At 38.5% G+C, this 72,089-nt stretch overlaps 2 protein-coding genes and 1 long non-coding RNA gene across 4 annotated transcripts; 2 read left to right on the forward strand and 1 right to left on the reverse strand.

Annotated features, from left to right (window-relative positions):
• The first annotated feature begins 6,068 nt into the window (after positions 1-6,068).
• Positions 6,069-7,181, forward strand: LOC117279622 (uncharacterized). The gene is made up of 2 exons (XR_011415825.1): positions 6,069-6,215; positions 6,863-7,181. It is a non-coding gene; the product is annotated as an uncharacterized lncRNA (long non-coding RNA).
• Positions 7,182-25,318: 18,137 nt separating this feature from the next.
• LOC104108259 (pentatricopeptide repeat-containing protein At4g14850-like) lies at positions 25,319-27,871 on the forward strand. The gene is made up of 2 exons (XM_009617247.4): positions 25,319-25,544; positions 25,682-27,871. Exons 1-2 carry the CDS (start codon positions 25,452-25,454, stop codon positions 27,857-27,859), a joined length of 2,271 nt encoding a protein of 756 aa, XP_009615542.1. The 5' UTR covers positions 25,319-25,451; the 3' UTR covers positions 27,860-27,871.
• A 616-nt stretch (positions 27,872-28,487) lies between these two features.
• Positions 28,488-37,169, reverse strand: LOC104108260 (CBL-interacting serine/threonine-protein kinase 8). 2 transcript variants are annotated; one of them, XM_009617249.4, is made up of 14 exons: positions 36,602-37,169; positions 35,664-35,726; positions 35,463-35,534; positions 35,260-35,367; positions 35,102-35,176; positions 34,935-34,988; positions 34,669-34,794; positions 34,311-34,400; positions 30,240-30,362; positions 29,637-29,756; positions 29,315-29,434; positions 29,112-29,168; positions 28,971-29,045; positions 28,488-28,847 (listed from the first exon to the last, which is right to left on the reverse strand). In XM_009617249.4, exons 1-14 carry the CDS (start codon positions 36,758-36,760, stop codon positions 28,746-28,748), a joined length of 1,344 nt encoding a protein of 447 aa, XP_009615544.1. In that variant the 5' UTR covers positions 36,761-37,169; the 3' UTR covers positions 28,488-28,745. The 2 variants fall into 2 exon arrangements, 1 of the variants encoding a protein (XP_009615544.1); XR_011415585.1 differs by lacking the exons at positions 28,488-28,847; positions 28,971-29,045; positions 29,112-29,168 and having other exon boundaries at positions 29,384-29,434; positions 30,138-30,362; positions 36,602-36,934.
• Between the last annotated feature and the right edge of the window lie 34,920 nt (positions 37,170-72,089).

The following is a 72,089-nucleotide window of genomic DNA, read 5'->3' on the forward strand; positions in this document are numbered from 1 at the left end:
ATGATTCCTTCTGCGTCCTCGTCGTTGAAAGATAAAGTTCCTTCAGGTATGTAATCTCGAGTCCGTTTTTCCCTTGTGATTGATACTTTGGTGCGCTTTATCATCGGACCTTGAGGAACATCGACCCCTCCGATGATCATATGAATGACGTGTTGGAGCTTATCTTATTCATTCTATTTATTGGAATCCCTGTTTCTGAAATGATTCTTAGCTATGTTGCTCAAATATTCTCGAAGATGCCCGTCGTTGAACAATCGGGCTACTTCTTCTCTCAATTGTCGACAATCCTCCATTTTGTGATCATGTGTGCCATAATATTTTCATATTTGGTTGGGATCCCTTTGTGTTGGATCGGTTTGTAGAGGTCGAGGCCATCTGGTATCCTTGATACACCCGATAGCTGATACGTTGGCGGTTGCATCAACATTATCGTTGTACTCTGATAACCGAGGTGCCTCTTTGGGTTCGATAGGCTTGTCTAAGCCGTTCTTACTCATGAGCCCTCGAGTGCTCTGACCTCGATCACTTCTCCTTTCATTTCGTACATGATTCCGCCAAGGCCCGCCACTCCTGTGATCTCCATTATATGGCTGATATTGTTCTCTGTTCGACCTTGGTTCTCGGTCGATATCCCTTTTAATTCTGTCGACAGGTCTGATAGGATAAACATACCCGAAAGGAGCCCCGAGCTGGTCGTCTTAGACCCTGATCTTCGATTGATACCGATTATTTACATCGGCCCAAGTGACATCCGGGTATTCTATCAAATTCTGCTTCAACTACTGCAAAGCCACCGAGTTTCGAACATTGAGTCCTTGGGTGAAAGCTTGAACTGCCCAATCGTCGGCGAACGGTGGTAGGTCCATCCGTTCCATTTGGAATCGAGACACGAATTCTCTGAGCATTTCGTTGTCCTTCTGCCTTACCTTGAAAAGGTTCGATTTCCTAGTTTCGGCCTTGATGGCTCCGGCGTTTGCCTTTACGAAACAATTTGCAAGCATAGCATAAGAATCAATAGAGTTAGGTGGTAAATTGTGGTACCATATCATATTTCACGACCCAAAATCCATTAAAGATCGTGATGGCACCGGACATCGCTGTCAGGCAAGCCAAAAATAAATATTTAATTTGGTTCTCATTTTAGTATTTTGAACTCATGATTTTTCTTCAATTTAAATTGTAAGAGATGGACATAACAGAATAAATAATAATGTTTCTAACGATTTCAATACTAAATAACCCGTAATCATCCCAAAACCCGGTGTCACCAGTGCATGAGCGTCAACTGGAAAGATAAAATAAAATACAACACATGTCCAGAATACAAATTAGATAGGAAAATACATAAGTAACTCTGAAGGGGACTTTGCTGGCTGTGAATCGTAGATGGAAATGCAGATCACCTAAGTCTCCGCATTAACCACACCTCTATGCTCGCAAGGCTGCTAGACATATATGCACCTTCACAAAAATATGCAGCAAGTGTAGTATGAGTATGTAAATCAACGTGTACCTAATAAGTATCCAGTCTAACCTCGAAGGAGTAGTGATGAGGGGTCGACTTCGACACTTACTATTGATCCAATAATATCAGGTACAGTAAAGAAGTGAATAGAAATGAAATCGAGTAAATATATGAAATAAACATGTATAAAATAGGTGGCATAATTCCCCTCTTTACAATTTTACTCGAGCTCTCAACTAACAAGTTCCCTCTGTAACCGGAGCATATATAGAGATGGTGGATTTAGTCAAAGAGGTGGTCATAATTTAAATCAGGGAAAAACCTCAGATACATCGGCTTCTTGCCAATATTACGCATGATGCCATGAGGATATATATATATATATATATATATATATATATATATATATATATATATATATATATATATATATAGGAAATGCCGAGGCGTACGGCTCGATCCAACATAAAAGTAAATTGTGCACTGCCGAGGGTCGAACGGCGCGAACCATAGATGTATCTATTAACCTACCGAGGCGAAGGGCCTACTCCCATGAGAGTGTGGTACATAAATCTTGTCGAGGCGAATGGCCCGATCCCATAAGAGTGGTAGAAGGAAATACCCTTCTCGCGAATCATACGTGTGACGCGGTCAAATATAAATTTAAGAAAATATTCCTACTCGCGGATCATACTTGCGACGCGGTCAAATATAATTTTAACACTTAAAATCCTATATCTTTCTTGATTCTTTTCAAAATAAGGGAAATTCATCTTGTAGCCTTTTAAGGAAATTACCCCGCTCACGAAACACATATGCGACGCGGTCACACATAGATTTCTTAAGTTATTATAGCATTCCTCAATCCTTTTAGAAATTATGAAGTTCAAATGAAACCTTTTAAATCTCAAGTTCTTCAATTTCAACTCCTTTAAAAATATTTAATAAGCAAACTCAATCTCGCTCCCTCTCGAGGCAAACAATAAATATAAATCAATAACAATATCAACAAGGCATGATGTGAGCCTAAAACTACCCGGACATAGGCATAGCTAGTAGCTACGTATGGGATCTCGTCACCTCGTGCGTACGTAGCCCCCACAAGTTGAAGCACACAATAATTTAGTTCACCTATGGGGTTAATTCCCTCTTACAAGGTTATAAAGGAGACTTACCTCGCTCCGAAATTCCATAACCGAAATGAGGAAAGGGTTTTTGTATGAACTTCCTAGAATCCAGGCCCTTCAATATCAGAGGTGCTCCTGGGATTTGGTCTACCCTAGAATTGTAAGTTTCCACCTTTTTTTCGTTAGCCTCGATCTTCTTCTCCCCTAATTCTATTCGTTTCGTCAGCTCCTTAAGCATCTTTATAACTTCGAAGCTAGCCCCCGATTCATGTTTGTTTGACCTTTCTACGACCGATTCATTCCTGCGGGTGATTTTCCGGGGAGGATCGGGCTCAGCCCTGCTTGGTGCGCGACTTTGGTTCTATAACTGAGCTATCACCATCTGTTAAGCTTGCAACATTTCGAAGATCATTCATAGGTTGATCCCGTTTCCTTCAACATTTTGTGTGTTCCGAGTTACCGATCGGGCTCCACCACGAACGTTATTTTCAGGGTCGGTAGGCAAATTTGCATCGATAGCCACATGCGAATTAGCGTCGATCGGATCTGCGATCGGAATTCCAGCGGGATCAGCAGGCGATATCTCGTTACTGGGTGCTATGTTGTTATTTTCACCTTGGTGACCGGACTCATTGTCAACATGTAGAGGTGTTGATTGAGAGTTTGACATTTTTATATTTTAGCCTGGAATCAAAGATACTCACAAGAACAAGTGTAAAATAGTGTGTGTTACGAAAGTTAGTACCAGGCAATCACTATTATACTTAGCCCCACGGTGGGCGCCAAACGGTTTACCCAGAAAACGGATAACAATTGAATTTATACGCAGTTTTAAGGATACATGATATAACTTGGCACAAATTGAGAAAATATATATTAATATTGAAATTGACTGTAAAAGAAATAAATGCAAACCAAATGAATCGAATAGCCTTGGCCCTCGAGTTCGATCACCCTCGAACCAAGTGAAGATTCAGCTGATACAAGAACAGAGTAACAAGATACTGAAGGCTAGAAGAAGGTAGTATATTGCTTTGTATTGCATAAATGTGATGTATCTTACAAATGATCAGACCCCCTTTATATAGTAGGGAAGTCCTACTCTGGATATAATTCTAAATATAGTAAGGAATCTCAAGATAGGCTAATTAATCGGCCTCTTCTTGATACGTGCCGGGACTTTCACCCGATCCTTGCCTGATTGCGGATATTTCGGCTTTCTGTTACTTGGCTTGGTAAACTTTCCTCGGTCTCGCTCGATCTCTATCTTGGCCGATCTCGATCTCGATCGGTCTGTGGGTCACGAGCTCAGCAATCTAACTTCGCACCATGGTTCGATATAACACGAGGTTGAACCTTGGCCTATCATGTTCCAGTTTCGATTGGTCATACGAAGGGCAAACTCTGTTTTGACCGTATATAATAGTACTAGTTTCAGTGCACGTGTGTTTTGCGTCTATTATTAAAAAGTCCTACATCATATCGAATAAGAATAAATTATGTGAAATAACAATTGATGTTGAGTTATATGCAATAATTGTTTGAATAAAAAATAAATACTTTACATTAAGACAAGATGAATTCAAAGTAATTGAATGTTTTCTAAATCTTCACGTACGGAATGAGTTAGTTCTTTAGTAGGTATTATAATTATACATATTTTATTATATAAAATAATGATATGTTATGTTGTTGCTTCTGACCTAATTTATTATATTTAAGTTTTAATTTTCCTTTGAAGCATGGGCAAATATTTGCCACAATTATCTTGTTACTTTTTTAAAAGAAAAATATAAATCTATTCTTTATTTGGCTATTCCTTTTTGGAGGAAAAGGTTTGTGTACTATGTTTTTAGTGAATTCCTCATATATACCCGAGGCCCCCGGGACCTCAACCAATTATACCAACACGTCCCAAAACACATTACGAACTTAGTCGAGCCTCCAAATCACATCAAACAACGTCGAATTCATGAATCGCACCTCATTCCAAGCTTAATGAACTTTAGAATTTCAAACTTCTACATTCGATGTCGAAACCTATCAAATCACGTCCGATTGACCTCAAATTTTGCACACAAGTCATATTTGACATTACGGGCCTATTTCAACCTCCGGAAATTGAATCCGACCCCGATATCAAAAGTCCACTTCCGGTGAAACTTCTCAAAAACCTTCAAATTTCTAACTTTCGCCAAATGACTCCAGAATGACCTACGGACCTCCAAATCCACTTTCGGACGCGCTCCCAATACCAGAATCACCATACGGAGCTACTCCCATACTCGGAATCCCAAACGGACATCGATAACGTTGTAATGCACTGCAACCCAAATTTATGAAATTTTTCCCAAGTGTTAACTTCCACAATAGGCGCTAAAATGCTCCCGGTTCATCCAAAATCCGATCCGGACATACGCTCAAGTCCGAAATTATCATACGAACCTTTTGGAACCTTCAAATCCCGATTCCGAGGTCGTTTGCTCAAAAATCCAACATTAGTCAATTCTTCCAACTTAAAGCTTCCGAAATGAGAATTTTCTTTCCAAATCCACTCTGAACATCCCGAAGTTCAATTCTGACCACGCGTACAAGTCATAATACCTGAAATAAAGCTGCTCATGGCCTCAAATCGTCGAACGACGCGCTAGAGCTCAAAACGACCGGTCGGGTCGTTACAAAATAAGAGATTGACCACTTTAATCTTCAAAAATTGTTAGAATTTATAGTTAATTAAAGAAACTCTATTCACTTTTGTCGTTATTTATGTTGCAATAAATTAGAATTGTTCAAGTTTCCATGTTTACCTAATGAACGTTAGGTAAGTTTTTTAAGTTTTCTATTTTTCTTTTTGTTAGAATAAGAAAATCTTTTAATTGATTTTAAAGGCCTAATTTAAATAAGGAAAAATTTAATAAACTAAATTTTATTTGATTTTAATGTCCTAAATATTTGGAGAAGCGCTAAATGATAAGATTATTCGATGTAAAATCATGTTTTAAAGGGTAAAAAAAAGGCAAACAGCATTTCGCTAAGGGCTTTCGTACTTTTAATATAGTATATATATATATATATATATATATATAACCTATATAAATCACCTCCTCTCTGTCATGGTGTATTCGAATTGGCCTGATGATTTGATAACAGAGATTCTAGTGAGACTGCCCGTGAAATCTCTTTTACGATTCAAATGTGTGCATAAGAATTGGTACTCTCTTATTACAAGCTCTTTTTTTGTTAGAAAACACCTTCATCACAAGGAAAACCCTACCCATCTCTTAATACCTATTTATGGCGAAGATGTGATCTCACAAACCGGCACCACTATTTATGTGTTGCCCGATAAAATATTACCCGGTTTGATTCCTGAAAAGCCTAGTCATTCACAGATTCCTGTACAATTGAATCAGTTTATTGGTCGTGTTGATGGCTTATTTTTCTTGCTCAATATTTCATATCAGAGCCATGTCAATGATTCACATCGTATGGCTCTGTGGAACCCAGCTACAAGAGAGTTTAGACCTCTTCAACTAAATCTTCCCAAGTTTACCCAATCTTATTTTAGGTATTATGATAGTGTATTTGGCTTTGGCTTTGATCCAATAAGTCAAGATTACAAGGTGGTTTGCATTTGGTTTCTTTCTGATCAAGATGCGTCTATTCCTTATGTGTGGTTTGCTGCCGTTTACTCATTAGACAATGACTGTTGGAAAAAGATAACTTGCAATTTTGATGCTGATCTATTAATGCATAGGTCAATAATGAGCTCGACCTGTTTCAATGGATTTTATTATTGGTGTGCAAACATTACTGTTACAGTCAGCCACAATACCTATAAGCAAATCCTCCTAATCCGATTTTTCGATATGCACAATGAAGTGTTAGGTGAATTTTCATGGCCTAACCATATACCAGCATTTGATCTTTGTGATCTCACTATTTATAAGGAGTCCCTTTGCCTACTCGTGCGTCATCTTGATCTCGACGATGATCATAACAACAACTACTCTGATCCTCCAATTGATATATGGGTTATGAAAGACGAAAGATTGTGGATTAAAGTTCTTAACGTGGTTCCTACGAGGACTGAACTTCTTAATGTGGTGCCTACGATATCTGAGTGTCAGCCTATAGGGTTTTGGGGTCATGATAAGTTTATATTTTCACGTCATGAAAATATAATGTTATATGACTCTAAAACTCATGAATTTACACATCTACTTGATAAAAACGAAGAGCGGTGTTATACTTCTGTTTTTAATTACAGGGAGAGTCTAGTTTTCATCGAATGGGAAAACGTGTGTCATAGGCAAGGCGATGTCTTGGATCTCATTCAAGATTTTTTTTTAAGATAGCGAAGATGAAGAACTTTGAATGGAGGTGATTTTGTGTCATTCTTTGCTTGGTACAAATTAGATGGGAAGAAGTCTGCTATTAGAAAAACAAAATATGGTGGTGAACTGAGTTTAATAGAATTTTGTCATTTAATTTATCTTTGATTGAAAATATGAGATAATGTATGCTAACTCTGTTTTATATTTTCTGTTGAAGTGCAGATTGTGAATATGGTTTGGTTACTTGGTAGACATCTTTGTTTATATACATTGTGTGTCTTTACATTTCCCGTGAAAACCTTTTATTCTACATCTTTTTACCACACAATTAGTTCACGTATTTCAAAGGGCAGTGTAAGTGATCAATTAACTCATATTTTGCATAAAGCACGGTCAATTGATTTTTTGACCTTTACAAACTTGTTTTGAATTTTATAATTCTGCTTTTTTTTTCTTTTTTTTTTTACACATAAGAGATTTAATTTTACACATAAAAAATTTTTTATTTACACATAAAAAATCTAAAAAAGATATTTTTTTAAATTCAACATTGTAAAAGGCTAAAAAGGCCTAAAACCTGCTTTTAGCGGTGGCTCCGCAATTTCTTATGGGCACATGGTATCCCATAATTTAGTCTTATTGGCTACACCCCAATTCCGAGCTTTATTACTCTTTCCAATTGGCATGTCAGGTTCTGGTCCCCGTTAGATAAAATGACCTCCCCAAATCCGTAAAATCAGAATTTCGATCAAATCACATATCGAATACTGGGCCTTCTGATTCTGAAAGTTGATACGACAAACCCACTGTTAAAACAAGTTGTACAGAAATTCTACATTAAAATATTCACACCAAATAAAATAGTTATAGTTGGAGTTTTTATATATATTTGGTCTTGAAAATAGGCTATTCCTCAACCCTCAGATCCTCCTTCGAACTTGTAAAGTTGCCCCCTGGACAACCATAAAATCATGTACCTAAATTAGCCCACTACTGCCTCGTTACCTACACGGCCTAAAGACCTCTTGAATCACAATGGAATATTATTTGGGGATTTGCAATTGTATTCTATATTTGTGTCACATTTTAATATGTATTTAATTTTTTAAAATTATTGATTTGGTAGTTATCTCACAAAAAATTCACAATAATATGACAATTACACCCCTGACAAAAGATATAAAACGATCTCCTCCTCTCCTCTCAGTAACTTTATAAAAAAATCAGAAACTTGTCCAGATTCATCTTCAGAATCACACTTGCATGAAGTTGTTTCACCTTAAAGCTAAAACTGCATGCTAATGTAGCATGAAGTTGTTTCATGTTGAAGCTAAAACTTCATGTTAATATAGCATGAAGTTGTTTCACATTGAAGCTAAAATTTCATGCTAATGCATGCTGAAGTTATTTATCCTGCAGTATACAGTTTTGCATGAATTTTTTCTGAAACTGCACTCTAAATATGTTGAAGTTATTTAGTTCATTTGCTAAAATTTCAAACTAAATATGCTTAATTTATTTAGTTCATTTGCTAAAATTTCAGTCTAAACATGCTGAAGTTATTTAGTTCATTTGCTAAAATTTCAGACTAAACATGCTTAAGTTATTTAGTTCATTTGCTACAATTTCAGACTAAACATGCTTAAATTATTTAGTTCACTTGCTAAAACTTCAGACTAAACATGCTTAAATTATTTAGTTCATTTGCTAAAATTTCAGACTAAACATACTTAAGTTTTTTAGTTCATTTGCTAAAACTTGAGACTAAACATGCTTAAGTTTTTGTCTTGTAGTATGTAATTTTCTAATGAGTTTTTGCTAATGCATGTTGAAGTTATTTAGTTTACTTGCTAAAATTTCAGACAAAACATGCTGAAATCATTTAGTTCATTTGCTAAAACTTTAGACTAAACATGCTGAAGTTTTTTAGTTCATTTGCTAAAACTTCAGACTAAACATGCTTAAGTTTTTGTCTTGCAGTATGTAATTTTCTAAAGAGTTTTTTCTAATGCATGTTGAAGTTATTTAGTTCATTTGCTAAAATTTCATACCAAAACATGCTGAAGTTTTGTAACGCAGTCTACAGTTTTGTCCTGAGTTTTATTCGAAACTTCAGTCTAAACAAGCTAGAGTGTTTTAGTTTATTTGCTAAAACTTCAGTCTAAACACGCTTAAGTTTTTGTCCTGCAGTTTGTCAATAGTCTTTTATTAAAGAAGGGCAAAATCATCTTTTTAAAACGCTTTTAACAAAAAAAATAGGTACGGATGCAAACAGAAAAATAAAACGGGTATAAGTTAAAAAGAGGCGATCAAATAGGGCACCCCATGCAATTTTTACAATATTATTTGCAAGGAAACCATCCTATAGCTTAGAGGCTTAGAGAGTGTGTGTGTGTGTGTGTGTGTGTGTGTGTGTATTATTTGCAAGGAAACCATCCTATAGCTTAGAGGCTTAGTGTGTGTGTGTGTGTGTGTGTGTATATATATATATATATATATATATATATATATATATATATATATATGCTTCTGCGATAATTAACAACTTCTGACATTGCTCCAATAGATTACTATAAAACACAAAAAAGTAGGAATATATATATATATATATATATATATATATATATATATATATATATATATATATATATATATATATATATATATATATAGCTTCTGCGATAATTAACAACTTCTGACATTGCTCCAATAGATTACTATAAAACACAAAAAAGTAGGACAATATTCATTCCTTAAAAGTTAATACTCGAAACAAACTATTCAAATATTTTCATGGTGCTCTTGACATATCCAAACACCAATAAATTATGTTCATCAAGCACATTTGATATATATATATATATAAATAAACTTCTGCGAAAATTAATAACTTCTGACATTGCTCCAATAGATTACTATAAAAATAAAAGAGGAGGACAATATTCATTCCTTAAAAGTTAATACTAGAAACAAACTACTCCAACATTCTCATGGTGCTCTTGACATATCCAAACACCAATAAATTATGTTCATCAAGCATATTTGAATCCTCTTGTGAAATAAAGATGTTTTAACATCTTCATTTTGATCTAAATCTATAATTATATGCAGTGTTAATTAGTTAAACATTAAGAACAACTAAACTTTTAAGAGTAAAAAATATTTAAATTCACATAACAAATATTATTAATTTTGAGTTTGAACTACTCTTCCTGTTATTTTTAGTTTCCTATATTCTTTTTAATTATAAATACGTTTATTGAGCCCACGAGCCGGCACAACCTAGCCTCAAGCAAGTCTCATGGGCCACACATTTACTTGGGCTGGGCTTAAAAGCTACATTTTTAAATGGGCCCTAAATATTTAGCCCAACCCTACTAAATAACGACCTGAGTTGGGTCGGCCCATTGGACCAAACCCATATTGACGACTCTAATTTAGTAGTATTTCTTATTTAATAACGCAGACAATTGCTCCACATTTTTTCACACGATAGTATATATCAAAGACAAATCGTGGACCCAATTTTTTTGGGCGGACACCTAACTGCTATTTCGACTCGGAAATTTTAATTAAGCTTTGATCGACTCCTAGTCCTTGTAGGAGTTTAAAATAAAAAATAAGCCGCCTTAGTGAATTGAACTCTATAAATATTAGTGTATATATTCCCCACGTAATTACTACTATTCATTACAACTCTCCCAAACTTTTGAAGCAGTGAAGAATTTATTAAATTGCAGAATGGAGCATTCTAATTGCCCTGATAATTTAATAACAGATATTCTAGTGAGGCTACCTGTTAAATCTCTTTTGCGATTTAAATGTGTGCATAAGAATTGGTACTCTCTTATTACAAGCTCCTTTTTTGTTAGAAAACACCTTCATCACAAGGAAAACCCTATAACTCGTCTCTTCATTCTGAGTTACAACCCACCTCCCCCACAATCCATGACCTCTATTCTGCTATCGCCCGGTGTGATTCCTGTACTTGAAAAACCTGTTTATTTACAGATTCCTATCGAATTGGATGAGTTTATTGGTCCTGTAAATGGCATATTTTTCATGTACAAAGATTTGGGTTCAGCTGGTAATAATCGGATGGCTCTTTGGAACCCAGCTACAAGAGAGTTCCGACCTCTTTTTTCTCCTCCATATTTCCTCCAACTCAGCCAATTATATGAACCTTTTGAAGTTCACATATTTGGCTTTGGGTTTGATCCATTAAGTGACGATTACAAGGTGGTTTGCGTTTCGCATTTTTGGGAAGACGACCATAAGCAGTTTGCTGCTGTTTATTCATTAAACAAGGACTGTTGGACAAATCTAACGTACAACTTTGAAATCAGTGCTACAAATCTGAAACAATCATCGTGCTCGACGTGTGTTAACGGAGTTTATTATTGGAGTAAAACAAGAGACATTGAATTTGAAGAGGTTCTTCTACTCGAATATTTTGACCTACATAATGAAGTGTTTGGTGAAATTCCAGTGCCTGATATATGTATATCAGGCATTGTTGATGTTCATCTTACTCTTTATAAGGAGTCCGTTTGTCTACTAGTGAGTCACTTCAGTCCAGATAAAAGAAGTATTGATATATGGCTGATGAACGACGAAAAGTTGTGGATTAAAGTTCACAATTTAGTGCCTAGTACACCTGATTATTACCCTCTTGGGTTTTGGGATCATGATAAGCTAATTCTTGAAAATAAGGAAAATGTACTATTTTATGACGGTAAAACTCGTGGATTTACACATCTGTTTGATACAAAAGATAAGTATTCTGACATTTGGTGTTCAAGTAATTACAGGGAGAGTCTAGTTTCCATCAAAAGCAAAAATGTGTGTCATCGGCAAGGTGATATCTTGGATCTCGTTCAAGAGTTTTTTGAAGATTGCGATACGTCTGAATATGAAGATGAATAACTATAAAAATGTATTGCTATTATGAACTGAGTTTATTAGCTAGGACTTTCTTATTCAGTCTTTGATTGAGAGTGGATGCATAAGGTTGGGACTCAGCTAAATACTATCTCCATGATTTTATAGTTCCGTTGTGTACCTTTTGAAGAAATTGGTAAGAAAGTGTATAAACGGAACATGCAGCAAAGTATAAAATAGGGTAAATTCAAGATTAAGAGAAGTTTAGATTTCAGAATACTTCTTCATGCTTCATACGTTCTGATACATAGTGCTTATATACACTTTGTGATGATTACTTCCAAGCTAATATTTAGTGTATTGGATAAAATTTAGAATTTGCAGGTGGACACCTCTCAAGCAGACACGTACCAATAGTGACATGATGGAGATGAGTCAACAATCAGCTAAACTGGATAAAGCCATGTGAACGGTATTTTGTAAATTCCTGAGATGCAAAGGCCGGAGGAGTGAATTTGAAAACAAGACAACAGTAGAAGGAAATTTAATTAAAGGAGATATGCCAATAAATAATTAATTGTACTAATCCATATATGTCTCTCTCCCATCAATCGGTACTAGTTGAAGTAATGAAAAAATTCCCTATTTGTTTGATGAGAAATGCGAAATAAAAAAGAAAAAAAAAGATCCCCCGTTGGGAATGAAATTATGCTCCCTGTCCTCCTTTTCACAGAAAATGGAGAGATGAATTGATATATTTATTGAATCCGTCGGGACTGACGGGGCTCGAACCCGCAGCTTTCGCCTTAACAGGACGGTGCTCTGACCGATTGAACTACAATCCCAGAAAAATTAGGTGTACAGCCTAAAATCAATTTAGATTCGAACCATTTAGTTTCGCTGTGTTGTAACAGAGATACAAATGATATACTTAATTATTATTATTATCTAATTATATATAATTATTATTTACAGAAAGTCTCGACATTTATTCTTAATGTTATGCGCTATTAAGAGGGGTTTTATTTATCTTTAAGAGGATAAGATTCTTTTACTATAAATAGTGGCAATAGTACTCATTGTAATTAAGGGGACGATCTACAAGAATCATTAAAAACAAATTCTCTTTCTGTAATTTTCATAGTCCTATACAAAAAGTATTTGCTTGAGCTTCCGGTGGGTTACGTCTGAAAATCTAGGCTTGTTGTTATTTTCACACTTCTAATTTTGTTATTGAGATTATGTATCTATAAATCACGCATACAAATTTAATTGTACTTTTTACGGATAAATATTTAACTATCTAATCTCTATCTGCTAGTAGTGTTTGTATACACCACAAACACACTGCAGAAGCTATCCCATATCGATACAGTGGCGGCTGGGATATATAGTCATAATCATGTGGCTTTACATTTCGTTAATCGATAGATGTATGGATGATTTTCGGTTTGATGCATTTCTAGGTATAGTGATTCTTATTTGATGCATTTTGTGTAAGGATATTTTGAAGCACTACTAAAAAACTGGCAAAACCCGTCCACAGAATATCGACCGAAATCGATCGGAAGAAAAACTGATCGAAATCGGTCGGAAAAAGGTAAATTGGTCGCAAAAGTCAAAGAAAATATTTCTCACAAAGATACTGACCACCATCGGTCGAAAATTGTGGTCCCACAACAAAGAAACATAGCTACGTTAAAAATTTCGTCTGATGTCGGTCGGAAATTGGTCAATCTTAGACCAAGACCTGGTCATACTTGCATATTATCTACCAAAATAAGTTTTAATTAAAAAAATTCAAGTATATCGGCCGAAATTGGTCGAAAATTTGAAATTATTTTTTGCCGCCCAGGGCCAATTGAGTTTTTAATATAACAAAAATTATATATATATATATATATATATATATATATATATATATATATATATATGTTTTATTCTCGATCACCTTATTAGTACTTTGTTCGTATACTTTATCAGTGGATCAATTGAAAATTTAATTATATTCAATTAAAACTTACTATAACACATTTAAAAACAAAGTGTATAGTTCTATAAGATGTAGTGCTATATTAATACTTAAGTTTTAGCAACAACAACATGTGTATACATATTAATGCTATATTAATATGTATATATATGCTATATTAATATAAGTATAGCCCACCAACGGGCTTTTTTCCCCATTTTTCAAATTTCTCTATCTCTCATTCTCTCCACCTTCTTCAACCCTAAGGCGATTTTGCCCAAATTCCACCCAAATCTATTTCTACTTTCACTCTCCCCCAAAATCATCTCCATTACCTTATTCTCCCAAATCCCCAATCCCATTACCTCAACACTGCCGCCCTCCTCCACCGACAGATCCAACTAGATGGGTCGAGGACCGAGCGGAGACTACATATGTAAGTTTCATAACTACTATAACTTGAAATTAGTGTTTATAATATGTAAGTTTCATAACAACTATAACTTGAAATTAGTGTTTATAATATTATATAGTTAATAATTTTCTATCTTCAAAATAAAGGGTCACTACAAGACTAATGTGGAGGAATACACTCAGAGCTTGCCACCGAATGAGCAAGGCGAGCGACCACCCCTTTCAGACGAAAAAGCGCAGAAGATATGGTTGGATGTTGTCGGTGGTCCTAAAAAAAGGATAGCATATGGCCTTCCAGAGATATCATTTCGGCGCCACAGGGCTAGATTGCAATGTATAGAGTTTTCCGCCCAGGGCAAGGCAATTGATAGGTCGACTCTCTCATCTATGGAGAAGAAGATCGCAAAGCTGATAGCAGAGCTTGAAGAGACAAAGGCTAGAGAACAAAAGAGATATGAACAATTTGATTCCCTTCAAGTTCAGCTAGAAAAGAGGAACCAACAATTTAATGTCCTTCAAGGTCAGCTGGCCAATCTTCTTGCTAGTGGTGCTTTTCCCATTCCCCGGTCTCGTGAGCCTTCTCCAGATGTGTCTCTTTCTCGTCGTGATCCTTCGAATTATGCAGACAATGAAGGTTCTAGTAGTGGAGATGGAGATGATGTAGTACAAAACACTCATTGAATGATGTTTGAACTTTTAACATGTGAAACGTTTTGTTGTTGGATATGATGTTTTGTTAATATAGTTTAGTGGAGATAGAGATGATGTTTTATTAATATAGTTTTGATAGTTGTTATTGTTGTTATTATTATTGTTGTTATTGGTTGAATGGAAGCAATGTAATGCTGCCATTATAGGTGATTAGTTGTTGGCAGGTGGTGCAGCTATAAAATAGTTGTATTTTGCCAAAAACTTACCCAGAAAATCGACCGCCTACTGACTGAAGTCGGTCGGAAATGTTCGATTAATTTCCCAGAAATTTAAATTTAACGACCGACTCGGTCGGAATTTTTTATTTTAAATATTTCAATAATACCGACCGATTTCGGTTAGAATTGAACAATTTTTTTTAAAAAAAAAAGAGAATAATTAAAATTCCGACCGAGGTCGATCGCTAATTTTAAAAATAATTAAAAATTATTTTCAAGAATATCGACCAACTTCGGTTGATAAATTTATTTTGTGTCAGAATATTTGGTCAAGGTGCGTTGAAAATTACCTACCGACTTTGGTCGGAAATATCGACCATTTGCGGTCGATAGCCATTAGCGACCATTATTTTTTCGACGAATTGAAAACCGTCAAAATCGGTCAATTTTTGTTCGATTCCGACCTATTTCGGTCAGTTTTCTGGATGCTTTTTGACAGTTTTTAGTAGTGAGACAAAGTTACCAGACTATTCTAATTACATGTTTGTAGAAATTTTATATTCACACCAAGTAAAATAGTTTCATAATCGAAGTTTTTATATTTGGTCTTGAAAATAGGTATATGTCACAAATATTACAATTAAAAGAACATGAAAATGAACAAAGGTGCGGAGGGAGGAATACAACTCCAATTCCTTGTCAGTATTTTAGACTTTACCATATTATGTTCTTTTTTTTGTAATGACCCGGCAAGCCGTTTTGAGAGTTAGAGCCCCAAACTCCTATTAACTGCTTTGCCCATATCTATTTCTCCTATTGTGACTTGCTGGGATGATTGGTTTTGAGTTTCGGAGTGTTTTGGGACACTTAGTCCCTAAATAAGAGCTTAAGTCTTAGAATTTGAATTGTGGTCGGAACTGTGTGAAGACGGTTCCGGAATAGAATTATGTCAGTTCTGTTAACTCCGTTAGGTGATTTTGGACTTAGGGACGTGTCCGGATTGTGTTTTCGAGGTCCGTAGCTTATTTAGGCTTGAGTTGGCGAAAATCGAATTTTTGGAATTTTGGACCGGTATTGAAAATTTTGATATCGGGGTCGGATTAAGATTCTGGAAGTTGAAGTAGGTCCGGAATGTTGAATATGACTTGGGTGCAAAATTTGAGGACATTCGGACTTGGTTTGATAGGTTTCGGGATCGGTTGTAGGAATTTGAAGTTTCAAGTTCTTTAAATTTGAATTGGAGGGTGATTCGTGATTTTAGCGTTAGTTGATGTGATATGTGGGCTCAACTAAGTCCGTATGGTATTTTAGGATTTTTTGGTATGTTTGGTTGAGGTCCCGGGGGCCTTGGGTGAGTTTCGAATGCTTAACAGATCAAAAGTTGGATTTGAGTTGTTGTTGAAGTCTTCATACATCTGTCATTTTCGCACCTGCGGTGGAGAGACCGCAGGTGCATGATCGCGCGTGCGGAGAGGCAAGCGCAGAAGCATAAAAATGGAGGAGTGCCTGGGGTCGCAGGTGCGAGGTGAATTCTGCATCTGCGATGCCCGCAGATGCGTCAGGGTCATTGCAGGTGCGCAATGTCCGCAGAAGCGGAAGGGATTTCTGCATGCGCGCACGCGCTGGTGCGGCCCTTCATCGCAGGTGCGAAGGCAGAGGGGGTAAGTGATTTGCGCAGATGCGCACATTTTTGCCGCACCAGCGCACCCGCAGGTGCGAGCCCAGCCTCTGCAGGTGCGAAAATACCTGGGCAGTGGATAAAACCGAAGGGCTTCGCGATTTATGTCATTTTTGGACTTTGTCACTCGGTTTAGGGAGATTTTTGAGAGCATTTTCGAGAGATTTCTTGAGGTAAGTCCCTTGTGCTTATTTTCGATCAATAATCTTGCTTCCCCATGTATTTTCCCACCTAGTTAGTGTGTATTTAAGGTAGAAATTGGGAATTAGAGGCTAGGAATTTGGAAGTTTGATTTGTGGATTTGGAGGACCATTTGGTGTCGGATTTTAGTAAATTTGATATGGTTAGACTCGTGAGTGAACGGGATTTTGTATTCTATAACTTTTACCCGATTCCGAGATATGGGCCCCATAGGCAATGGGCCCGATTGATTGAGCTTGGTTCGAGGTAAGTAGCTTGCCTAGCTTTGTGGGGGGAAATCCCCTTAAGATTTGGAACTATTGTGATACGTGAGCGTCGTGTGCGTGAGGTGACGAGTACGTACACAGGCTAGTTGTGGTAAACCCCCGATTTTTCTTACTGAGGAGCAACATGTTTTCCTGTTATTTTGAGTTATACCATTTTAATGAGTACTAATCTATTTTCATTCTTAATTGAATTATTCCAATATGTGTATCTATCATGTTTAGTCTAATACAACATGTCTACGTATCTTAATTGTTTGTGTGAATTATGTGCAACATGCTTAGTGAATTTCTTGCTTCTTCCCTGACTGGTACTTAGTCTAAATTGTAAGAATTTCGTGATGTAGTTGTATTTCTATCATTCGCATTGCATATTTACTTTAGGACTACGGAACGGTATTCCGAGAGATCCCCATGTACTGCATATTTACTTTGGGACTACAGAACGGTATTCTGAGAGATCCTCCTGTCTTGCATATTTACTTTGGGACTACGGCATAGTATTCTGGGAGATCCCTCTGCACATTTACTTTGGGACTACAGAACGGTATTCCGGGAGATCTCCCAACACATTTACGTTTGGGACTACGAGACGGTATCTAGAGAGATCCCATGTTGTGTTTCTGTGTACTAAGCTGTTACCTTCTATGATTTCATTATTGTTAAATTTTGGCCTATATTTTATTGCGGTATTACACTCTATATTACTTTATTATATATTTACCAGTAGGGCCTTGACCTGACCTCGTCACTACTCGACCGAGGTTAGACTTGGCACTTACTGGGTACCGATTGTGGTGTACTCATGCTACTCTCTGCATATATTTTTTCGTGTGCAGATCCAGGTGAACCTTATCAGCTGCACTATCAGTGAGGCGGGGCATCTTTGGAGACTTCAAGGTATATCTGCCGCGTTCGCAGACCTCGGAGTCCCCTTCTACTCTTTCTCATATCCATTATCTTCTGTATTTTTCCATTTTAGATTCTGATGTATAGAGACACTAGATCTTTCCTTCTGTAGTTTGTGATTCACGATGTTCCGGGTTTTGGGATTTGTTGTGTATTTTTGAATAGTTGGTTAAATTTTTATTTTTATTTCATTATTCTGCAAAAATGTTAGGCTTACCTAGTTGTAGAGACTAGGTGCCGTCACGATGTCACACGAAGGAGGATATTAGGTCGTGATAAGTTGGTATCAGAGCTCTAGGTTCGTAGGTGCCGTGAGTCATAAATCAGTTTATTAGAGTCTCGCGGATAGGTACGGAGATGTTTGTACTTATCTTCGGGAGGCTATGAAACTATTAGGAAAATTTCACTACTTTAATTCCTTGTCGTGCGAAAATTATTGATTTCAGAGATTCTAAATTTCTGTATTCTATTCTCTCACAGATGGTGAGGACACGTACAAGCGGATCTGATGAACAGGCACTTGTACCCCCTGCTAGAGCCACGAGAGGCCGGGGTAGAGGCTGAGGACGTCCACGTAGTGCAGCCAGAGCACCCGCACGAGCTGCTACAAAGGAGCCCCCGGTAGCTCAAACTGGAGGGTAGACACCTGAGATACTTGTTGCTGCACCAGCTCTCCGGGAGACTCTAGCCTAGTTTCTGAGCATGTTCAGCACCTTAGCTCAGGCTAGATTGATTCCACTTGCTCCTGCCATATCTCAGGCCGGGGGAGGAGCACAGACTCTCGTCGTTGGTACTCTAGAGCAACGGGTTCAGGTCGACCAGGTTCCAGAGATTGTACCAATACAGCCGATAGCTCCAGTTCAACCCGAGGTTAGGGCAACATCTTTTGAGGGGGAGCAGCTCAGACTTGAGAGGTACAAGAAGTACCACTCACCTACTTTCAGTGGATTAACTAGAGATGATGCTCAGGGTTTTCTGGAGGAGTGTCATTATATTCTCCTTACTATGAGCGTAGCGGAGACGAGCGGGGTTTCTTTTACCATATTCCAGCTTAGAGGAGCAGCCTATCAGTGGTGGCGTGCTTATGAGTTGAGTAGTCCGACTAAGGCAGCTTCACTTACATGGACTCAGTTCTCGGACATATTTTTTAGAGAGTATGTCCCTTAGAGCCTCAGGGACTCATGGCGCGTGGAGTTTGAGCAGCTGCGCCAGGGTGCTTTGATTGTGTCAGAGTATGCAGTTCGCTTTAGTGATTTGGCCCGACATGCACCGGCCTTAGTTGCCACAGTTCGAGAGAGGGTTCGATAGGTTATTGAGGGTCTCCATCCTAGCATCCGGAGTAGTATGGCCAGGGAATTGGAGATGGATATTTCTTATCAGCAGGTGTGGGTATTGCTAGGAGATTCGAGGGAATGTTTTCGCGGGATAGGGAGGAGAGGCAGCCCAAGAGGTCTCGAGAGGCTGGTTATTATTCTGGAGCTCGTGCCCCAGCAGCTCGCCATGGTAGGGGTTATGTGAGCCGCCCCATTCATTCAGCTCTCCCAGCCTCCAGCAGTGTTCCAGCTCCTTCTAGACCCCAAGAGTCTTATTATGCACCGCTAGTATCTAGTGTGCCTCCTGCACGGGGTGTTCCTAGCGGCCAGTCTAGCAGACCTAGCCCAAGCCAGTCACATCAGCCACGCCCTCCCAAAGCTTGTTTTGAGTGTGGAGACACTCGCCATATGGTGAGGGATTGCCCCAGGATTAGGAGGGGTGCACCTCCACAGACTTTTCAGCCACAACGTGCTCCACCGGGTTCTCAGGCTATGATTACAGCACCAGCTGCCACCCCACCTGCTCAACCAGCTCGAGGTGGAGGTCAGGAAGGTAGAGGTCGCTCTAGAGGGGGAGGCCAGGCTAGATATTATGTATTTCCTGCTCGTACAGAGGCATTTGCTTCTGATTCTGTCATTACAGGTATTGTTCTGGTCTGTCATAGAGATGCGTCTGTATTATTTGACCCAGGCTCTACATATTCTTATGTGTTCTCTTATTTTGCTCCGTATTTGGGCGTATCTCGGGATTATTTGAGTTCCCCTATTTATGTATCTACTCCTATGGGAGATTCTCTTATTGTGGACCGTGTGTATCGGTCGTGTTTGATTGCTCTTAGTGATTTTGAGATCAGAGCCGATTTATTATTGCTCAGCATGGTGGACTTTGATATTATTTTGGGCATGGACTGGTTCTCACCCCATTATGCTATTTTTGATTGTCACACTAAAACTGTGACGTTGGCTATACCAGGTTTACCGCGATTAGAGTGGAGAGGTACCTTAGAGTATACTCCCAGCAGATTTATTTCTTTTCTTAAAGCTCAACGAATGGTTGAGAAGGGGTGTGACGCGTATCTAGCTTATGTGAGAGATGCCAGTATTGATACCCCTACAGTTGAGTCAGTTCCAATAGTGAGGGACTTTCTATATGTGTTTCCAGCTGATCTTCTGGGCATGCCGCGTGACAGAGATATTGATTTTGGCATTGATTTATTGCCGGGTACTCAGCCCATCTCTATTTCTCCATATCGTATGGCTCCTCCTGAATTGAAGGAGTTAAAAGAGCAGTTACAGGAATTACTTGATAAAGGCTTCACTCGGACCAGTGTGTCACCTTGGGGTGCTTCTGTCTTATTTGTGAAGAAAAAAGATGATTCTATGCGGATGTGTATTGATTACCGCCAGTTGAACAAAGTCACAGTGAAGAGCATGTATCCATTGCCTCGTATTGATGACTTATTTGATCAGTTATAGGGTGCCAGATTATTTTCCAAGATTGACTTACGTTCAGGTTATCATCAGTTGAAGATTCGGGAGCCGGATATCCCGAAGACTGCTTTTAGGACCAGATATGGTCACTATGAGTTTCTTGTGATGTCTTTTGGGCTGACCAATGCCCCCAGCAGTTTTTATGCACTTGATGCACAGTGTGTTCCGGCCCTATCTTGACTCATTCGTCATTGTATTTATTGACGACATTCGGGTATACTCCTGGAGTCGGGAGGATCATGAGTAGCACCTGAGGACTGCACTTCAGACCTTGAGAGGAAAGAAGTTATATGCAAAATTTTCAAAGTGTGAGTTTTGGCTAGACTCAATGGCATTCTTGGGTCATATAGTATCGAGTGAGGGGATCCAGGTGGATCTAAAGAAGATTGAAGCAGTGCAGAGTTGGCCCAGACCGTTCTCGGCTATAGAGATCCAGAGTTTTCTTGGGTTGGCGGGGTATTACCGCCGGTTTGTTGAGGGATTTTCTTCTATTGCAACACCTATGACCAGGCTAACCCAGAAGGGTGATCTATTCCGGTGGACAGAGGAGTGTGAGGAGAGCTTTCATAAGCTCAAGACATATTTGACTACAGCCAGAGTATTGGTATTGCCTTCAGGTTCGGGGTCTTATACAGTTTATTGTGATACGTCACGAGTTGGCCTCGGTGCGCTGTTGATGCGGTGGTGGTCGATGCTTTGAGTCGTCGGGCAGAGAGTTTGGGGAGTTTAGAATACCTACCAGCAGCAGAGAGGCCCATGGCATTGGATGTTCAGGCCTTAGCCAGCCAGTTTGTGAGATTGGATATTTCTGAGCCGAGTCGAGTATTGGCTTGTGTGGCCTCTCGGTCTTCTCTTTATGATCGTATCAGGGAGCGTCAGTATGATGACCCCCATTTTCTTGTCCTAAAGGACACGGTCCAACACGGTGATGCTAAGGAGGTCACTATTGGAGATGATGGTGCATTGAGGATGCAGGGCAGGCTATGTGTGCCCAATGTGGATGGTTTGCTTGAGTTGATTCTCCAGGAGGCTCACCGTTCGCGGTACTCTATTCATCAGGGTGTCGCAAAGATGTATTAGGACTTGAAACATCATTACTGGTGGAGGAGAATGAAGAAGAACATAGTAGAGTATGTGGCTCGATGTATGAATTGCCAACAGGTAAAATATGAGCATCAGCGACCAGGTGGATTGCTTCAGAAGTTAGATATCCCAGAATGGAAATAGGAGCGGATCACTATGGATTTTGTTGTTGGACTCCCACGGACTCAGCGGAGGTTTGATGCAGTTTGGGTGATTGTGGATAGGTTTACCAAGTCGGCTCATTGGAGGGGACAGCCGATCGAGGAGGCTACTTGGGAGACCGAGCAAGATATGCGCAGCCGTTATCCTTATCTTTTCACCACTTCAAGTATGTCTCTATACTCGTTCGAGGACAAATAATTCTTTTAAGAGGGGGAGGATGTAACGAACCGGCCTATCGTTTTGAGAGTTAGAGCCCTGAAACCCTATTAACTGCTTTCCCCATATCTATTTCTACTATTGTGACTTGCCGGGATGATTGGTTTTGAGTTTCGGAGTATTTTGGGACACTTGGTCCCTAAATGAGAGCTTAAGTCTTAGAATTTGGACCGTAGTTGGAACTGTGTGAAGATGGTTCCAGAATGGAATTCTGTCGGTTCTATTAGCTCCGTTAGATGATTTTAGACTTAGGGGCGTGTCCGGATTGTATTTTGGAGGTCCGTAGCTTATTTAGGCTTGAATTGGCGAAAATTGAATTTTTGGAGTTTTGGACCGGGAGTGGAAATTTTGAATATCGGGTCGGATTCCGATTACAAAAGTTGGAGTAGGTCCGTAATGTTGAATATGAATTGTGTACAAAATTTGGGGATATTCGAATATGATTTGATAGGTTTCGACATTGATTGTAGGAATTTGAAGTTTCAAGTTCTTTAAGTTTGAATTGGAGGGTGATTCATAATTTTAGTTGATGTGATATGTGGGCTCGAATAAGTTCTTATGGTGTTTTAGGATTGGTTGGTATGTTTGGTTGAGGTCCCGGGGTTCTCGGGTGAGTTTCGAGTGCTTAACAAATCAAAAGTTGGATTTGAGTTGCTGCTGAAGTCTTCAGGCATCTGTCATTTTCGCACCTACGGTGGAGAGACCGCAGGTGCCTGATCGCACGTCGGAGAAGCAAGCACAGAAGCGGAATAATGGAGGAGTGCCAGGGGTCGCAGGTGCGAGGTGAATTCCGCATCTACGATGTCCGCAGATACGTTAGGGTCATCGCAGGTGCGCAATGTCCGCAGAAGCGAAAGGGACTTCCGCATGCGCGCACGCGCAGGTGCGGCCCTTTCACCGCAGGTGCGAAGGCAGAGGGGGTAAGTGATTTGCGCAGATGCGCACATTTTGCCGCACAAGCGCACCCGCAGGTGCGAGCCCAGGCTCCGCAGGTGCGGAAATACCTGGCAGTGGATAAAACCGAAGGGCTTCGCGATTTTTGTCATTTTTGGACTTTGCAACTCGGTTTAGGGCGATGTTTGAGAGAATTTTCGAGATATTTATTGAGGTAAGTCCCTTGTGCTTATTTTTGAGCAATAATCTTTCTTCCCCATGTATTTTTCCACCTAGTTAGTGTGTATTTAAGGTGAAATTGGGAATTGGAGGTTAGGGATTTGGAAGTTTGATTTGTGGATTTGGAGGACCATTTGGTGTCGGACTTTAGTAAATTTAATATGGTTAGACTCGTGAGTGAACGGGATTTCGTATTTTATGACTTTTACCCAATTCCGAGACATGGGCCCCACAGGCGATGTTTTGAGTTAATTTCGGAATTTTCGTTAAAATGTTAATTTCGTTAATTAGATGAGTCTATTATTGTTATATTTATGATATGTAATTGCTTTTGGCTAGATTTGGACCATTCGGAGCCGGATATTTGTGGAAAAGGTATTGTGACCGATTGATTGAGCTTGGTTCGAGGTAAGTGGCTTGCCTAGCTTTGTGTGGGGGAAATCCCCTTAAGATTTGGAACTATTGTGATACGTGAGCGTCGTGTACATGAGGTGACGAGTACGTACACAGGCTAGTTGTAGTAAAAACCCAATTTTTCTTACTGAGCAGCAACATGTTTTCTTGTTATTTTGAGTTATACCATTTTAATGAGTACTAATCTATTTTCATTCTTAATTGAGTTATTCCAATATGTGTAGCTATCATGTTTAGTCTAATACAACATGTCTACGTGTCTTAATTGTTTATGTGAATTATGTGCAACATGCTTAGTGAATTTTTCGCTTCTTCCCTGACTGGTACTTAGTCTAAATTGTAAGAATTTCGTGATGTAGTTGTATTTCTATCATTCGCGCTGCATATTTACTTTGGGACTACGGAACGGTATTCCGGGAGATCCCCATGTACTGCATATTTACTTTGGGACTATGGAACGGTATTCCGGAAGATCCCCATGTCTTGCATATTTACTTTGGGACTACGACACGGTATTCCGGGAGATCCCCCTGCACATTTACGTTTGGGACCACGAGACGGTATCTCGGGAGATCCCATATTGTGTTTCTGTGTACTAAGTTGTTACCTTCTATGATTTCATTGTTGTTAAATTTTAGCTTTTATTTTATTGCGATATTACACTCTATATTGTTTTATTATATATTTACAAGTAGAGCCTTGACCTGACCTCGTCACTACTCGACCGAGGTTAGACTTGGCACTTACTAGGTACCGATTATGGTGTACTCATGCTACTCTCTGCACATATTTTTTCGTGTGCAGATCCAGGTGAACCTTATCAGCCGCACTATCAGTGAGGCGGGACATCTTTGGAGACTTCAAGGTATATCTGCCGCGTCCGCAGATCTCGGAGTCCCCTTCTACTCTTCCTCATGTCCATTATCTTCTGTATTTTTTCTTGGTAGATTATGATGTATAGAGACACTAGATTTTTCCTTCTGTAGTTTGTGATTCATGGTGTTCCGGGTTTTGGAATTTGTTGTGTATTTTTGAATAGTTGGTTAAATTTATATTTTTATTTCATTATTCCGCAAAAATGTTAGGCTTACCTAGTTGTAGAGACTAGGTGTCATCACGACGTCATACGGAGGGGAAAATTGGGTCGTGATATTTTTATTGTAAATTGGATTTAAATTATATATACTGACGGTAAAGAATTAGAATAATTTAATTGATTGTAGGAGTTTACTTTTTTCTATTGTTATATGCAGTTGTACCCTTGCGTACAAGTGTGACCAAACGTCGTTAACAAATTGTGAATTTCCCGCTAAAGATTAATTCCCCAAACCGTTTTCCCATAACTTGTTAGTGGGGTCTACATAACTCCCTGAAATCAATCTCTACCGGTCTCCCTTATTAGGATTTTCAGTTCAATTTCATCCAAACACCTCAAAACTGTAAAGATAACATTTTCTTTCTTCTTTTCAAAATTCAGATAAATAACCAAAGAACAATGAACTAAAATCAAAATATTTTTCCTCTTTTATACTCAACAGAAATCATGTCTTCTCTGCCTTCAGTTATAGTAGGCAGCACCCTTAAGCTCGAACCTGATTTCAAGAAATCTACAGTCACTTCTTTACCATTAGAAAAGGTAAGTTCTTTGGCCTCTTTAGTTTATTTCATTAACTTACTACTACTTGCTTGAATTAAGTAGTAATAAAATTTTCATTTATGTCAAAGTGCTCATGCTATTTTTGCTTTGTTTTTTTCTGGTTTAATGTATGATAGAGAAATCATAGTCCTATGACTTTGGATAAAGATTTGGACCCATTCAATCTTGATTTCAGAGAAGCACTTTCACTGATAAAAGAAGGTGAAAAGAAAGTAGAATCAGCTGCTTATGTTCCACTGCTGCAAGAATGTATCAAGAATAATTCAGTTTCAGAAGCTGAAGCAATTCATGCCCACATTATCAAAATGGGTATCTATAAGGACTTGTTTCTCATGACATTCTTAGTTAATGTGTATGCAAAGTGCGGGACTATGGATAGTGCACGTAAGGTATTCGATAATTTGCCTAAAAGAAATGTCGTTACCTGGACATCGTTGATGTCTGGCTATGTTCACAATGCGCAACCGGAGGTTGCTATTAATGTGTTTCAGGAAATGTTGGAAGTAGGTGGGTTTCCCACGAATTATACATTAGGTGTTGCATTCAAAGCTTGCGCTTTGTTGGCTGATTTCGAGTTAGGAAAACAGATTCATGGGTATGTGGTAAAGTATGAAATTGAGGATGATACAAGTATTGGCAATGCTCTTTGTAGCTTGTATTGCAAAAGCGGCAATCTGGAATCTGCTGTTAAAGCATTTCGGAGGATTTCTGATAAGAATGTGATCTCTTGGACAACAGCTATATCTGCCTGCGGAGATAATGGGGATTCTGCAATCGGATTAAGCCTTTTTGTTGAGATGCTTTGCGCGAATGTGGAGCCTAATGAGTTCACATTGACAAGCGTAATGAGCATGTGTTGCATAATGCAGGCTCTAAAGATGGGATCACAAATTCATTCTTTGAGCATTAAACTAGGGTATGGTTCTAATTTACGAGTAATGAATTCAATTATGTACTTATACTTGAAAAATGGATGGATTATAGAGGCAAAAAAGCTGTTTGATGAAATGGACACAATTAGTTTGGTTACATGGAATGCAATGATTGCAGGTCTAGCTCAAATGATGGATCTTGCCGAGGATGGTATCATCAATGCGCATTCCAGTGGTATTGAGTCACTGAACACTTTTCTGAGACTGCATCGATCAGGGATGAAGCCTGATTTATTCACCTTCTCAAGTGTGTTAACTGTATGTAGTAGTTTGGTTGCTTTGGAACAAGGGGAGCAAATTCATGCTCAGGTTATTAAGTCCGGTTTTTTGTCTGATGTTGTAGTGGGAACTGCCCTAGTTAACATGTACAGTAAATGTGGAAGCATTGACAGGGCAAGTAAAGCTTTTGTGGAGATGTCTACGCGAACTTTGATATCTTGGACATCTATGATTATAGCTTTCGCACAACATGGCTACTCTAAACAGGCGTTGCAGCTCTTTGAGGATATGAGGTTCGTAGGAGCTAGACCAAACAAGGTTACATTTGTGGGTGTGCTCTCTGCGTGTAGCCATGCTGGACTAGTTGAAGAGGCATTGGCATATTTCGACATGATGAAAAAGGAGTATAAAATTAAGGCCGTGATGGACCATTATGCATGCTTGATTGATATGTTTGTGAGGTTAGGTAGGATAGATGAAGCTTTTGATTTCGTCAAGAAGATGGATTTTGAGCCTAACGAATTTATATGGTCACTTTTAATAGCGGGCTGTAGAAGCCATGGGAAATCAGAGCTTGGTTTTTATGCTGCTGAACAACTACTAAACCTGAATCCGAAAAACTCAGAGGCTTACTTCTTGTTGTTAAACATGTACCTCTCAGCGGAGAGATGGAAGGATGTTTCCAGGGTGAGAAAGTTAATGAAAGATGAAAAAATTGGAAAACTAAAGGATTGGAGCTGGATCAGCATCAGGGAGAAAGTTCATTCATTTAGAACAGGTGATCGGTTGAATCCTCCGTATGAAAATATAGACAACTTCTTAAGGGATTTGGATGACAAAGCAAGTACTATGGGATTTGAGTTACAGACAACTTTGGAGCTGCGAACTGAAGAAGATGATGAAGCAGCTTTTCCTAGAGGTCGACACAGTGAAAAGTTGGCTGTTGCATTTGGATTGCTGAGCACACCAAGTGCTGCACCCATCCGAGTTATTAAGAGTATTAGCATGTGTAGAGATTGCCACAGCTTTATGAAATTCATCTCACAGCTAACTTCAAGAAAAATCCTCATTAGAGATAGTAAAAGGCTGCACAAATTTGTAAATGGACACTGCTCTTGTGGCGATTTTGGTAGTCTTGTTTAATTCTTTCTCAAAGCCTTGGCTTAGTTTACTCTCTTGATTATCATTTTTCTTGTGAAGTATCTGTTCTCTAATTCCACGCAATGTCATAACGTCTACAGAATTTAGATCATGTAACTTGTCATTTGAAAGGAAAATCAGAATAACAAAGTGGCTTATATTAATTTTTTTGGATTAATGTGGTGCAGCAGGTATCCCAGCATATTGAGTTCCATACTTTTCTATATTCCAATTTATATCAGTTATGCTCAAGGTTTCTCATGCCATCTTTTGATTTATATGACATCTGAGAGATGTTTTGTTGTTTTTCTTTTTCCTTTTCGCCTCAATGATAGTAAAACCTGGGATTACCGAATTGGAATGACTGAAAATTCCAAACGAAAAACAGTAAAGAAACTTGAGAAGAATAAAAACTGTAAGAAACTTAAGAAAAACTCGTATTGTTGATGTCCAGGTTGGAAAACATTTTTCGGAAATGACTTAGTTGCTAAAGCTCAGGTGTCGGGCAGAACATGGCTTTCACAACATAAATTTCATGAAACCAGAAAATTGCATGGTTTGCTAAGAACTACGGTATTATAAGGTTGGAAATGTTGCGCAGAAGCTGGTCAAATTTATCAACTTGACAAACTTTTCTCTAAAAGTATTTGTATGTTTACTTTTTGCTCTAAGATGATACATCGTCACCACATAGAAATGATTAATGATACAAAACCTGGGGAAAGCGTTGGAGCTTTAGCCCTCACTTGGCTCGACTATAAAAGAAAGAGTACTCACAGCCTATCCTGGCTTCAAAGGTTAGATGTCAATCTATAAAAGTTTAAAGTTTACAACATGCTGTAAACTTCATACAAACACAAAATTACAAACAGATTCTTTAACACGAATATCATCTCTTTCTACTCCTTGTTTTTGTAACCCTTGATTTGCACGATTCATCTGATGGCTTCCAGATAATATCCTCCAGATTGCCACAAAAGTTCTTGTAAAACTGTAAAACACGGTAGGTATTAGTCTAAGCACTTGCATGTAATCATTTTTCGATAAGCTAAGAAGCAAAGAGAATGTTTTGGAATAAAAAATATCATATATCCATCCATGAGGTAGAATTAACCTTGAGGAATTCACCAGCATCGCCAGCTGCTTTCTGAACGTCTACCATGAAAAATGTAGGAGCAACTTCAAACACCTGTTGAATAATAAACATTTAGCTTGCCACACAGTTTGAAACAACTTAGGTAACATGTAAGCTTGCCTCCAGAATTACAGAGAAATGTGAAGTCTTGTTCGCGGACAGACCTTCTACCCTCATCTGCGATATACATGCACAAAAAGACTAACCTTACGAATTCTCCAAGAAAATTGCAGCAGAAAACTTAAAGAAAAGAACAAAGACAATAAACCCAAGTGAAGCTCGAGATGCCCCCTTATATTAATAAAGAAAGGGTATTGGTCTACCTTATAATTGCGGATATGGGTCTTGAAACCCATGGATTGTGCCACAACTTCCATACTTGATAAAACAACTTTTGCTGGTTTCTGCGTAAGAAAGCGGGTTTGATGCTGCTTCATTGTATCCTGCAAAGCCAGCATCCACATTTCACTTATCTAAGTTGAAGACCAGCACCTTAATAATAAAAAGCAACTAGGACCAGCACCATGTATAGTAGTTGATAAATATGTTAATGTATTCTATAATAATTCTGATTCATATGAACGAGAATAACAACCAGAGCTCCATTGTGAATGGTCAAGTTGGTAGAAGTTTCAGAACTAATACCTGCCCGCGATCAAACAATACGGATAAGTTCAATCCTTGAGAGAGAATAATAAGGTCAAAGGCATTCAGAGCCAGAGGCCCAGCATCCGCATTGTCACATTGCTCATTGGGTCTCTCCTCCTATAAGACATTGTAGGATGCCATAAAAAGGGAGGAAAAGCAAACAAAAACAACATAAACAATCAATAGTTAGAACCTCCCTGGAAATATTTTTCATTATACCAAACACTCCCTAAAATCTCAACCAAACTGAATTTCTTTGATTTTTTGGTCCATATACTCTGTTTATTCGAAGGAAATTTTCAGCAAGATTCCGAATAATGCAAAAAGTGATATTGAAAGCACCTTTACGAAACTATTTCCATCCTCAAAATACAAGTGTTAGCACCAATATGTTTTATTACTCAACATTAAAGAGTTACATTCTCAACATAATGATAAGGGGACATTCCACTTCAGCAGTAAACAAGTATAAACTGATGTTTCAGGGAAGATCCTTACCAGCTTGCCACCAAGCAAGACTTGGGAAGATTTCACTTAAAATCCCAGTTGAACAGCAAAATGTTTTATATATCAAAAGCAGTAATTCAAAGCCTTACCAACCTCTGTATCATCAAAAGCTGCATTAATATCATCTAAATTGACATCTTCATACTCCATAGCTTTGACGGGAACATAACCTTTTTTAAACCATTCGTCATTACGGATCTCTTCAATCCGAATACGCTGCACAAAATAGCAGGATATCAGTAAGAGGATATTCTAAGAAATAAACCATCATAAAAAGATGTAAACTTTTGTAAAAGACCAATTTCTCTTCATGATCAATATTACTGTATAACGCTTAAACCTCAATACAGCTACTTCACTCCAAAAACAACCCAAAAGTAACATGAAGTCAAGTAAGAGAATACAACGATAATTTAAAGAATAAATAACTCAAGAAGCCATCAAAAAATTAGCACTTCTGTTAAACTTTAAAAACGAGTCAGTTAAATAAAACGGTGAAATAAAGACTTAAAGAGAATCCTTTTTCCTTTTAAATCCTTCTTTTCCTTGAAATGAACCCCCCATCCATTCTGCAATGGCCAGCTACTAATTTAGGGATGGCAAATGGGACGGGGCGGGGCGGTTGCGGGCACACCCGCGTATACCCGCAAAACTTCAACACGCCCCGCCCCGCCTCGCCCCGCAAAGCATAATTTTCTGTTTTCAACCCACCCCGCATTAACTCTTCAATTTTTTTTCTTTTTCGAGAGAATTTGATAGTACATTTTTTTTCCTTTTCTGCTATTTAGTATTAATTTAAATAGGAGAACTAGCTACAAGTACATCCAATTTTCCTTCTTTATTTAAGCTTAAAGGTATCCTACTTCAAGTAACAAAGAAGTCAGCAGGGAAGCTTTTCTTCAATGGTTACATCACGCTCACAAGAAGAAATGATATGATTAGCATAGTAAAATCTGAACTGGCACATCAAAGCTACTATCCCTCTTAAACGATTGTTTTCTGCTTTGCATTTCATATGGCGATGCATGATCAGAATGTAATTTTTGAACTTATGATTTTAAAATGTTATTACATTTCTATTATTAGCATGTCATTAAGAGTAAATGAGATGTTTAAAGTTAAAGAAAATTCAAGTTAAAAACGTGTGATTTTTTTTAGAACAAATAATTTTTTTATCTTGTTAGACCAATAAATCGTGGGTTCTCACCTATCACTACTTATAAGTTTTTTCAATACTTCGTTTATAATTTTGTTGTGGACAATCAATTCAAATTTCACGTTTTTCTTATCATAGCTGCAAAGGGGTTTAATTTTAGCTTAGAAGAAGGGCCCTTAGCATTTTAGATCTTCAAGTTTTTGTAAAAAAACTCTAACCCGCGACCCACCCCGCCCCGCCTCACACCCGCGAACTCTCTACCCCGCACCGCCCTGCACCCGCACCCGCACCGCCCCATTGTCATCCCTAGCTACTATCCAATAAGTTCTCCTTCTTCCTTTCTTCTTCTCTTCCCTTCTTGTATTTCTGAGTTGTTCTACGTTTATTGATACTAGTATTAGTATCCGCGCGATGCGCGGACAAATATCAAATTATGATTTAGTTTATTTGCATTATATGAAAATTATGTTAAAATTTAAACCTTTCGGATAAAAATTACATACAATTATTAGATATTAGTTAAGAAGCAGGACATGAAACTGTTTTTCCATATTTCGTACTGGATAACATGTTTTTTTTTATATATATTTGTAACAACCCAACCCCTTAATCTTAGTACTTGCATTTTATTCTGTGATCAATATTAAATAATGCTAAACATATCACATTATAATGTCTTGTTTGAGCATATTGTTTTAATAAATTCTTACTACCACTTTATGTTTTACCTCAAAGTCGAATAAGTCTTATCCTTCTACATTTTCATCAAAACAATCTCTATTTAATCTTTGCTTATAGTTGATGTATTATTTATTATTTAATATTGTTATATTTTCACGTGATCTTTTATTAGCTTACCAATTGAATTAATATTTTGCTTATTATACCCTTTGAAAATTATATATAAATATAAAATATTTATTCCTAACATTTAATGTATTTTTATACTTTATCCTCTTACACAGAGCTCTTTCATCATTTAAATCTATCATAATATTCTTTGAGTAATATTTAATTATTTAATATACTTATCATTAAATTAATTCAAAGTATAAATATTCTCACACTATCTCTATTTTTCTCTTTATATATTTTTACCCCTTAATTAATTTTTTATATTAGTATTTTATAATATAATCAAAATATGTAGTATCACATTTTATTTTAAGTTATAACTTTGAATTAGTCTAAAATATTACTCCCTTCGTTCCAGTTTATGTGAACTAATTTTCTTTTTGGTCCGTTCCAAAAATAATGACCCATTTCTAAATATGGAAACAATTTAGCCTAAACTTCTAATTCTATCCTTAATGAGAAGCTTTTATAACCACATAAATACTCTGAACCCCTTTTTGACTTGTTTAGAACCACAAATTCAAAAAGTCTTCATTTTTTCTTAAACTCCGTGCCCAGTCAAATAGGTTCACATAAATTAGAACGGAGGGAGTAATACATAAGTTTTTCAATTATTATATTTTAAATCTATTGTATTTTCTTATAATTATTTTTATATCATGTGCAGTTAAATTTTCTTTCTCTTTTAATTTCAGGATACAAATTTAACTTTTATTTTCGTTACGAAATTACTTACATGAGACATTTATTTTGTACTCTTAAAATTTCCATTTGTTATCCAATTATTATTTTTATTAATCTAGTAAAACTTTAATTTTGTGGTCATATCCAGAGTTTGAAAGTTGTTACCATAATTTTAATCTAATCTCAAGTTCAAATCATCTTTCCCTTATGTTTCTAATATTAAATGAACTTGAATTTTTTATTATTGCTATTACGTTATCTAATATATAGTATTTCATGTTTTCATGTGGCCTTCATTAACTTTCCTCTTTATTTAATATCAGTACCCATTTATATCCTTTAATATAATATAGATCAATGTGTGATTTTTTAATCTTGATATAAATAATATATTATTTTAAATTAATACTGAAAATTAATAAATTATTTAAATTTATTATTAATATTTTTAAGTATTATATAGTAAAATTTTCAATATTTTGATTTAGTTATTTATTATTAATTAATTAAGAAATAAGTTATATGTGGCTTTTTCTGGTTATGCCATGTGGCTGAATTAGTTATTAGTTAATATGTTACATGTGGCTAATTTTAAGGTTGCCACTTGGCTTAAGGAAAGGGCTTTTTCCTCTACTATTAATAATATATAGATATAGATTTTAGTACTATGACGGGAAGAAAATGTAAAGATAAAACAGGAATGTTAGACAAAGAAAAGGAGAATCATACAGAAAAAGGTTAAATGAACAAAAGATCGTTCAAACACTTGGATATTGTCAGTGATGGTGACGGTACAAAGAATAAAGATTAAAGGTGAAACCCAAAAGGAAGAAGTTACTGGATGTTGCCTTGGTCCATGACAATGGAGATCATCATTAAAAACTGAAATTTCAGCAAAAACGCAAGAAATATAAACAAAATGTGAAGCACTCTGCTTTTCCTTTCTTTCGTTCATTCACTTTCTCTTTCTACCTCCTTCCCTAGAACCAGCACATTTGTCTATTTTTCTTCCTTCTATTTTGTTGTTAATTTTCTTTCATTCATTTTCAACGTTGTTTCTCATTCAAAAGACACATAACAGTAGATTGAAGCACCCTTAAACATACGAAGCAGTGGATGACTTGCTTTAAGTCACATAGACAGCTAGTACATATTTTTTACCCCATCTAGCTCTATAGTAATGAAATTTGACTTATACCCAAAAGCATAGTGGAGAGAGTGCCAAGGAGAGCAATGTGGTTTCATTTGTGAGAGGGGGAAAGAAGAGGGGTGAAAAGGAAAAGGATTTACATTAAAGTTCCTTTCTTGCTTTTATTTGACAAGTTTGTTAATAAATACTAACAGAACGGATAAGTTTCAATCTTGTACAAATCCAATAGGTAAATTTATTTTTGACGGATAAGTTTCCAAAACGAAATATGTTTACGGGCGCAATTTAAGACGTGTACATTCGCTCATTAAGTACTTACTGTTTGAGGATTTGGGTCTAAAATTCGATGAATAAGTGATTTTGCTCCAACCGGAAACCAAGACGGGCAGGAGAACTCTGCTTTTTCAATCTGCAAAAAAAATATATACATGTTGGTAATTAAAACTTTGCTACACAATAATCTTCTTTTACTGTGGTGAAATGTGAAAATGCCAGCATGATTATCATGTCACATTTCTCTCTACCCCTACGGGTAGGGGTAAGGTCTGCTGCGTAAGTACTACCCTCCCCAGACCCCACTCGTGGGATTTCACTGGGTCGTTGTTATTGTTGTATTGCGCTGAAATAAGAGTAGGAATTCCATTATGTACACAACCCTGAAAATGCAAAGCTTCTACCTTCGCATACAGTGTAGTGAGATCAACTTCATCAAAGGGGAGATAACCTGCCATCAGAACATAAAGGATGACACCACAGGACCAGATATCTGCCACAGCACCGTCATAACCTTTGTGACTAAGAACCTAGTAAAAGTTCAATAGCAAGGACAAAAAAGGGAATCTTAATCGACAATAAAAGTAAAGGATCCACATTATTGATCAAACTACTCGTCCAAGATATACATGTACCACTAGGCTACTATAATGGAAACTGTGTAACTAACCTCTGGTGCAACATAGTTGGGGGTTCCACATGTTGTCTTAAGAATGTTGACTCCCTATTAGAACATTATTGACAGCAGTTAGTAGCCTTGGGATAAAGACTTTTGCTAAAATTGTAAAGGTTCTATTTATAGAAGAAAAAAAAAAAGGTAGAGCCTTGGGATCTTACTTCACCAGGCGAAGCACTAAGTCCAAAATCTGATATTTTCAGATCTCCTTGGGAATCTAGCAGAAGATTTTCAGGCTGAGAAATTTCAAAAAGGTCAGACTTTTATTTAAATGCGTAATAACTTGCTATCTCAATTTTACATTTCTATCAACAAATACCTTTAAATCTCTATGATAGACTCCTTTGATGTGACAATAATCCACTCCTTCAATCAACTGCTGAAAGTATCTACGGGACTCAGCTTCACTTAATCGCCCATGGTGAACCTACAAATGCATACCAAAGATCAGTCAAAGAAAAATATATGCTTAAGCAAAAAAATCTGCAATATCTCCTTAGTCCATTTTAAGGTACGACTTACTATTTTATCAAACAGTTCACCGCCTGTAATAAATTCCAAGATAATATAGATCTTCGTGCGGGTTGCTATAACCTGACAGCAAAATTTATTTATATCAGCAGCATAGAGAATCTTCCAAATACCAATACGGATAACCTAAAATGAAACAGACTATGAATTTCAGGAAACTAAAAGCCAAAGGCTCTTGCTTTTGGCACATGCCTCGTGTAATCGAACTACATATGGATGTCTAACAAGCTTCATTATGGATATCTCCCGCTTTATCTGCAAGATGACAATGCAGAAACCTCTTATTAGACAACAGAAAAAATCAGTTATAGTATAACAGAAATACTGCCGCTATAACACAAGTTTATACGATTCAAATCTATATGCACAGAACAAAATGCTTTAGAAATTGACATTCGAAGAGAAGACTTGGACTCTTCTAACTTTTTCTTTTAATGAAGTTGGACTCTTGAACTACGACCAATTCTAACATAGCAGGACTGTTACCTAGCAGCACCGAGTATACATTCTCGAGAATGATCTATAAGCTAATCTGAATCTATTGATCAGGTAAGGAAAATATATAGAAGTCCTCAAATTTGATTTGCTACCATAAGAGATCTTCATTAAGCTGCTAAATGTCTATTTCCTTCTTCAACCGAATTCACTCTTATGCTAACATTGTCCCCTCAATTGCTTTGCAGTCACACAAATTGCCGTAAATCACCCAATCAAGATGGCAGGGTCAGTTAAATAACATCCTAAACAACAACTAAAAGCCTCTCTACGATGTAGAGAAACAATTAACTAAAATTTCAAGTACGTTTACTAATTGACTTAAATGGGAGAATCAATTTATTGCATTGATTCCATTAATCAAAAACCTAACTCATTAATTGATAAAATCAAAAGGCTACAACAAGTCAAGAAATTAATTAAAAAATACTAAATATAATTAATAGGAATAATCACTCCACTTTCCAATTCAGTTACCACCCACTCATTTCCAAGCAAGGAAAACACTTTGCACTTTAAATATAAGAAACATGAAGCTCAATAGAAGGATTATCCAGCTGGGTTTCTTCATTTTTCGAATTATTCCAAATTCAAAAAATAAGGAGAAAAAAAAAGAAGAAGAAATAGGGATAGACCTGGTCAACCATCTTGTGTTTGATGATGGTACTACGATCGAGGACTTTCATTGCAACACTTTCACCAGTTTCCGTATTCTGTGCAAATTTAACTTTGGCAAATGTTCCTTCCCCTATTGTCCTCCCTACTTCATACTTGCCTAATTTCCTTATCACCATCTTCTCCTACCAAACACGACACCGTTTTTCTTCTTCTTGTTGCTCCAAATTTCTTCAACCCATTCTTTTTCCTTTTCTGGTTTTTCAGGAAAGCATATTGGGCATGACGAACAAGATTTTGGCTTTTTCTTTGTCGCTTTTATTTGACTATAACTAAAGCAAAGTAAATAAAGCAAAATGGATGGGATTAATTGGAAAGAATGGAATATGTAACTGGGAAGGAGTTGAAAATGAAAAGGAAGTTACAGAATGGGAAAAAGGTGATTGGCGGATTTGGAAGATTTGGAAGTGGTTTTGTGGGGCTTTTTATGTATTTGGGATTTGGTTTGGTAAAGTTGGAATGACAACTACTAAAGAGTTGCAGCAGAACGCTGTTGTGGGTGAAAAGGAGAGATTTTTAGTGGAGAATGGCCTCCCACTTGAAAATGATGCCTCTTTTTATTTCAGAAAAAAAAACAGCTCACCTTCGGTAGTCCGGCAAGGGCCGCAATACCAAGAGTGCGACTCTCTTTTTATTTCAATTTCAATTATATTGTGAGAATAGTTTCTATATGTCTTGGTCTAAACTATAATACGATGTGTTTTCTCAATAGGTAATTGTGATAATTGAATGGAAGACCCTGAAATAGTTTGTAAGCTTTACACTAGTTTGAGATGTATGTTATTGAAGGTGATATAGTCATGTCACATGTAGAAAAACTTACTGGGCATTTGGACATAAGAAATGTAAAATTTCGGGAAAAAGTGAAAAAAAATTATAAGTAAAAATGGTATTTGAAAATTAGAGTTGTATTTGGACATGAATATAATTTTGGCTGTTTTGAATTTTTGTGATTGATCTCAAGTAAAAGATTTGAAAAATAATTTTTTAGAGTTTTTCAAATTTTCGAAAAATTCTGAAATTCGTTTTCAAGTGAAAATCGAAAATTAATGGCCAAACATTAATTTCAAAAAAAAAAGTAAAAAAGATTTCAAAAAAAAATCTTTTTTTATGGTCAAACAGACCCTTAATTGATCAGATTAATCTTAATTTACACTTGAAAGGTCAATTAAAGAGGTATATATTCATACCGAAATGTCTCCTTCATATTTAAGAATCAAAGTCAAAATATCTAGCTAAATGCCAATAAACTTCACCACACCCTTGAATAGGAGTAATTATTTTAAACAAGAAATTTCTTTTCTTTCTTTGTTTAGTGGCTTCTTATTTTAAGAAAACATGGTGAGTAATAGAATGGCGGAGGATCGGCGATTAATGCCAAATTGCTTTTACAGATGGTTTATCAACTGTTTACAGCTGTTTTGGACCCTTCATTTTGTTAAAATACCAATATAGAATGGGGAATTCTTCTTTAACTAAAACTTAGCAAAAGAGATGTACTACTTATGTTATGTCAATAGAAATAGTAAAAGGTGGGCGTTAAACAAAAGCAATCTTGAGTAATTGAACATCATATATATTATTAAAAAATAAACAAGTAAAAAAATATCTTGTCCATCTATGCATAGATTTGGCTTAGACTTTTATTATACTCTTTAACTTCATTTGATTGTTCTTTTTCACTGTTGATAATACCGAGGAATTTCATATGCATTCCACTAACACTAGCGAACGTTAATATATTTTTAATTTCATTATCACGCTAATCTTTTTGTTTTGCACAAAGTCATAGATACTAATCACTAGAATTCAAACTTCTAATACTGTAAATTGAATTATAGCATTTTTTTTTTTTGACGACCTACACTGTCTACTTGAAAATGAAAATTGTACTAATCAACGTTTTCTTAATGTTTCTTTTTTCCTGGTCGGCGTAGTTTCTCTATATTATATATTATCTCCATATAACGATTAGATCGATCGTTTTGAGAATTAGCGTCTCGTTCAGCGGTTTAAGGTCTCCAGCAGTTTCGTATTTTGTATTATGACTTGTGTGTGTGGTCGAGTTTGGTTTTCGGATGATTCGGGGTCAATTTGAAAGAACAATTCTTGTTTTAGAAACTTAAGTGAAAAGAGTTGACCGGAGTTTGGCTTTTGTGTAAACGACTCCGGAATGGAGTTTTGATATTCCAATAGTTATGTATGGTGATTTTGGATTTAGGAGTGTGTCCGGATAGTAATTCGGAGGTCCGTAGTTGAATTTGGCTTGAAACGGCGGAAGTTGGAAAATTATAAATTTTGGAACTTTAGAAGTTTGACCGAGAGTTGACTTTGTGGTTATCGGGCTCGGATTTTGGTTCCGCAAATTGGAATAGGTTTGTTGTGTTATTTATGACTTGTGTGCAAAATTTGAGGTTAATCGGAGTTGATTTGATAGGTTTCAGTATTGATTGTAGAAGTTGGAATTCCTTGGTTTTCATTAGACTTGAATTAGGTTACGATTCATTGAATCGATATTGTTGGATGAGATTTGAGTAAGTTCGTATTGTGTTTTAGGACTTGTTGGTATGTTTGGTCGGCTCGGGTGAGTTTTGAACAAGTTTGGGCATTTCGGAACTTTAATGATGTTCCGGAGCAATTGAAGTGCGGAGGGCACATTTTTGGAGTGCTGAGGCAAAGCCCATGTGCGTCCGCAAACTCCCAATGTGCGGAGGCAGTGAAAAATATGCGGACCGCAGTGGAAAAATCGTGGACCGCAAAAAGGGGAATCTACAGGTTTGATGGTCTGATTTCGGAAGCTTATATCTTTTAATATATAAGGAATTTTGAGATGGGCCAAAAATTAAAGTTGTTACCCTTTGAGTCTAGTTTCCAGAAAGTTAAACCAATCATCATTTGGACATTTGTACCGAAAGTTACGGTCAATTTACTGAAGCCTAGTATTTCAGTTGCTGCTGAAGTGCGGGCGCATAATTTGGATCGAGGCCACGGAAGTTGGAAAGTGCGGGCCACACAAAAAATATGCGGTCAGCACTTTGGGAGATCATATGTGGTACTATATAAACGAAGATTTTATCTCATTTTTTATTTTTGGAACTAGAGAGCTCGGTTTGTGGCGATGTTTCGAGAGTTTTTCAAAGAAATCGTTGGGGTAAGTGATTCTAACTCAGTTTTGACTATATTTCATGAATCTATTGTTATTTCCATCATTTAATTAGTGAGTTGAGTTGAAAATTTGGGGGGAAATTGTGAAACTTCTTAGGCTAAATTTTGGGGTTTTGAAAGGCGGTTTGAGGCCTGATGTGAGTAATTCTTGTTTGGTTGGACTCGTTATCGAATGGGTATTCGGATTTTATAAATTTTTGTTGGGTTACGAGGTGCGGCCCCGGGGTTGACTTTTAGGTTAAATTTTTAGTCTTAAATTAAAAGGCTAAGTTTTATTAACCGAAATTATTTTTTATGAATTATAATTATGTTATGAAATTATTTTGGCTAGATTTGAGCCGTCCGGAGGTCGTTTCACGTGAGAAGGTCATTTTACAGTATCGGTCTAACTTCATTAAGGTAAGTATCTTGCCTAACCTAGTGTGGGAGAATTACTCCTTAGGCATTGAGTCGTTTTGTACTAATTGTATAATGTGAAAGTTGTGTATACGAGGTGACGAGTACGTACTTGGGCTTATATGTGCAAATTCTATCTATTTAAACTCTTAGGCATCTTTTATGTATTTAATTGGAAATCGTTGGCACGTGTTATGTTCTTGATTCGCCATGTTCCCTATTACATGCCTTATTGGAAATTGTTGTTACTTGCCTAGTTTGTTTTATATGCTTATTTGGACTTGTAACTACTTTGACCTTTACGTGAATTCTGTGATTGTTGAGTTGCCATATTATGGAAGATATTTTTCGTTATTGAGTTTTCCTTAATTAATTAATTCGAATTGAAGTAATCAAGAGGCATTAATCTAATTTTTTTTCTTCTGAAGTTGTGATTAGAGGAGATATTGTTCCTTGCTGAGTTACTTTTCCATTCATATTGTTGTTATTGAGACCTTGTGTACATTGTGGTTGAGTCGTGGACTCCTTATTATGAAGAATATTGTTATTGTTGATTTCTTTGGCAAATTGTGATATTTGGGCACTTGAGGTGCGATTTTGTGATATGTTATGATATTGATACGCATGCGGTGATATAAGATCTGGATATTGAAGCACATATTGTGAGATAAGGTGGGCATGATACGTGTGGCTAGTAGGGGAACTACTAGAAGTCATGCGGTGTGATACGGTGGGCTAAAACGCGGGATGCTATTTCGGAAAAAATAATTTTCAAAACTAAATGTAAAGGCTCTCGCGGTGATACAAGGAAAGATTGTGAATTATTTATGATTTGAGCCTACGAGGCGGTACCTTGGTAGTGACTCTTGTTGATACTTTTAATTCTTCACTTGTGTTTGGTTGTCTTGTTCCGTGTCAAAATATCCCTTATTTTCTTCTGTGATGCATTAATTGCCTTAGTTCGGTATAATTATTCTCGGTGTATTTCTTTAATTGTCTCATTCTTATTGTTGTCATTATTGTTATTGTTGTACTCAGTGTTGTTGAGTCGAGTGTTATGTGTGGTTGTGGTATTGAAATTATTTTTAAGAAATGTGGTGGCAATGTCAGGGATGATATGTGATGATGTGGGGTTATTGTGTTGGTGATTGTTGTGTGATGTTGTGATTCTTTTTGTGTTTACTATACACTTTATGTAACTTGTCTTGTGGTTTCGGTGAGCTAATTGATATTCTTGATATTTCTTGTCTATTTGGGCTGCAGTAGTACACATGCACATGCATACACGATAGCATGCTACTTATACTAGCTCACGAGTACAAAACTTGAGATTCTTTTATCATGCCCATGTGTCCTTGTATTATCTGATCCCTATTGAGATTGTGAGCCTGTGACTATGTCAGGCGAATTATGTTATTGGCACGTGAGTTGTCCGTGCACGTGAGTTGTCTGTACGGATTCACATATTGATATTTGTATACGGTCGAAATAAATTTCGACCTTCGCTCGTCCGATCGAGTTCGAACGATGATCTATCGAAGTAAGATCCCGAAGGTGGAGCAAACTAACCTCGAACCCCGGGGGGGGGGGGGGGGGCAATCCGTGTCGAGTTCGATATCATTATCAAGCTCGAATCCAAATCGAACCATATTGTAGAGTAGATCTATCATGCTTATAATCCAGAGACCAACCAACATTGACCTCGAATCAATTCTAGAGTTCGAGCCAGGATCGGGCTTGAACTAAGATCAAGAGCTCGAGTCGAGATCGAGATCGAGCTCAAACCAAAATCGAGGGCTCTAAGCAAGATCGAGCTCAAACCAAAATCGAGAGCTCTAAGCAAAATCGAGCTCGCACACAAAAGCCGTTGCAATCCCACTAGAAAGAATCTTGGCAGAAATTGTGAAAAAACTGACTTATCATGGGTTTCCCACTGAATGTTTATTTTATTATGCTTAGAGCCAAATCCCTCCACTATAAAAGGGCTTGGTTACCATTTCTGTAAGACAAGTTTTTCTCGGGCTTACATTGTAATAATAACGCTATATTCTTCTACAGTAAAGAATTGTTCTTTCAGATTTCTTAAATTGATTCTATTTGTTGAGTCCTAAGATTCATTAATCCTTACAACCTTATCTACTTCGCATTCTCTACTATCCATATTTACATTTCTATCTATCCTTACAATTTGTATTAAGTTACGCTACATATCCTCGGAACTATGTATAAACTCAACTCTATCCATTTTTCGGGTAAACAGTTTGGCGCCCACCGTGGGGCCGAGGATAACAGTAGTTATTTGATACAAATCTGAAAAAATACGCCATTGTGCTTTGCGCTTATTTCCGAAAACATCTTGAATCTCGGATCAGCTACGAATAACCATCAATCAAATGGCTTCACCGATCGATAACGGGGCCGGTTTTCAAGACGAAAATAACAACTTGACACCCAGTACTGAAAGACCACATGTGAACACCGTTAGAGCTCGAATCGGAGCGCCAATTGATATCAATTTGCATATAACCATTGAGGCGAACCTACATGCTGAACCCGAGAATAGCATCCATGGTGGAACTCGGTCTGCGGTTCGAGATACTCATAATGTCGAGGAAAACGGTGTTAGCTTGCGTATGATTTTCGAAATGTTGCAATCCCAACAGGCAGCAATAGCCCAGTTGCAAAGCCAAACCCAGCTACAAAGCAGGCTGGAGCCCAATCCACCCCGAGAAATCACCCACAGAACGGAACCAGCCATAGTAAAGTCAAATGAGTAAGAATCGGGGATTACTCCCGAAATTGCTAAATTGCTCGAGGAACTCACAAAGCGAGTCGAAGCCAACGATAAAAAGTAGAAACTTATAATTCTAGGGTCGATCAGATCCCAGGAGCTCCACCAATGATAAAAGGGCTGGATTCGAAAAAATTCATACAAAAGCATTTTCCCTCGAGTGCGGCCCTAAAACCAATCCCCAAAAAATTCTGTATGCCCGAAATTCCCAAATATAACAGTACGACAGATCCTAACAAACACGTCACCTCTTACACATATGCCATCAAGGGTAACGATTTGGAGGATGATGAGATCGAATCTGTGTTGTTGAAAAAGTTCGGGGAGACCCTCTCGAAGGGAGCAATGATCTGGTATCACAATCTACCGCCAAATTCCATCGATTCTTTTGCCATGTTAGCAAATTCGTTCGTAAAGGCACATGCTAGTTCCATAAAGGTTACAACAAGGAAATCAGACCTCTTCAAAGTAAAGCAAAGGGGTAATGAAATGTTGAGGGAATTTGTATCCCGATTTCAAATGGAACGCATGGAATTGCCACCAGTCGCAGACGATTGGGCCGTACAAGCTTTTCACCCAAGGGTTGAACGAGCAAAGTTCGATAGCATCAAGCCGGCTGAAGCAAAATTTGATCGAGTATCCAGCAATAATTTGGGCAAATATACACAACCAATATCAATCGAAAATTAGGGTCGAAGATGACCAGTTGGGAACTCCGTATGGACCCGTGTATCAGAACAGGACAGCTACTAAAAACCAAAGGGAGATCGACAGAGAACAAAGGTCGAACAGAGACCGATATCAATCGTACGTCGCAGATCGGATGAACAACAGTTCAACACGCAATACAGTTCGGAACAATCAAAGGATTGATCAAGGACAAAATTCTCGGGGACTTATGAGCGAGAGCGGCTTTGATAAATGTGCCGATCCTATAGAAGCACCTCGGTTATCAGAGTATAACTTCAGCAATGATGCATCCGTCATCGTGTCGGCTATCGAATGCATCAAAGACACCAAATGGCCTAGAACCATGCAGACCGATCCTGCCCAAAAGAATCCCAATCAAATGTGCGAATATCATGGCATCCATGGCCACAGAACAGAAAATTGTAGGCAATTAAGAGAGGAAGTAGCCCGCTTATTTAACAAAGGGCACCTTCAGGAATTTCTGAGTGATAGGGCGAAGAACTATTTTAAAAACAGGGATTTCGGCAAGCAAAACGAGCAAGAAGAACCGCATCACGTCATTCACATGATCATCGGCGGCGCCGATACCTCTCAGGGACCAGTGCTTAAACGCACTAAAACATCGATTGTGAGGGAAAAATGATCTCGAACTCAAGATTACGCATCCATAAGGACTTTGCCCTTCGATGATGAAGATGCAGAAGGAGTCATTCAACCTCATAACGATGCACAGTAATATCCGTACTCATGAATAAAACTAAAGTTAAGCGTGTGTTGATCGATCCAGGTAGCTCGGTCAACATTATCAGATTGAAGGTCGTAGAATAGCTCGGCCTGCAGGACCAGATTGTACCCGCAACTCTGGTTCTAAATGGATTCAATATGGCATGTGAAACCACCAAATGAGAGATAATCCTACTAATAAACGTGGCCGGAACCATCCAGGAAACAAAGTTTCACGTGATCGAAGGCGACATGAGATACAATGCTCTTTTCGGAAGGCCATGGATCCACAAAATGAGAGTTGTACCTTCGAACCTACACCAGGTCCTCAAATTCCCAACATCGAGAGGTGTCAAAACAGTGTACGGAGAACAACTAGCCGCAAAAGAAATGTTCGTCGTCGAGGAAGCGAAATCAATATCCTCGCCTTCGCCAATTAAGTGATCGAGCTCATAAGGAGAACGGGACGCCAAATAGCAATCACAGATATCGGCTTCGACCCAGCCAGATAACCAGAAGATCGAAGAAGATGATGATCAAAGGGTCCCTCGATCTTTCATGATTCCCGATGACTCCGACGCCACCAAATCAACAATTGAGGAACTAGAGCAAGTCACACTAATCGAGCACTGGCCCGAGCGAAAGGTATACTTGGGAACGGGGTTGAGCCCCGAACTCAGGAAGAAACTTGTTCAATTTTTTATCGATAACATTGATTTTTTTGCCTAGTCCCATTTAGATATAACAGGGATCCCACCGGACATAACGATGCATCGGCTGAGCTTGGACCCTAAGTTCAGACCGGTGAAGAAAAATAGAAGATCCTAGTCCGAGGAAAAGCACACATTCATAAAGGACGAGGTAACCAAACTTCTCAAGATAGGGTCCATTCAGGAGGTGAAATATCCCGAATGGTTAGCCAATGTAGTTGTAGTGCCTAAAAAGGGAACAAACTTAGAATGTGTGTGGACTATAAGGATTTGAACAAAGCATGCCCCAAAGATTCCTTTCCGCTTCCCAAAATCAATTCCAGCCACGAGATCCTCACTTTTCTCGATGCTTATTCCGGGTATAATCAAATCCAGATGAACCCGGAGGACCGGGAAAGGACTTCATTTGTCACCAAATATGGAACATATTGTTATAATGTGATGCCCTTCGGGCTAAAAAATGCAGGGGCTACTTATCAACGCCTAGTAAATAAAATGTTCGAAGAACAAATAGGTAAATCAATGGAAGTTTATATTGATGATATGCTAGTTAAGTCCCTGCGCGCAGAGGACCATTTGACCCATTTGCAGGAAACATTCGAGATTTTGAGAAAATACAACATGAAGCTCAACCCCAAAAAATGTGCTTCCGGGGTCGGTTCAGGCAAGTTCCTCGGCTTCATGGTGTCAAATCGGGGAATCGAGATTAACCCCGATAAAATCAAGGCCATCGAAGACATCACCATCGTGGACAGCATGAAAGCAGTACAAAGGCTAACGGGACGAATTGCAGCCTTAGGCCGATTCATTTCGAGATCATCAGATCGAAGTCACAAATTTTTCTCTCTACTCAAAAAGAAGAACGATTTCGCTTGGACCCGAGAATGCCAACAAGCATTAGAGGAACTAAAACGATATCTATCGAGCCCACCACTACTTCACACTTCAAAAATCGACGAAAAACTTTGGTTGTACTTGGCAGTATCGAAAATCGTCGTAAGCGGTGTCCTAGTTCGAGAAGAGCAAGGTACGCAATTTTCTGTTTATTATATAAGTCGGACCTTAGGAGAAGCAGAAACTAGATATCCGCACCTAGAAAAATTAGCACTTGTACTGATAAGCGCCTCTAGAAAGTTAAGACCGTACTTTCAATGTCACCTCATATGCGTATTAACCACTTACCCGCTTTGTAATATTTTGCACAAGCCCGAACTATCAGGCCGATTGGCCAAATGGGCCATCGAACTCAACGGGTACGATATCAAATATCAACCCCGTACGGCCATCAAGTCTCAAATTTTAGCAGATTTCGTGGCCAATTTCACGCCAACCCTCGTACCTGAAGTCGAAAAAGAACTCTTATTGAAATTGGGTACATCATCGGGGGTATGTATCCTTTTTACGGATGGGGCTTCGAACGTAAAGGGGTCCGGGCTAGGCATAGTTTTGAAACCACCCACGGGTAGCACTATTAGGCAATCTATTAAAACTACCAGGTTGACCAACAACGAGGTAGAGTAGAGTATGAGGCCATGATTGCAGGTCTCGAGTTAGCTAAAAACTTGGGAGCAGAAGTCATTGAAGCCAAATGTGACTCCTTGCTGGTGGTAAGTCAAGTAAACAAAACCTTCGAAGTTCGAGAGGATAGAATGCAACGGTATTTGGATAAACTACATGTCACTTTGCACCATTTCAAACAATGGACGTTACAGCATATTCCACGAGAGCAAAACAGTGAGGCTGATGCACTTGCAAATTTAGGATCGTCGGTCGAGAAAGGTGACTTGAGCTCGGGGACTGTCGTTCAACTCTCAAGATCAGTAATCGAAGAAGGTCACGCTGATAAATTCTAGAAGCTTAATCTGGGATTGGAGAAATAAGTATATTGAATACTTAAAGAGCGGAAAGCTCCCATCGGACCCTAAAGATTCTAGGGGCCTACGGACTAAAGCTACTCGATTCACGTTGGCTTCGGATGGAACGCTATATCGAAGGACATTCGACGGACCGTTGGAAATATGCTTGGGTCTGGGAGATACCGATTACATCCTATGGGAAGTGCACGAGGGCACTTATGGGAATCACTCCGGTGTCGATACATTATTTCGAAAAATAATCAGAGCAGGGTATTATTGGATCGATATGGGCAAAAATGCGAAGGAATTTGTTCGAAAATGTGACAAATGTCAAAGGTTTGCGCCAATGATCCATCAACCCGGAGAGCAACTTCACTCAGTCCTATCTCCATGGCCGTTCATGAAATGGGGAATGGATATCGTCGGTCCTCTGTCATCGACCCCAGGTAAAGCCAAATTCATTTTATTTATGACTGACTATTTTTCTAAATGGGTTGAAGCGCAGACGTTTGAGAAAATAAGAGAGAATGAAGTTATAGACTTTATCTGGGATCATATCGTATGCCGATTCGGGATACCCACCGAAATAGTATGTTACAATGGGAAACAAATCGTTGGCAGCAAAGTAACAAAATTCTTCGAAGATCACAAAATAAAAAGGATATTATCAATACCATACCACCCCAATGGGAACAGACAGGCTGAATCAACGAACAAAACTATCATTCAAAACCTAAAGAAGAGGTTGAACGACGCTAAAGGAAAGTGGAGAGAAATCCTACCCGAAGTCCTTTGGGCATATCGGACAACGTCAAAATCCAGTACGGGGGTGACCTCATTCTTCTTAGTATATGGGTCCGAAGCATTGGTACCAGTCGAAGTCGGCAAACCAAGTACCAGATTTTGATTCACGGTGGAAGAATCAAATAACGAGGCTATGAATACTAGCCTCGAATTATCGGACGAAAGACGAGAAGCTGCTGTCGTCCAATTGGCCGCCCAAAAGCAGCAAATCGAAAGATATTATAATCGAAGAACCAAGTTTCGCCATTTCAAGCCCGGGGACTTAGTGTTAAGGAAAGTCACCATCATTACCTGAAATCCGAATGAAGGAAAACTAGGACCAAATTGGGAAGGACCATATCAGGTTCCCGAGAACATCGGAAAGGGATCATACAGGCTCGGCATTATAAACGGCAAACAACTATCAAGCAATTGGAATGTGTCACATCTAAAATGATACTACTGCTAAGGTACGACCTTTTCATATTCATTTACAAAACTGACCCCTGTAGAAGTCCGAACAAGAGCTAAGATGGATCCTTCGCCTGAAAGCACGCGTTGCACTCCTTTTCTCTTAGATCGATTTTATCCCAAATAGGGTTTTCGGTAAGGTTTTTAATGAGGCAACCAATGATCGTGCTGCACTTACAACAGTATCTGAGGCCTCTGTACAATCAACCTCAAATACTGGGGAGGGGGGGAGGGCATTAGCCCTCAAATATATCAAGTTCTGATGCAAGAAAGTTATTTCGGAACAACGGGGTTCCAATAGGAAAAGTTGTAAGAGCCAAAATGGTCAAAACGAACCATGCTCATGTAGTTGGCCCGAACCCAGACGCGAAACATGAACACATGTATAATGACTTGCAAAGAAAGTCCTCCTCTTTACCGATATCTTATATCCAAGAAACATTCCTCTATTTGGAGATTTATTATGCAATCAGAATTAAGATAAACTCGACCACTAAGCCTACGGGCTGCTTTTATTTCGAGTTCGAGCAAACACTCACTCGACCATTACGCCTACGGGCTACATTACTTCGAGTTCGAATCATTCACTCGACTAAGCCTACGGGCTACTTTTATTTCGAGTTCGAGCAAACACTCACTCGACCATTACACCTACGGGCTACATTACTTCGAGTTCGAATCATTCACTTAACTAAGCCTACGGGCTACTTTTATTTTGAGTTCGAGCAAATACTCAATCAATCACTACGCCTACGGGCTACATTACTTCGAGTTCGAATCATTCACTCGACTAAGCCTACGGGATACTTTTATTTTTAGTTCTAGCAAATGCTCACTCGACCATTATGCCTACGGGGTACATTACTTCGAGTTCGAATCATTCAATCCACTACAAAGCCTACAGGCTACTTTTATTTCGAGCTCGAGCAAACACTCACTCGACCATTATGCCTACGGGCTATATTAATTCGAGTTCGAATCATTCACTTGACTAAGCCTACGGGCTACTTTTATTTTGAGTTCGAGAAAACACTGACTCGACCATTACGCCTACGGGCTACATTACTTCGAGTTCGAATCATTCACTCGACTAAGCCTATGGGCTACTTTTATTTCGAGTTCGAGCAAATGCTCACTCGACCATTATGCCTACGGGCTACATTACTTCGAGTTCGAATCATTCACTTGACTACTAAGCCTACGGGCTACTTTTATTTCGAGCTCGAGCAAACACTCACTCGACCATTACGCCTGCGAGCTACATTACTTCGAGTTCGAATCATTCACTCGACTAAGCCTACGGGCTACTTTTATTTCGAGTTCGAGCAAATACTTACTCGACCATTACGCATGCGAGCTACATTACTCCGAGTTTGAATCACTGACTCGACTACTAAGCATACGAGCTACTTTTATTTCGAGTTCGAGCAAGCACTCACTCGACCATTACACCTACGAGCTATATTTCTTCAAGCTCGAATCATTGACTCAACTAATAAGCCTAAGGGCTACATCGCTCCAAGTTTGAGTAAGCGCTCGCTCGGTTACAGAGGCTACGAAGTCCAAATTTGATTAAGTTATTTAAATCCTTGTGAAAACATTCATAAGGCGTGAATAAAGTCCTCACAAGATAGGAAACAAAACATAAGCAAGTTGGCAAAAAAAGGGATATATCTATATACAAATTTATCTGCATGGTTGATTACAATGTAAAAACTAAGAACTAAACTTCTCGGTCAGGAGCGGTCTCTTCTTTATCAGTCTCCCCCCATTCCCGGATCCGCTCTTGCTCCCATCACCATCATCATCGTCATCATCGTCGCCATCAGAAACCAAAGCTTCAGCATCGGCTTCGAGTTCTTCTGCCCTTTTTATCTCTTCAGCGAGATCGAAACCACGAGCATGGATCTCCTCGAGGGTTTCCCTTCGGATCGTCACTTAGCAAGTTCGGCGACCCAATGTGCTCGAGTATCGGCGGACTCGGCTGACTCTCTTTCTTGGACATGGGCAATTTTAGCATCGGCCCGATAGATGGCCACGAGTGCATCTGCATTGGCCTTTGCCTTTGCGGCATCAGATTCGGCCTTGGCAAGCACAGAGGCCAACCGAGCCTCAAGCTCTTCTATCCTTCTTGCTTGAACCAGGCCCTTTTCCTTCATTTTCTGAAGTTGGGTTTCGGACGATGATAATTGGGCTCGAGCAGTTTCTTTCTCTGCAGCAAAGCGGTCCATACCTTCTTTCCACCGCAAAGACTCCGTTTTTATTACGTTGACCTCCTCACGAAGCTTCTCGATCATCTCGATTTTTTGCTGCAGCTGTGAGACCGAAATGTTAGCTATCGTTCCGGTATCAAGCCTATAGGCTTTCAAAAGCATCATTACCTGCTCAGACAAATCGGTTTGATCTCGATAAGCCTTGGCCAGCTCAGCTTGGAGGTTTTATATTTCCTCTTCTCTATGCCCTAAGGAAAGTCTAAGGGAGTTCCTCTCATCAATAGCCCATTGTAGGTCGGCCTCGTATCGATGCAGCTCATTTTGGGATCGAGAACATGCTTCTCGATGAATTGTCGCTGCCTACAAAGAAACAAGAAGCGAAGTTAACAAAAAGTGAACATAAAGGTAGTGCTGACAAAATAATTTTAAAAGCTCACCTGACTCAAAGCCTGCTGCAATCCGTGAAAAAGATATGATTCATCACCAGCACCGGCAACGTCCTCAATGCCGGTAAACAGGTCACGAAAGGGATCTTCTTCATCGTGAGGCCTGTCTAGATCGAGGGCTCCCAGAGCTTGGGCTTCTCGAATCACCCCTGCGGTAAAAGCAGGAAAGGTAGGCGAATCCTCGATTGTTGCTGCCCCAAATGAATCGCCTGGAGCATTCTCCTCGGTTTGAAGGGGTTCGAGGGCCCCTTCGGTCATATCCCCTGCCCGTTGACTCTGATGAGATGCGTCTTCGATATTCGATAGTTCGGGGACTCTACCTGAATCTTTCGGGGACTCTACCTGAATCTTTCTCCAGTATATCCTCAGTTCGAGGCGGAGCCTCATGAAGCATCATTGATCCAGCCGCCGATGAGGCAACATTGGTTCTCTTCATTCGGACCGCCAATGCGGACTCATCATTTTTTTCTTCTTCTTCATCTTCATCTCTTAGACGCAGAACGGATTCCACGGTCAAAATTATGGCATTCTTGTTTGACTTACAATCCATCCTCTTCTTCGGTTTTGGATCTTCGGGAACAGAGGCTCTTTTCCTTTTATTTTCCTTCATCGGCTTTGGGACAAAGGCCGAAATTTCTTCCTCGATGGACAAGGGCCTCAAAACCGCGTCTTTACCCAAACCTGCATATAGAAAACCTTAATAAAATGTTCTGAAAACCACCTCGTTCGAATCATCAAAGAGTACGAGAAATGGGCTTACCATGATTTTTGGCCTCCCACCGACCCTTTGACAAATCACGCCATGAGCGCTCGGCGTATGTGGAGGGTGAAACAAAAGCTCGTACCCAGTTCTTGAGATCAGGAACTGCTCCGGGCATCCAGGGAATCGCTACATCACAAAAGGAGGAGTGTCGATGAGAGAAGAAATGAAAGAACAAAGTCTTTTTAAAAATGAAAGAACAAAGTAGAAGTAACAGCAGGATCACACTTACATTTCATATTCCACTCCTCGGGAAAGGGCATCTTTTCAGTCAGAATCAGATCCGAAGTCCTTACCCGAACGAACCTGCCCATCCAACCCTGGTCCCTGTCCTCGTTAATACTCGAGAACAGAGCCTTGGTAGCCCGACGCTGAAGTTTTATTAACCCTCCTCGAAAAAGTCGAGGACGGTATAATCGGATAAGATGGTCGAGGGTGAACGACATCCCCTTGATTTTGCTCACGAAATATCGGATCAGGATAATGATCCGCCAAAAAGAAGGGTGGACCTGGCCTAGGGTTATTTGATATTGACGATAGAAATCAATGATAACGGAATCGAGGGGACCCAACGTGAAAGGATAAGAATACACATTCAAAAACCCTCTCACGTGCGAAGTGATATCTTCGTCAGAAGAAGGAATCATTATTTCTTTTTTTATCCCAATTGCAATCTTTCTTTAGTTTTTGGAGGTGCTTCTCGGTTATCGAACATATATACCTCGATACCGGTTCACATCGATCAGGGACCGATGAGCCTTTATCGACCTTGAAATCAGAAGTAAGGACGCAATCCCCGGGAACGCATTCCCCAGGCCGTGGTTCTGCCGGTGTATCATTGGCGGCACACTATGAAGATGAAGCTTTCTCTTTCTGAGCGATGGTTTGTGACGTTTTCGCCATTTTCGAGTTCAAAAGTAAGGAATAGAGAAAAGTGACAAAGATTTGGTAGAAGTGAAGAGGGACTTTTGCAGAAAGAAATCACAGATTTACTGGTAAGTTGGAGAGTACGAAGAAGGACTTGGAAAATTTGGAAGATAGAAGATGTAAAAGTGGTAAAGGTTAAAAGAAAGGGCTATTTATTGGTTCAAGCGATGGCGGTTCAGTATCAGCGGTGGCCGACCATCGCCTGACATGCATTAAATACCTTGAAAGACTAAACCGACGGGATAACTATCAGATACATCATGGTCGAACCCGATAAAAACGTCAGGTTATAATCCGATCGAGCCGTTAAAAAATCATATCGTTTCTCACCATATTCTTTCTGAGAAACGAGGGGACTATCTATATACGGTCGAAATAGATTTCGGCCTTCGCTCGTCCGATCGAGTTCAAACGATGATCTATCGAAGTAAGATTCCGAAGGCAGAACAAACTAACCTCGAACCCGGGGGGGACGATCCGTGTCGAGTTCGATATCATTATCAAGCTCAAATCCAAATCAAACCATGCTGCAGAGTAGATCTATCATGCTTATAAACCAGAGACCAACCAACATTGACCTCGAATCAATTCGAGAGCTCGAGCCAGGATCAGGCTTGAACCAAGATCAAGAGCTCGAGTCGAGATCAAGCTCAAACCAAAATCGAGGGCTCTAAGCAAGATCGAGCTCAAAATAAAATCGAAAGCTCTAAGCAAAATCGAGCTCGCAGACAAAAGCCGTTGCAATCCCACTAGATAGAATCTTGGCAGAAATTATGGAAAAGCTGACTTATCATGGGTCTCCCACTGAATGTTTATTTTATTATGCTTAGAGCCAAATCCCTCCACTATAAAAGGGCTTGGTTACCATTTCTGTATGACAAGTTTTTCTCAGGCTTACATTGTAATAAAAACGCTATATTCTTCTACAATAAAGAATCGTTCTTTCAGATTTCTTAAATTGATTCTATTTGTTGAGTCCTAAGATTCATTAATCCTTACAACCTTATCTACTTCGCATTCTATGCAATCCATATTTACATTTCTATTTATCCTTACAATTTGTATTAAGTTACGCCACATATCCTCGGAACTACGTATAAATTCAACTCTATCCATTTTTTAGGTAAACAATATTATTGGCATGTGAGTTGTCCCTACGGATTCACATATTGATATTATTGTCACGTGAGTTATCCGTGCGGTTGTGATTTGAGATGTGGGCATGAGGTGCCATGAGTATATGATGGTGGGTTGAGCCCCGTGATTTGTAACTATGAGATGAAGTACCACAGAGTGACTTTGTTGTGAAAACTTGTGTTAGAAAGACCTGATTAATTGGTTGTCCTTGAGTTCCTTATTTGGTTGGACGATGTTGTACGGTGTTCTTATTGATTTACTGTTTATATCACTAGTTGATTCTTGTTGCCATTTACTGCTTCTTGTTTTCCATTATTATCGTTATACTGCTATACTGCACGGGTTATTGTGACTAGTGAGTGTCTTGATTGTACCTCGTCACTACTCCATTGAGGTTAGTCTTGATACTTACTGGGTACCGACTGTGGTGTACTCATACTATACTTTCGCATATTTTTGTGCAGAGCCGCGTATTGGAGATATCAGACTCGGGCAAAGTTAGCTTGTTGATCACAAGGATTCAAGGTAGAGTTGCTTGGTCGTCGCAGTCTCTTGGAGTCTTTTCATTTTATTGTACTGTCAGTTATTATTTGCACAATATTGTATTTCGATCCTTGAGATCATTTCATGTATTTAGTTAGAGTTCGTGACTCTGTATTACCATTCTTGGGAGGTTGTTATAATTATTGCCGCGAAGGCTTATTTACGCTTTGTTTCGGTACTTGTATTGAATTATGTTTTAAAACAAAATGGCTTGGATTGTTATTGTAATCGGCTTACCTAATCTTAGAGATTAAGTACCATGACGACGCATGTGGTGAGATTTTAGATCGTGAGACTCCAATCATCAAACATAGGAGTTCCAGCTTAATTGGAGCCTCTAAGCAGTATTGGATTTTAATCTATTATTTCAATTCTTGACATAAAATAAATAAATTGGTATGGTTGTAGTCGTGTAGTTTCCTAGCAAAAGAAAATAAGAGTTACGACATAAATAAATAAATAAAACTATTTCACTATAATTGTTTAAACCTTTAGTGGGCATTTGGACATAAGAATTGTAAATTTTCAAAAAAAAATGAAAAATAATTTCAAGTGAAAATAGTATTTGAAAATTAGAGTTGTGTTTGGACATGAATATTATTTTGGATTGTTTTTTAAGTTTTGTGAGTGATTTGAGTGAAAATTTTGAAAAATAACTTTTTGAAGTTTTTAAAATTTTAAGAAAAATTTTAAAATTCATCTTCAAGTGAAAATTGAAAATTTCATGGACAAACACTGATTTCGAAAATAAATTTTTTGGAGAAAAGTAAAAAAATTTATGTCCAAACGGGCTCTTAGACAAAGTGATAACATAATTTATAAATTAGAGTAAACATAAGTTCTAATTAAAAAGATACTTGCATGTGTCTGTTCAAAAGAGAATCAGAGACATGTTTTGAGCAAAAAATGAATAAATGGGAAAACGAAATTTCCTTGTCTTTGAGAGGAGACCTGCTGTTATGGTAACACAATTGGACAAGTGAGCTGAATAATTGAATAGGCATAATTTCCTTGTCTCTATAGGAACTTTCTTATCATTGTGAAAGAGAGACACGTGTCCTTTGCTTCTGTTAAAAATCAACATCTTTGTTGTTCCTATCTTATGGCAAATCCAAGAAGAGGAAGTACAAAACTTTTGCCCACCTTTCTCTTGCTTATACAAATCAAATTAACTTGTGTAAGTTATTATTTCTTCATTATTAATTTTTGGGATAACTCTTAATTTCTGATTACAAGGTGACAGCTTGACATTTTTTTCTTCTGTAAGGTCTTCACATTAGTTAAATTATGTATTCAATGCTTTCAGTATCTATTACCTAATCGATATTTTCTCCGGTCCATAATAAATAATTTTTTGATTTTTTTATTTTTATCTAAAATAAATATACTTTTACATAATCATGAAGGAATTCATTTTATTTTTTCAAAATTTGCCATTATTTACACATCCCAATGTGTCAAGGTAACAATTAATTAAGGGCAATTTAGTAAATATATTTTTTTCTTTAGGAGTTCGTAATTTTTAAGGGGTTTGTCAAAGGCTAAAAAGTCACTTATTATGAACATGAGAGAGAAAAAATCAGTGTGAATTTGTGGTAGGTTAATCATTATTTACAAAACTTAATACTTGCTTATTGTTTGGATACTAATTTGTGCGTTAATTGAGCTTAATAGAGTTTATTTTACGTGTAGGAATGCTTGGACATGAAGTGGAGAAAAGTTGCACAAAATGGTACCTCAAAGCTTAGAGTAGAATAGTACTTAGGAAATAAAGGAGAAGAAATGATGTGATTCGCACTTTTTGACTTGTTTGATGGTTGCATACTTAGATTTTTGCATGTGTTTCACCTCCCCTTGGCTTTAAATATATGATGATGCCTTGATAAAAATGAATAGCATGTGATATGACTCATATGTCTCGGTTGCTTGACTTGTGTTCACTTTGTGCTTTATGCTTAATATATCTCTTGCCTTTGTGAATACTTGTTTGACTGAGAGTCCGGATGGGACTGTCCTTAGTGAGCCATGTGCCATATGTGAAGTGAGTTCTTTGCATAGTCCATGTTATTGCATTTGAGTCTAGAATTTTTCCGAAATGTGAATTGAAGAGAAATCCTATCTGTTGCTCGGTTTGAAAAGTTATGTTAGGCTTTCTTTGATCTTTTTGAGTTTTGTTGCCTATCATAAATAAAATCATCCCTAGTTACCCTTTTGAGTCTATAAGCCTTTCTTTTGGTACCCGCATTACAAACCTATCCCCGTTTATTCTTAATTAAATCATTTTGATCCTTACACCTCTTAAAGCACTTGAATGGTAAAGAGAGTGCTAGAAAGAAGTAATGAGGAAACTTGGGGTAGCTTTTGAGTGAAACCAATAGAAGGAAGAAATGTGCACTTGTGCTTTAAATAAAAATTCACTAGCGACAAGATAAAAGTACAAAAAAAAATAAAGAAGGAAAGAAAAAATAAATAAATAAAGGTTTCTTATTTTTGCTAGTGGATGTGATCTGAAGCAATGTGTAAAGAATAAGGAAAATATTCTGGGGTGAGCTATCTTGTGATGGTTGAAGTGAATTGAAGAAATTTTGTTGTGTTAAAGTGGTTAGAAGAGTTAGCCACTATATCCTAAATATATCCTACCCGCCCCTTAGCCCACATTACAACCATAATAAAGTCCTAATTGATTTCGAACAGAGTGGGCCTACATTAGTAGATATTTACATAATGGAAAAGTCTATGGTACCTTTTGCGTGCATGTGACTTCTTTGAGAGAGTGAGTGATTTTTCTTCATATGTGCGAGTCCTTAAAATATATTCGATAATGTGATTTGGATGTGTGGATTGCTTACTCTTTATTTTATTGTGATGACACATGGTTTCACAAAGGATAGGTAACATTATTAGACCTTTTTGTTAGATTAAGTATTCAAGCCTTGGGTGCATTGTGACACTTAATTAGTTTTTGAGGATAGGATAGTTATAATCATGTTGTTCCTAGGTTGGATGTTTTAAAATTGGGCATGAGTATGGGAAGTGTATTTTGACCGCATATGCTAGAGCTTAATTGTTGCTATCAACCATGGTCATAGGTGTAGCATGCTGTGAATATGTGGCTTGTTGGGTCTTTGAAGAGGAAGTGTTTGGTTGGTTGACTCGAGGGCGAGGAAAATTTAAGTGTGGGTTGTTGATGCCCGACTATAATTTCATATATTTTGACGTTATTTACCCTACTTGTGTGTTATTTGGATATTAATTTATACGACAATTGAGCTTAATAGAGTTTATTTTATATGTAAAAATACTTGGACATGAAGTGGAGAAACATTGCACGAAATGGTACCTCAAAACTATAAAATGGAGCAATAAAAGAAGACATGCAAGGCAATGAAAAGTCACGGTCGTAGACAGTGCAAGGCTTTATCAGGGCATTGTCATTGGCGCCTCTAACAATGCCTCGCGGAAAAATGTTGGCGCCTCTAACAGTGCCTTGTGGGGTAATGTTGGCGCCTCTAACAGTGCCTCGTGGGGTAATGTTGGCGCCTCTGACAATTTCCCGCGCCGACGATGCTTATCCAAGCCACTTTTATTTTCTCATTATGTTTGGACGTGTAGACCTCAACCCTGTCTTATAAATACCTCATAAAACTTAGTTTTTAGGGGGGAAGACATGATTGGAGAGGCAAAAGGCTACAGAACACTTAGAAGTAACGAATCACAAGAGTTTTCTCTTCTGTTCTTCGTTAATCTATATTTTAATGCTTTCAATTATTATCATGATTGTTAATATGGTTAAGAGTAGCTAAACTTTCTCATCTAGGGTTTGATGGAACCTCTTGAAGGACGACTTTTAATTACGTTTAATATGATCTAGCCTTTGGATTTCTCTACTTGTTTAACTACATGCTTATTTCAGTTGATTGAATGGCCATTAATTGACTGTGCCTATTTAGTGTGTATTGCTTGAGAAAGGGTATATATTTAGGTAGTTATTAAACAACATCACTCCTAACATATGTGAGAAATCAATACGGAGGGTTTAAAGGTGGGATTAGAGATAACTAAACCTTGATGTGTTCTTAGTGAGCGGTGAACTAGTGCTAGCTAGCGTAGTTCGAGAGAATATGTCAAGTAAATTATGGTAGTTGCTCAAGAGAGAATTATGACACCTGAAGTGCTCACGATAATGAGAAGATACTTAGGCGATATTATAAGAGACGTAGCGAGAAGGATTCCGACAATTGGGAAAATTATAACTCTAGGCCTCCTTAATCTTGTCCCCAAAACCTTAGTATCTTTAGTTGTTAATTTACTATTTTAATTTGCTAGTTAATTAGTAAGAAAACATAATCTTAATATTTATAAATTAAAAATTATTCGAGCTTGTATTCTTAGTGATACTTAACAGTTACAGCAAAACTTTAGCTCTTTGTGGGATTCGACACCGGACTTTTAGACCGGATTATATTTGCAGTGACCGCTTATTCCTTTTAGGACTAGAGTTGGACATGATCAAATTTTGGCGTTGTTGTCATGGAACTAACAGTGTAGCTGTAGTTGTACATATTACTAGGTTTCAAGTTTGAACTTTTATTTTGTTTTATTTTGTTTTTATTTTTAATTTGAGAGACATGACACCTTGGAATTATGAGAGTTTTTATGCTGGTAATTCTACTTTTGATCCTCCTTATGCATATTGTGGAGGAAACCACCCATGAAAAAATTATCAAAATATTTCCGAGAGCGAGTTATGTGCACCAACTCAATCTTATATGTGGAATGTATGTGATATGTGTGGTGGTCAAGATGGTCACTTTCATGGTTGTACATATATTTTTATCCTCCCCCACCCATTGATGGCTCTACTTGTGAAGTTAATAGGAACAAAGAACCTGTGGATGCGGACCTGAAGGAGATCAGGAATATGTTAAAGTGCCTTCTGGAACAAAATAATGAGAAACATTTGCAGATAGAAAGGCAAGAGACAACTATTCGCAACTTGGAGGTTCAAGTGAGTCAAGTGGTTGAAGCTTTTAATGCTCAACATGTCAATATTGGGGATAATAGCCAAGAAGAGTGTGAATTCGAGGTGCTAATGGAGGATGCCAGAGTAGAACATCAATAGCCCAACCAACTACAATTTGAGGATGTCGATGTTGAAGACGTGAGACTAAAGTCAGCCAATGATATTGAGGATATAAATTTTATTAACTCTAGTATCATTGATGTTGAGGATGTTGAAATTCCCGAAGTTCATCCGTTTGAGCGCATTGGTCCTCACTCCAAATATTTTTCCACATTGTGTTTGGATGATGATATGGAAATAGAGTCATCTGAGTCGGTTGAGGAGTCAAGGAATGAAGAGTAGGGTGCCTACATTCTGAAATTTTTCTTGCCAGAAAGACATGACTATATATCTCATCTAAAAGCCAAGAAGTGTAGAATAGTACAATGGTTGCTTGGGCCAATTAGATTTGTTCGACTATCTCTGGAGCATAACTGAAAACTTGAAGACAAATTGGGGATTCAATTCATAAGCTCGAGGTGGAGGCAGAAAATGGTTCACATTGTGCTGCGACGTTAAATTAGGCACTTGTTGGGAGGCAACCCAACTTTACTGCTATTTTTTAAAAAAATTTTTATTACTTTTAATTTTTTTAATTGTGTTATTTTTTGTAGTGTAGATTTTTTTTATGTTGTAGGAGCATGGAAAGGAAAGCCATTGGAAGGAAGCAAAAGCAAGCCAGATGGTTAGAACTAAGTATGGGTTCCCGCACAAAGGAAAATACTCAGGAGAAGTCTGAGTACCCCATAAACTGTTAGTGCTTTGACATTTGGCCTACCAGGGAGTTTCTTTCATCCTCTTATTATTTATATTGTATGCATTAGGGACAATGCATAATTTTAAGTGTAGGGTGAGGAGATTGTCTGGGTGACTTTTTATTAGTTGTGTTAGTTTAATTGATGATTTTTTAGGAAATAGTTTTTTGGACTTTTCCCAACGATGGATCTCCTAAACAATTTTCTGGAGGGATTAAAGTCTAAATAAAATTAAAAAAATAGAAAAAGACAAAAATATGTCAATTTATTTTTCTTTGGTAGTAATAATCCCCTATGATTTTTTTTCGTGCCTCGATTCTTTTCCATGGGATGTAACTTGAACTGGGTAATAGGATTTTTGTTTCTTAGAGAAGAGTAGTACTTAGGAAATAAAGGAGAAGAAATGATGTGATTCGCACCTTTTGAGTTGTTTGATGGTTGCATACTTAGGTTTTTGCATGTTTTTCACCTATACCTATTAATCGGGCCAGGCTGACCCGTTTACAATCCAGTTCAGCCCGGGTCAGCCCGATACTGTAGCATTGGAGGCGGGTTGGGACGGGTTGGTCGGGGAGCGGGTTTCAAACGAATAATTTTTTAATATTGGTGCACCGGAACTCGCTAAGCCCGCTAACGGATTTTTAACGGGCTACAGACCGGTTTAACCCGGTATCCGTTATAATTTTTTATTTTTTTTATTTTCTGGACCATTGCCAACGGTCAAATTCAAAGAACCTCATGTTGACATGGATGAACTTACAAAAATGATGCAAAACATGTGATGTACTATTTCTTATTTTTTATAATTATTGTAAACTTTTAATTTGCAAGTTCAAAAATAAAAAAATCAAAAAAGAACTTGCAACTTAATTTGAAGTATTATATATTATTCAATAAAAAAATCAAATGAAAGCCTTTGGAGCTTGATCCTTACATATTGCCTATTGGTCTTATTAAATAATTTTTTATAGCCACTTACTTTCAAATTTTAATTTTAAAATTTTAAAATTCAAAATTCAAATTTAAAACATTAAACTTCAAAGTTTAATTCTAAACCTTAAAAGTTTGCAAACACTTAAGTATCCATAACATTGAATAAGAAAAATAAAATTTACTTTTTAAAAAAAAATAGCTTGGCCCGGTCCAGCCCGAACCCGGACGGATCAAAAAAAATTCGAAAAAGTACAACCCGCTAACAGCCGGGAATGTTAAACGGACGGGCTAATTTTTTTTGTGTACAGCCCGCCCGTTAAACACCTCTAGATTTTCACCTTCCTTAGCTTTAAATATATGATGATGCCTTGATAAAAATGAATAGTATGTGGTATGACTCCTATGTCTCGGTTGTTTGACTTGTGTTCACTTTGTGCTTTATGCTTAATATATCTCTTGCCTTTGTGAATACTTGTTTGACTGAGAGTCCGGATGAGACTGTCCTTAGTGAGCCATGTGCCATATGTGAAGTGAGTTCTTTGCATAGTCCATGCTATTGCATTTGAGTCTAGAACTTGTCCGTATTGTAAATTGAAGAGAAATCCTAGGTGTTACTCGGTTTGAAAAGTGATATTAGACTTTCTTTGATCTTTTTGAGTTTTGTTGCCTATCACAAATAAAATCATCCCTAGTTACCCTTTTGCCTTTCCTGCACGAATCAAATTTATAATTATCCAAAGATTTTCTCTGAATTCTCTTCTTCATATTCACAATTGTCTTCTGCATACTAAACTATCCATTTAAAGTAATTTTAAACAAATTGTCCAAACCTTTAGCTAATTCCCTGAGCTTCATGAGTTAAATCAGGTCTAAATCTTGTTCCTGAACATACTTTGAACAAAATTACTCAAAAGTCACGTCTCATGCTGATACTTTTTTTTAATATGCAGTGCAATTAATATTTTAACAAGTGAGTTAATATAATTATGCCAAATTTGCCAGTCTATAATCTCTATTATCCGGCATACTCAGTAATTGAAACAATCATCATTTCGCCGATTCTATGGAAGACTTAGTGGGCGTTTTGGACATAAGAATTGTGAAATTCCGAAAAAAATAAAAATAAAAAATTAATTAAAAATGATATTTGAAAATTAGATTGTGTTTGGACATGAATACTATTTGGAGTTATTTTTTAAATTCTTGTGAGTGAGTTGAGGTGAAAATTTTGAAAACAACTTTTTTGAGTTTTTCAAATTTCGAAATTCAACTTCAAGTGAAATTTAAAATTTTAATGGCCAAACAATTTTTGAAAAAAAGTGAATTTTGTTTATCCCCAAACGGGCCCTTAGTGCGGATAAGATTGGACTATACATATTTATGTGGCTTTTCTCTTGTAACTTGTAAGGATGAGGCGTGGTAAAATCAAATTTAAAAACTCCGAAGTCGTGGGAATTATCAGATACTAGTAGTAATCTATAGTTTAATATGGCTTAAAAATGTATGTGTGGTGATAACTAGACTATGGGAAGAAGTTGTGCGTAGTGGACCTCTCACCATCTATATATATATATATATACACACACATTGTTTTATCTAGTTTTACTACTTTGTGCATTTACATATTGTTCCTATAAATGATCCTATGAATTTAAAGTTAAATAATCACTCCACTTCCAACAGTTTTTTGTTTTTGTCTTTTAAGCTTAGAAAAAAAATATGCTTTTGAATTGAAGCAGAAATAATTTTTGAGAAACAGAAAAAAATAATTTCTCATGAAAAATACATTTTTAAAAAGTACTTTTGATAAAAATATATTTAAAAGCACTTTTTAAAATTTTAATAAAATATTAGTTATTACTCATAAGTATTTTTAAAATTAATTAACCAAAATATAAATAGTTTTTCACCGAAAGTACTTTTTAAAATAAGATAATTTGAAAGTTTGGTCAAATTGACAGTAAGCAAGAAAGTAAAGATCCTAATACTACTTGCAAGTTCATGTGAAAACTTGACGGCCGTCAAGTGGTTTATTTGTAAATTGGAGGTACGGTAACTAAATTAAGCTTTGAGAATTAAATAAGGATCCTTCAAACATGAAACATGGGATTACTGTAAACCAATAATCCAGGAGATTGCGACGTTTCAGCGCTTCCGTCAAAAGAAAAAAGTCAAGCATCTTTAAGATACTACTGAACTTACGCAATATTAAAAAGAACTGAACAATCATAGTAAATAAAACTGTTATTGTTTACCCGAAAAATAGATAGAGTTGAATTTATGCGTAATTTCAAGAATATGTGTCGTAACTTAATACAAATTGTAAGGATCAATAAAAATATAAATATGGATTGCAAACAATGCGAAATAGATAAGGTTGTAAAGAAAATGAATCTTAGGGACTCAAGTAGAATCACTTTAAGAAACCTGAAAAGAACGATTTTTTACTATGGGAGAATATAATGTTTTTATTACAATGTAAGCCTAACAAAAACTTGCCCTCTCATAAATGATAACCATGTCCTTTATAATAGAGGGACCTTGCTCTAAGCATAATAAAAAATCACTCAGTGGGAGATCCATGATAAATCAGCTTTTCCACAATTTCTGCCAAGATTCTCGCTAGTGGGATTGCAACGACTTTTGTCTGTGAGCTCGATCTTGCCTCGAGCCCTCGATCTTGGTTTGAGCTCGATTCTAACTCGAGCTCTTGATCTTGGCTCGATCTCGATTCTAACTCGAGCTCTCGAATTGATTCGGGTCAATGTTGGTTGGTCTCTGATCATAAACATGATAGCTTTACTCTACGTCGTAGTTCGATTTGGATTCGAGCTCGAAAACGATGTCTAACTTGACATGGATCGGCCCCTCGGGTTCGAGCCTTGTTTGTTCCATCTTCGGAATCTCAGTTCGATCTCAGTTCGATCGATCATCGTTCAAACTCGATCGGACGTACGAAGGCCGAAATCTATTTCGACCGTATACAGATAGTCCCCTCATTTTTCAGGAAAAATGTGGTGATAAACGATATAATTTTTTAACAGCTCGATCGGATTATAACCTGACGTCCCCATCGGGCTCGATCATGACGCATGTGATAGTTGTCCCGTCGGTTTAGTCTTTCAAGGCATTTAATGTATGTCAGACGATGGTCGACCACCGCTGATACTGAACCGCCATCGCTTAAGCCTATTAATAACCCTTCCTCTTACTATTTAACGCTTTTACATCTTCAATCCTCCAAATTTCCCAAGTCCCTTTTCGTATTTTTTGATTTACCCGCAAATCCGTGATTTCCCAAAAGCATCTCTTCAATTCTACCAAATCTTTGCCACTTTCTTCTATTCCTCACCTTTGAATTCAAAAATGGCGAAAACATCAGAAACCATTCCTTAGAAAGAGAAGGCTTTATCTTCACAGTGTGCAGCCGATGAGACACCGACAGAACCACGGCCCGAGGAGTGTGTTCTCGGGGCGTGTGTTCTTACTTCTGATTTTAAGGTCGATAAAGGTTCATCGGTCCCTGGCCGGTGTGAGCCGGTATCGAGATACATTTGTTCGATAACCGAAAAGTACCTCAAATAGCTAAAGAAGCATTGCAATTTGGGGTGAAAAAGAAATAATAATTCCTACTCCTCACGAAGACATCACTTCTTACGTGAAAGGGTTTTTGAATGTGTATACTTACCCTTTCACTTTAGGTCCCATCGATTCCGTTATTATCGACTTCTGTCGTCAATACCAGGTAACCCTAGGCCAGGTCCATCCTTCTTTGTGGCGGATCGTTATCCTAATCCGATATTTTGTGAGCAATATCGAGGGGATGCCGTTCACGCTCGACCATCTTATCCGATTGTACCGTCCTCGACTTTTTTGAGGAGGGTTAATAAAACTCCAGCGTCGGGCTACCAAGGCTCTATTCTCGAGCATTGACGAGGACATGGATCGGGGTTGGATGGGCAGGTTCGTTCGAGTGAGGACTTCAGACCAGATTCCGGTTGAAAAGATGCCCTTTCCTGAGAAGTGGAATATGAAATGTAAGTGTGATCCTGCTGTTACTTCTACTTTGTTCTTTCATTTCTTCTCTCATCGACACTCCTCCTTTTGTGATGTAGCGGTTCCCTAGATGCTCGGAGCAGTTCCCGATCTCAAGAACTGGGCACGAGCTCTTGTTTCGACCTCCACATACGCCGAGCTCTCATGGCATGATTTGTCAAAGGGTCGGTGGGAGGCCAAAAATCATGGTAAGCCCATTTCTCGTATTCTTCGATGATTCGAACGAGGTGGTTTTCAAATATTTTATTAAGATTTTCCATATGCAGGTTTGGGTAAAGATGCAGTTTTGAGGCCCGTGTCCAACTAGGAAGAAATTTTGGCCTCTGTCCCAAAACCGGTGAAGGGAAATAAAAGGAAAAGAGCCTCCGTTCCCGAAGATCCAAAACTGAAGAAGATGATGGCTCGTAAGCCGAACAAGAATGCCATTCCTTTGACCGTGGAATCAGTTCTGCGTCTAAGGGATGAAGATGAAGAGGAAGAAGAAAACGATGGGTCTGCGCTGGCGGTCCGAATGAAGAGAACCACCGATGCCCCATCGATAGCTGGATCGATGATGCTACATGAGGCTCTGCCTCGAACTGAGGATATACCGGAGAAAGATTCGGGTGGAGTCCTCGAATTATCGGAGATCGAAGACGCATCTCATCGGAGCCAACGGATGGGGGATATGACTGAAGGGGCCCTCGAATCCCTCCGAACCGAAGAGAATGCTCCAGGTGATTCATTTAGGGCAGCAACAATCGAAGATTCGCCTACCTTTCCCGTTTTTTCCGCATGGGTGATTCGGGAAGCCCAAGCTCTAGGGGCCCTCGATCTAGACAGGCCTCACGATGGAGAGCATCCCTTTCGTGACCTGTTTATCGGTATCGAGGACGTTGCCGGTACAGGTGATGAATCAGATCTTTTTCACGGGGTGCGGCAGGCTTTGAATCATGTAAGCCTTTTAAAATTATTTTGTTGGTACTACCTTTATGTTTACTTTTCGTTAACTTCGTTTCTTGTTTCTTTGTAGGCAGCGGCAGTTCATCGAGAAGCATGTTCTCGATCCCAAAACGAGCTGCATCGATACGAGGCCGACTTTCAACAGGTTACTGATGAGAGGAACTCCCTAAGACTTCTCTTAGGTCAGATAGAAGAGGAAGTAAAAGACCTCCAAGATGATTTGGCCAAGGCTTGCCGAGATCAGACCGATTTATCTGAGCAGGTAATGATACTTTCGAAAGCCTATGGGCTTGATACCGGAATGATGGCTAACTTTTCGGTCTCACAGCTGCAGCAAAAAATCAAGATGATCGGGAAGCTTCGTGAGGAGGTCGACGTAATAAAAGCGGAGTGTTTGCAGTGGAAAGAAGGTATGGACCACTTTGCTGCAGAAAAAGAAACTGCTTGAGCCCATTTATCATTGGCCGAAACCCAACTTCAGAGAATGAAGAAAAAAGGCCTGGTTCAAGCAAGAAGAATAGAGGAGTTTGAGGTTCGGTTGGCCTCTGTACTTGCCAAGGCCGAAACTGATGACGAAAAGGCAAAGGCCGATGCGGATGCACTCGTGGCCGTCTATCGGGCCGATGCTAAAGCTGCCCAGGTTCAAGCAAGAGAGGCAGCCGAGACCGCCAATACTCGAGCACATCGGGTCGCCGAACTAGCTAAGTGCCGATCTTGAAGGAAAACCCTCGAGAAGATCCATGCTGGTGGTTTCGATCTTGCTGAGGAGATAAAAAGGACCAAAGAGCTCGAAGCCAATGCTGAAGCTCTGGTTTTCGATGGCGATGATGATGATGATGATGATGGGAGCAAGAGCGGATCCGATAACGGGGGGAGCCCGATAAAGAAGACACCACTTCTGAGGATGACCAAGAAGTTTAGTCTTTAGGTTTTATGTTGTAATCAACCATGTAGATAATTTTGTATATTGATAATTCTGCCGACTTGCTTCTGTTTCGTGAAAATTTTATTCATGCCTTTATGAATGTTTTTATAAGGATTTAAACAACTTAATCAAATTTGGACTTCGTAGTCTCTATGATCGATCGAGTGTTTTTTCAGACTTGAAGTGATGTAGCCCGTAGGCTTATAAGTCGAGTGAATGATTCGAACTCGAACTAATGTAGCATGTAAGCGTAATGGTCGAGTGGGTGCTTGCTCAAACTTGAAATAAAAGTAGCCCGTAGACTTAGTCGTCGAGTGAATGATTCGAACTCGAAGTAATGTAGCTCGTAGGCGTAATGGTCGAGTGAGTGTTTGCTCGAACTCGAAATAAAAATAGCCCGTAGGCTTAGTCGTCGAGTGAATGGTTCGAACTCGAAGTAATGTAGCCCATAAGCGTAATGGTCGAGTGAGTGCTTGCTCGAACTAGAAATAAAAGTAGCCCGTAGGCTTAGTCATCGAGTGAATGATTCGAACTCGAAGTAATGTAGCCCATAGACATAATGATTGAGTGAGTGCTTGCTCGAACTCGAAATAAAAGTAGCCCGTAGGCTTATAAGTCGAGTGAATGATTCGATCTCAAGTTAATGTAGCCCGTAGGCATAATGGTTGAGTGAGTGCTTGCTCGAGCTCGAAATAAAAGTAGCTCGTAGGCTTATAAGTCGAGTGAATGATTCGAACTCGAATTAATGTAGCCCTTAGGCTTAATGGTCGAATTTATCTTAATTCTGTTTGCGTAATAAATTTCCAAATAGAGGCATTTTTCTTGGGTATAAGATGTCGGTAAAGAGGAGAACTTTCTTTGCAAGTCACTACACATGTGTTCATGTTTCGCGCCTGGGTTCGGGCCAACTACATGAGCATGGTTTGTTTTGAACATTTGGCTCTTACAACTTTTCCTATTGGAACCCTGTTATTGCGAAATAACTTTCTTGCATCTGAACTTGATATATTTGAGAGCCTAATGCCCCCCAGTATTCGAGGTCGATTGTAAAGAGGCTTCGGATACTGTTGTAAGTGCAGCACGATCATTGGTTGCCTCGTTAAAAACCTTGCCGAAAAACCCATTTGGGTTAAAATCGGTCTAAGGGGTAAAAGAGTGCAACACGTGCTTTCAGGTTTATGGCTTCGTATCGAAGGATCCATCTTAGCTCCTGATCGGACTTCTGCAAGGGTCAATTTTGAAATATAGATGAATATGGAGGGGTCGTACCTTAGCAATAGTATCATTTTAGATGTGACACATTCCAATTGCTTGATAATTGTTTGCCGTTTATAATACCGAGCCTGTATGATCCCTTTCCGACGCTCTCGAGAACCTGATATGGTCTTTCCCAGTTCGGTCCTAGTTTTCCTTCGTTTGGATTTCGGGTATTGAGGGTGACTTTCCTTAGCACTAAGTCCCCAGGCTTGAAATGGCAGAGCTTGGTTCTTCGATTATAATATCTTTCGATTCGTTGCTTTTGGGAGGCCAATTGGACGAGAGTAGCTTCTCGTTTTTGTCCGATTATTCGAGGCTAGTGTTCATAGCCTCGTTATTTGATTCTTCTGTTGTGTATCAAAATCTAGCACTGGGTTCGCTGACTTTGACTGGTATCAATGCTTCAGACCCATATACTAAGGAGAACGGGGTTGCCCCCGTACTGGATTTTGACGTCATTCGATACACCCAAAGGACTTCGGGTAGGATTTCTCTCCACATTCCTTTAGCGACGTTCAGCCTCTTCTCTAGGTTCTGAATGATGGTTTTGTTCGTTGATTCGACATGTACGTTCCCACTGGGGTGATACGGTGTTGATAATATCCTTCTTATTTTGTGATCCTCGAAGAATTTCATCACTTTGCTGCCCACAAATTGTTTCCCATTGTCACATACTATTTTGGCGGGTATCCCGAATTGACATACGATATGATCCCAGATGAAGTCTATAACTTCTCTCTCTCTCTTACTTTCTCGAACGCTTGTGCTTCGACCCATTTAGAGAAATAGTCAGTCATAAATAAGATGAATTTAGCTTTACCTGGTGTCTATGGCAGAGGGCCGACGATATCTATTCCCCATTTCATGAACGGTCATGGGGATAGGATTGAGTGAAGTTGCTCTCTGGGTTGATGGATCATTGATGCAAACCTTTGACATTTGTCACATTTTCGAACAAATTCCTTCGCATCTTTGCCCATATCGATCCAATAATACCCTGCTCTAATTATTTTTCGGACTAATGGATTGGCACCGGAGTGATTCCCACAAGTGCCCTCATGCACCTCACGTAGGATGTAATCGATATCTCCTGGACCCAAGCATACTGCTAATGGTCCATCGAATGTCCTTCGGTATAGCATTCCATCTGAAGCCAACGTGAATCGAGCAGCTTTGGTCCGTAGGGCCCTTGACTCTTTAGGGTCCGATGGGAGCTTTCCGCTTTTTAAGTATTCAATATACTTATTTCTCCAATCCCAGGTTAAGCTCGTAGAATTTATGTCGGTGTGACCTTCTTCGATCACGGATCTCGAGAGTTGAATGACAGTCCCTGAGCTCCAGTCACCTTCCTCGACCGGCGATCCCAAATTTGCAAGTGCATCAGCCTCACTATTTTGTTCTCGTGGAACATGCCTTAAAGTCCATTGTTTGAAATAGTGCAAAGTGACATGTAGTTTGTCTAAATACCTTTGCATTCTATCTTCTCGAACTTCGAAGGTTTTGTTTACTTGACTTACCACCAGCAAAGAGTCACATTTGGCTTCAATGACTTCTGTTCCCAAGTTTTTAGCTAGCTCAAGCCCTGCAATCATGGCCTCATACTCGGCCTCGTTGTTAGTCAACCTAGTAGTTTTAATAGATTGCCTAATAGTATTACTCGTCGGTGGCTTTAAAACTATGCCTAGCCCAGACCCCTTCACGTTCGAAGCCCCGTCCGTAAAAAGGGTCCATACCCCGATGGCGTAGCTGATTTCAACAGTTCTTTTTTGACTTCGGGTACGAGGGTTGGCATGAAATCGGCCACGAAGTCTGCTAAAATATGAGACTTGATGGCCGTATGGGGTTGATATTCGATATCGTATCTACTGAGTTCGACGGCCCATTTAGCTACTCAGCCTGATAGTTCAGGCTTGTGCAAAATATTACGAAGCGGGTAAGTGGTTAATACGCATATGGGGTGACATTGAAAGTATGGTCGTAACTTTCTAGAGGCGCTTATCAGTGCAAGTGCCAATTTTTCTAGGTGTGGGTATCTAGTTTCTGCTTTTCCTAAGGTTCGGCTTATATAATAAATGGGAAATTGCGTACCTTGCTCTTCCCGAACTAGGACACCGCTTAGTGCGATTTCTGATACTGCCAAGTATAAGCAAAGCTTTTCGTCTACCTTTGGAGTGTGAAGTAGTGGTGGGCTCGACACATATTGTTTCAGTTCCTTCAATGCCTGTTGGCATTCCGGGGTACAAGTGAAATCATTCTTCTTTTTGAGTAGGGAGAAAAATTTGTGACTTCGATCTGATGATCTCGAAATGAATCGGCATAGGGCCACAATTCGTCCCATTAGCCTTTGTACAGCTTTTACGCTGTCCACGACAGTGATGTCTTCGATGGCCTTGATTTTATCGGGGTTAATCTCGATTTCTCTATTTGACACCATGAAGCCGAGGAACTTGCCCGAACCGACCCCGAAAGCACATTTTTGGGGATTGAGCTTCATGTTGTATTTCCTCAAAATCTCGAACGTTTCTTGCAAATGGGTCAAATGGTCCTCTGCGCGCATGGACTTAACTAGCATGTCATCAATATAAACTTCCATTGATTTACCTATTTGTTCTTCGAACATTTTATTTACTAGGCGTTGGTAAGTAGCCCATGCATTTTTAGCCCGAAGAGCATCACATTATAACAATATGTTCCGTATTTGGTGATAAATGAAGTCTTTTCCTGGTCCTCCGGGTTCATCTATATTTGATTATACCCGGAATAAGCATAGAGAAAAGTGAGGATCTCGTGACCGGCCGTGGCATCGATCATGCGATCGATGTTGGGTAGCGGAAAAGAATCTTTGGGGCATGCTTGGTTTAAATCCTTATAGTCCACACACATTCTAAGTTTGTTTCCTTTTTTAGGCACTACAACTATGTTGGCTAGCCATTCGGGATATTTCACCTCCCGAATGGACCCTATCTTGAGAAGTTTGGTTACCTCGTCTTTTACGAATGCGTGTTTTACCTCGGACTGGGGTCTTCTCTTTTGCTTTACCGGGCTGAACCTAGGATCCAAGCTTAACCGATGCGTTGTTATGTCCGGTGGGATCCCTGTTATATCTAAATGGGACCAGGAAAAACAATCAATGTTATCGATAAAAAATTGAATAAGTTTCTTCCTGAGTTCAGGGAGCAACCCCGTTCCCAGGTATACCTTCCATTCGGGCCAGTGCTCGACTAGTGTGACTTGCTCCAATTCCTCAATCGTTAACTTGGTAGCGTCGAAATCATCAGGTACCATGAAGGATTGAGGGATCCTCTGATCATCATCTTCTTCGGACTTCTAGTTATCTGGTCTGGTCAAAGCCGATGTCTGTGATTGCTATTTGGTGTCTCGTTCCCTTTCTGAGCCCGATCCCTCTACTGGCGGAGGCGATGATATTGATTTTGCTTCCTCGATGGCAGATATTTCTCTTGCGGCTGGTTGTTCTCCGTACACTGTTTTGACTCCTCTCGATGTTGGAAATTTGAGGACCTGGTGTAGGGGCGAAGGTACAGCTCTCATGTTGTGGATCCATGGCCTTACAAAAAGGGCATTGTATCTCATGTCACCTTCGATTACGTAAAACTTCATTTCCTGGATTGTTCCAACCACGTTTATCGGCAGAATTATCTCGCCTTTGGTGGTTTCACATGCCATATTGAATCCGTTTAGAACCAGGGTTGCAGGTACGATCTGGTCCTGCAGGCCGAGCTATTCTACGACCTTCAACCTGATGATGTTGGCCGAACTACCTGGATCAATCAACACACACTTAACTTTAGTTTTATTCATGAGTACGAATATTACTAGTGAGTCGTTGTGAGGTTGTATGACTCCTTCTGCATCTTCATCACTGAAGGACAAGGTTCCTATGGGTGTG

Source organism: Nicotiana tomentosiformis, chromosome 4 (assembly GCF_000390325.3).
Source record: "Nicotiana tomentosiformis chromosome 4, ASM39032v3, whole genome shotgun sequence".
Taxonomy (NCBI): Eukaryota; Viridiplantae; Streptophyta; class Magnoliopsida; order Solanales; family Solanaceae; genus Nicotiana; species Nicotiana tomentosiformis.

What these genes read in the sequence shown, in the direction of transcription:
- LOC104108259 (XM_009617247.4), top strand. Translation starts at nt 25,452, where the DNA reads ATGTCTTCTCTGCCTTCAGTTATAGTAGGCAGCACCCTTAAGCTCGAA. An exon ending in CTTCTTTACCATTAGAAAAG is followed by an intron (nt 25,545 to 25,681) that starts GTAAGTTCTTTG and finishes AATGTATGATAG; the next exon opens with AGAAATCATAGTCCTATGAC.
- LOC104108260 (XM_009617249.4), bottom strand. Translation starts at nt 36,760, where the DNA reads ATGGTGATAAGGAAATTAGGCAAGTATGAAGTAGGGAGGACAATAGGG. An exon ending in ATGTAGTTCGATTACACGAG is followed by an intron (nt 35,535 to 35,663) that starts GCATGTGCCAAA and finishes TTTTGCTGTCAG; the next exon opens with GTTATAGCAACCCGCACGAA. An exon ending in TCTATCATAGAGATTTAAAG is followed by an intron (nt 35,177 to 35,259) that starts GTATTTGTTGAT and finishes GAAATTTCTCAG; the next exon opens with CCTGAAAATCTTCTGCTAGA.